Here is a 60,948-nt window from a genome sequence, read left to right as displayed (position 1 = left end):
TTGTGAAAAAGACTAGATCAGAGAGTATAGAGAAAAGAAAGAATTGGGGAAAAAATAGTGTTTTATGTGAAAGAGCCTTCACAATATGAGGGGTAAACGCCAATCTGTAGTGCATCTGTTAAATATTTTGAGAATTGTCTTCAAAACAATTGAATAGATGCAAACAACTTTGTGGTGCATGCATGTAAATGTGCAATTGTGCATGATGCTTAAATTTTATTCTGAGAACAGTAGAAGATCTTCAATTAGACTTTCCTATACCATCTTTATTTCATTTACTTAAAATGAGTAAGAGCTGGATTTCCATCGAGTCCCTTATTATAAAAGTGACATTAAAGTCCTACAATAATGTTTCCCTATACATTGAGGACAATAATTCCTTGACGGGGCCATACATTCCTATTGATGGGTAATGATCATGAGTGAAAAAGAATGCAATTGACAGATACTCTTGCTTCTCTTTGGTTTACTAGCACACGGTGCTCCACACTTTTGAATTTGTCGTTGGATATATGCTGTGAAGGCATTGTAACAAGAGTCCCACGCCCGATCATACTTATAACTGCATCAGGTCTTCAAGGTGAACAACCTCTGGTCGATTGAACAATGTAGGCAAGGGAGGTCGGTAAAATGGATCCGTAACCTCGAGAAAAGGATTGGCTCTGAGGGCTGGGCACGGGGTCCCAGTCCCGAACCCGTCGGCTGTCGGTGGACTACTCGAGCTGCTTCCGTGGCGAGCAGGTCGTCGCGTGCCAGTCGGGGGACGGATTGAGTAGTTTAGTTGATTGAGAATGATATGTGAATGTTATAAACTACTTGATATCGTATTTAATTCTTATGGATAAAAGAAAAAAAAAACTTACAAGCATTGCAAACATAAACACGCACAAGGATCACGAGAGAATAAAAAATTATTGAATTGATCATTTTGATTAATAAATATTTATATAAAATGAGGTTTTCTTTTTTAACAGGGTGTGAAAAAATTATTTATTGTTAAATCTTACCTTAAAAATTCATAATTAAACATAAAAGTCATGTGATTTCTTTAAATAAAATTGTGTAACTTTACATTACCAAAAAAAAGTTTTATGTAACTTTAAATAACTTTCAATGTTAACTATTTATGTATGATGATCGTATAAAAAATAACAGAATGGACTCCTATCGAACTAAGTGTAACTGACTTGACTAATCGAAATAACTTAATATAATTCAACAATATTATATTTCTGTGTAATAACGAACCATGCAAGAGAAGATATTTTTTCTTTTAAACAAAATTGACAAGGTAGGACTCAATCTTCAGTTCTGAGGATAAGGTTGAAACTTCATTGTTCATATATAGCGATCCCATTAATCATTGAAAATTAGCACAAGATGCTCAATCCTAAATAAAATATAAATTCATAACATAATAACAAGAACAACCACATTAAAATGATGACTATGTCTAGGGTGCGAAAGTGAAACTACTTTCGCACCCTACGAAAGTTTTGCATTTCAGAAATTAAGCAATGCGAACCATCCGATCAGTGAAAAGAAAATCTAACAGTCGTTATTTTTTCCTTGCTACCGGTAGTAAATGGATGCCTCGATTTGTGTGTCTGCTATCCCCCCACGCGCGATTGAAGTTGCAAAGCATCCCTCAACTACTTTTTTGCTTTCCCCAAAAGGTATTTTCAAAACCAAATGAAACAATCTATTGAAAAACCATAGCCCCCTCTTGAAAAATCACAGCTGGTTTTGTCTTCTTGGTGCACAAATTCCATCCTAGAAGATCCGATTTTTGAACCAAAGCACTTGGGTTCTCATCATTTGGCATCAGAGGTCAGTTCTAGGGTTGGAATTGAGTTACCTTTTTCTCCATTATATTAATCAATTCTGTTCATACTCTGCTGTTGACACAACCCTAATTTGTGTTTGATAAAATTTGGGTTGTTCAATTTGGTTGTTTGCTTTCTTCAAATTGTTGTTGTTTTCATACTCTGCAGCATATTTGTTGTTGGTGTTGATTTCTGTTTATTGTTAAACATGAGCTTGTGTTGTCGGGAATGGTAATGTAGTGAATCTGTTGCTGCAACTTAAATGTTTGATTGCAAGGTTACAAATTTCGTTATTAGAAGCAGTTTGTGTTATAAAAGAAAAAAAAATTGCACAACTTGTGGCTGTTGTTTATTAAATTCAGTAGAAAAAAAAAGAGAAGAAAAAATAAACATAGAGTACAGCAGCTGTAGTCATTAAATTTCCTTGCACCCAACTTGTTTGATAAAATTCCTAAGTGTCAAGTGTGTTCTCTATTTGTTGTTTTCCATATAATTTGTTCTTACAGGTAGTGAAATTGTTATTTGCTACTTCCCTTTTGTTGGTGTTCAAAATTTTGTGTCAAGCCTTGTGATTGTTACTCTTGAAAGTTATTCTTGATCATAGATTGTTGATTGTTGTAAGAAGCTTAAGTTATAGAACGAGTGGAAAAAGGCTAGAGAGTACATTTGCTGAAAAGCCTAATTGTGTCAAACACTTGAGTGAAACACTTTGGTGAGGTTTTCTTATTTCAGATTCTGTTCATGGCTGAGAGAAAGGGACCTCCATCCCCTACTAGAGATCATAGGATGTTGTTAGATGCCTTAAGTCAAAGGATGAACCAAGTTTTGAGGGAGCATACGGAGGGAATGTATGAAAGGCTTGAGAGTTTAGAAAACCAAAATCTGAATTGGGAAAATGAGCAACATGGAGATAGGGATAGACATGAGTTTGGTATTTGTTTTTTGTGTTTGTGATGCCAAAAAATTGATCTGCGAATATTAGACAAATATCTGCAAATATTACATAAACAACCGTTGAGTAGTCCATTTTGTTGTTTGGTTGTTATTTTGTAGTAATGTTTGTTTTGCAGTTTGGGTTGCCTGAATGTTGTACCGTTTTGAGTTTTGTTGTTATATTATGTGTTGTAGTTTTGAAGATGCAAATAACCAAGGAAAAATTGTATAAAGTTGTTAGATGTGAATATTTTGATGGGATGAACAATTATCTGTCAATTTAGTGTTGTTGTCAGTGTCTCTGTGTAGTGGTGCCATGGAAAGGAGTTCGTTATCGTACACCTCCGAGGCCTGAAGTCACGTGTTTTGTCTGTGTAACATAGAGGCTCCACTAGTCACATCGTGGACTGAGGAAAATCCAGGGAGGCGTTTTTATGGTTGTGGTCTATACAAGGTAAGAAATATTAATTTGGTGCATATGAAAAAAAAAGAATTCGGTAGGGATTGATTTATGTGTTAATTGTTGATTGTTATTGGTTATGTTGGGCATGTAGGATACAGGTAGGAAAGGGTGTAATTTTTTTCAGTGGCATGATCCAGTTGGCAACAATCGTCAAAAGAAAATCATTGTAGGGTTGATGAAGGAGGTTGATGAATTGAAGTTGAGGGAAAAGGATTTGCAAGCCATGATTAGTGACATGAAGATGAAGGAAAAATGTTTATGGATTGTATTGGTTGTTTGTTGGGTCTGTATTTGCTTCTTATTGTGTTTATTATGTAGCAAAGGAGTGTAATTTGATAATGTAGGAGGGGGGGAATGTAATTAGGCAAATGGTTTTTGGTAGCTTAAGTTGTGGAATTAGGCAAATTGTTGTAATGTGCACTGTAATTGTGAAATTGTTGAATTGTGTAATTGTAGCTTAAGCATTTTATGAACCACTTCAGGCATGTACAATTGAAGTTGTCCATTTCGCATAATACATAATATCTGTACATAGTAATGAATGAAATGAAGTTTTTAATAAAAACATATTTTGTTAAATTATAATTTTTATACATAGTAAAATTGTTTACTTATACCAATAATGAATAAGAAATCATTATAATTGTGACATTTTTGTATATAATTATTACAAAAAGCTTATATGGTATTTAGATAGTCAGGTAGCATAAATAAATTTATGTGTTGTAGAGTTGCGAAAGTTGGTAATAAGGGGAAGTTCAAAAAAGTTTAATAACATGGCTGATATAACAAAATTGGAACTGGTGCGTAGGGCCGAAGAATGCAAAGAAAGGCAACGGGCCCAACGATTGAAAAGAAACCCAATGTGCAAATAGCAAAATGCAAATAGCAAGGTGCTGAGTACGGCCCAAGGAATGCAAACAAAGCCGACAAATGCAAAGAAAGCCAATGGGCCCAATTCGTCAAAAGAAACCAAAGTTGCAAATAGCAAATATTGATAATATATGTAGTGTTCAACGTGAAATATGGAAATTGTTCAGCAAATTAAAAAATATAGACAACTTAAAATGACATAAAAATAATTTAACGATCCCAAATAATTTTGCGGCGGATCACCATTTTCCATATTTTATCGTAGACCCTGCAATAGAAGGAGAGCTCATCACCGTGTGACAAATCACTATCCCTGAGGAATTCATACCATGGTTGTAAAACATATCTGTTCATTCCATGAAGGACCTCAACATTCCACTGTAATGGAGGTCCAACTCTTCTGAGGATGGTCATGTATTAACCGCAGGCATTTACATGTGGCATGACACAATTTGGAAGTCTCTGCATGGCAAAAAAAATACTGTCATATATAAGCATCAATTTGCATAAGGAACTTGGAAGAGGTTGTTATGGTTACCAGGGGTCGCGGTGCACCATGCATTGACTGGGAAATTTCAATTGTCCAAACATACTCTCTTGAGAACAAGAGTGGCCTCCCGCAACTTTGGTGCTGTAGATCGGGGGTGAAAAAAATGTCAAAAGTGTATTTGTTTTCCATTGCCATGAATGTAATGCTGACCGATTCATAAATTTGCAAATCTTTTCTTAAGTGGTTTAGTCCATCGACAAAGTAGACTTTGTTGTGAAGCTGTCTAACTCTGATATAAAACGGTGTTCCAAGATATGTCAAGCGGACAAAGCTAGGGTATACTTGCCCCGGAAGCTCCACAAACCTCGCCCTTCTTTAGTCCTCTGTTCCAATCGTGCTCAACGCTCTGCTTCGATGGTTTTACCACGACAAAGACAATGCTCTATTGCTCTACTCAATGGTACTGAATGCTGCTTCAATCCCTAGGCCTAGAGGGTATGCTGGGCTAACCTTCAATGGCGAAACAGGGAGACCTCAAACACAACTCCGCGCCTCCTGAGCTTGAATCGCAAAATCGTGACCTATAGTATTGTATGCTCGAAAAACCAGACACATAGCTATGGTAGTGTATGTCGGGGAAAGCAGAATAGTAGTCGGGGAAAGCGCGTGGGGGGATAGCAGACACACAAATCGAGGCATCCATTTACTACCGGTATCAAGGAAAAAATAACGACCGTTAGATTTGCTTTTCACTGATCGAACGGTTCACATTGCTTAATTTCCGAAATGCAAAACTTTCGTAGGGTGCGAAAGTACTTTCACTTTCGCACCCTAGACATCGTCTAAAATGATGATGCAAGGGATCCATTAACAGCACCATATCTTTAGGAACGAGTGCAAAAAATGCTCGCTTGAATTTGTGACCAACAAGGATCCCAATTTTGCAAATGGTTTTGTGGTATTCGGGTTATCTTCCGTTACCAGCTCGACATAAGATCCTTTAGATAAATTTAAATTCACCTGGTCATAGTTGTTCTTAGTTGATTCATATAAAATTCTGGAAATTTCTTAGTTTAATTCATTTGATTCTATTTTAGTTTGTGCTTAAGAGTTTTATGATAGTTGATTTAAAGATCTTGATGAAGTGGAAAATTCTGATTAAAAGCAAAAACATCAAGTGTTGATAAATTTAAAATTCATGGCATTCTTAGTGTTCTTGAAGTGTTCTTTAAGTTCTGGAATAGTCCTATGTGGTCTGTGCAAACGTTAAATTTTTTTAAGGAACCAATGCAATGTTAAAGGAGGGAGATGAGGGCATTTCTAGTAAAAAAATCATTAAAACTCATGTGCCAATCACATGACCAAACACGTATTGGACGGTACGCATATATTTCTAAAATTGAAGTTAAACTAAAATCTAAGGCAAAGACTAGAAATAGACCCGAACCTATAGTTTTCTTATCCAAAAATGCACGATACTGTCTCTGATTATCATTTTTACGACTATATATGTATTTTTTAAAATAAAGGTCAATGCACGTGACTAGATATTTTTGCAAAAGCAGTTGATTAATTGGCTAACATCCTTAGTTTTCTTACCATAAATGCACGGCAGTGATGACACTGTATATTACTATCATTTTCATTTTAATAATGGTCAATGCACGCGGTTTCAGTGATGACACTGCAAGTTATTTCGATTAGATATTTTTGAATAAACAGTCGATTAATTGAGTATAAAAATCACTCGGTGCATCTTACTTTTTATGTGAACATTTTCAGCTTATAAAAAAGATACAATGGGGTTTCAGTGGTTTTTTGCTCTGTCAATACAGTTTCTGATGCTTTGTTTACTGTTTTCATTCACTGTTACTAATTGTCTTCTTTCAGTTCCTCCTACAAGATGCCATGAAGATGAAAGCCACGCCTTGTTGCAATTTAAGGAAAGGTTTGTTATTAGTAAGTCTACTTCTTATAATCCTTTCAGTTATCCTAAAATTGCATCTTGGAATGCAACCACAGATTGCTGCTCATGGGATGGCATTCAATGTGATGAGCACACAGGTCATGTCATTACCATTGATCTTAGTAGCAGTCAAATCTTTGGTATATTGGATGCTAATAGCAGCCTCTTTCACCTCAAACACCTTCAAAGCCTTGATCTTGCTGATAATGACTTCAACTACTCTCAAATCCCATTTAGGATTGGTGAGCTTTCACAGTTAAGGTATCTGAACCTTTCTGAAGCTAATTTTTCAGGTGAAATCCCAGAACAAGTCTCACATTTATCCAAGTTACTGTCTCTTGATCTAAGTAGGGCATTTTATAGTTCTCCAGATACAGGAAATCTTTTGAGTTTCAAAATATCCACTCTAAGAAGCTTAATTCAAAACTCAACTAATCTTGAAAATCTTCATCTTAGTTATGTGACCATTTCCTCATCTGTACCTGATATTCTTACAAATATTACATCTTTGCAACAACTCTCTCTTTACCATTGTGAACTATATGGGGAATTTCCATCTGAAATATTCCACCTTCCAAACTTGAGATATCTAAATTTGGGGCATAACCAAAACCTCACTGGTAAATTTCCTGATTTTCATTCAAGTGCACAAATTGCCAGGTTAGAACTTGCTTCCACAAGTTTCTATGGTACCCTACCTGCATCCATAGGAAATCTCAAGTCTTTGAATTGGTTATCAATTTCACGATGCAATTTTTCAGGGTCTATTCCTTCTTCATTTAGAAACCTCACACAGCTTATGTTTCTGGATATTATGCACAACAAACTAAAGGGTCATCTTTCTTCATTCTTGGCAAATCTTACTAAGTTACAAACCCTGAGAGTTGGTTTTAATGAATTTACAACTGACACCATCTCATGGATTTGTAAGCTGTCGGGAGTAAATGATTTGAGCCTAGACTTTGTAAATATTAGCAATGAGATTCCATTTTGTTTTGCAAATCTCACCCACCTATCTGTATTATCCCTATCTCACAGCAATTTAAGTGGACATATTCCATCTTGGATAATGAACCTAACTAATTTAGCTTACATGGATCTTCGAGGAAATAATCTTCAGGGTGAAATTCCAAACTCTCTCTTCGAACTTGAGAACCTGGAAATCTTTTCTGTGATTGGTAATCTATTGGAGGGAGAATTAGAGGTGGATAAGTTTCTAAAGCACAAAATGCTAGTTTCAGTTGAATTATGTTTCAATAAATTGTCATTATTAGTTAATGGAAAAAATCCATCCAATGCAAGCCTTTCTCGAATTCAAGGGTTAGGTTTGGCTTCATGCAATTTGAAGGAGTTTCCACATTTTCTCCAGGACATGCCTGAGCTGTCATATCTTTACATGCCAAACAATAATGTCAATTCATTCCCCAGTTGGATGTGGGGAAAAACAAGTCTTCGGGGCTTAATTGTTTCCCACAACTCATTGATAGGAAAAATATCCCCACTGATATGCAATTTGAAATCTCTTATGCATCTTGATTTATCATTTAACAACTTAAGCGGCATGATTCCCTCATGTTTGGGAAGTTCTATTCAATCTCTGCAAACTTTGCGGCTAAAAGGAAACAAATTGATTGGCCCCATTCCTCAAACATATATGATAGCTGATCTGAGAATGATAGATTTAAGCAATAACAATTTGAGCGATCAATTGCCAAGAGCACTGGTAAACTGTACAATGCTAGAGTATATTGATGTAAGTCATAACCAAATTAAAGATTCATTTCCTTTTTGGTTGGGATCTCTTCCGGAGCTGAAAGTTGTTGCTCTAAGTGATAATCATTTGTATGGATCTATACGGTGTCCTACAACTTGTACATTTCCCAAACTGCACATCATAGATCTTTCTCACAATCAGTTCTCTGGAAGTTTGCCTTCAAAAACAATCCAGAATTGGAAATCCATGAAAGTTTCCCGCAAGAGTCAATTACAGTATGAGTATTATATGGCGTATAAGTTGTTGGGGAGGTTCAGTTGGCAGGATGATCAATATAGCTATTCATTTACAATGTGTAACAAAGGGATGGTAATGGTTTATGAAAAGCTCCAACAGTTTTACAATCTGATAGCGATTGATCTTTCAAGTAATAAATTCTGTGGGGAGATTCCAGATGTTATGGGAGACTTAACAGGCCTTGTTTTGCTCAACCTGTCAAATAACATGCTTGGTGGCAGCATTCCTTCTTCCTTGGGGAAGCTTTCAAACCTTCAAGCATTGGACCTATCTCTCAACAGTTTATCAGGGAAGATTCCTCAACAATTGGAAGAACTAACCTTTCTTTCTTACTTTAATGTGTCCTTTAACAATCTCTCAGGTCCAATACCACAAAATAAGCAGTTTGCTACATTTGAGGGCAGTTCATTTGAGGGTAATCAAGGGTTATGTGGGAATCAATTATTGAAGAAATGTGAGGATGATGGAGGGTCACCATTTGCTCCACCTTCTGCCTCTGATAATAATGATCAAGACTCAGGATTTTTGGCTGATTTTGACTGGAAAGTGGTTCTGATTGGGTTTGGGGGTGGACTTCTTGCGGGAGTGGCATTGGAAAGCTATTTCAGTCATTAGATATTGCATAGCTGGTTTGTTGAGTTGGAAACAGTAAATTTGTCTTGAGGAGCTCTCTTTCCCTTGTATTTGTGTTTTTCATTGTAGTACTTTTCCTTTTCAGTTATTATAATTGTATTTAGCTAGCAAGAGTGCGTCTAGTGCTTTATGCAGTTTAGCTGTTGTCTTGTTTTTTTTCTTTTTCTTTTTCCATTGACAATATTGTACCAATATTATATTACAAAGATAAAAATTACTTCAAGACTTAAGCAGAACTTATACATCGTGCACCAAAATTAATAACAAATTAAATTGTAGCTTATTAGAATTTTGCATGCAATTGTTGAAATACAAATATATAATTACAATTAACCGGAAATGTGACACTCTCTACCCCTCACATATATGTACTAATAATAAAAGAAATAAGAAATCAAATTTAATTAAAATTTTTAAAACTTATATAAATACAAGTCTTTTAAAAGGATAAAAGGTTCATATTCACTTTTATAATATCATAATAAAACTTGTCCAAATAAATAATAAATCATCTCGGCTCAAAACAATATCATCCGAGACTTCATGCAATTAATATATAAACTTATACCCTAATGTCACATCTTATCATAGCATTGTGTTCTCATGTCCTCTAGCATGAGGTTCTTCATAGTCATCCACCTAATCATCTGCTCCCACGAACACAAGGTTCGAGATCATCACAAGATTCAAACACAAATAGCACACAAGGAGTGAGTTATCACATTCCTAACTAATGGAGAGAAACAAGACATCATGTAGGTATAAATATCATATAAACAAAATAAAACTTACTTAAACAAAACTCACGTCATTTCACCATTTTGTCGCCCAATATCACATCACAACACGTCTAATTCATTTTCACAACATTCACGTACTCAAGGATCAAAACAGAACATTCACGTACACAAGTGTTATACAACATATACACTAAGACTCAATCCTATATGCAATGTGATACCATGTCAGTGAAAAACCTCGTCGGGCACCTAGGAGTACATGACAAAACAAATCACACACTAGCAAGTCAGGTCACTCTCACTAGGTAAAATCATAGGGAGATCAGTCAGGGTCACGCTGTTTTGCGAGAATGCTCCAACCATATGGGATCAACATAGGCTTAAAGGAGCACTCAAACCGAGTGTATTTACCCCCAAGGCCTACACTCCGAAGAGTCCATCAGGACCTCTTCCTCCTGATTAAAGTCTAACCCAGAAAACATTTTTGCACACAGATTCTATTTATGAACTGTACAAAACACACGACTCCTCAATTGTTCTCAAAATAATTTTAACTCGTCGTCTTTGAAGGGTCTTAGCATTAACTCGTCGCCCTTAAAGGGTCTTAACATTAACTCGTCGCCCTTAAAGGGTCTTAATATTAACTCGTCACACTTAAAGGGTCTTAGCATTAACTCGTCGCCCTTAAAGGGACTTAACATTAACTCATCGCCCTTAAAGGGTCTTATAGTCGTGTGATTGTACAATTTATAGTTCACAACTCAATGCACACAATATCTCAATGTACATATATATCTCAATCACATACAAACTCAATTTATCACATACACTTAATCTCAATCAAAATAGTATAATATCAATTTAACACGTTATCACACCTCCTGAATCATATACACTTTACCTATGAACTATGCAATACACACAACCATTCAATTATTTTCAAAATCATTTTAACTCGTCGGGTTCCCACAGTGGATCCCATCACAATACTTGTCTCCCTTAAAGGGTCTTACAATTGTGTGATTGCATAGTTCATAGCTCACAACTCAATACACACATCTCAATACACATTTATTTCACCATTCATCACAGGTTCAATTTATCACATATTCACAATTTGAATCACCATTTCATAATCTCAATATAACAATTTATACAAAAGATTTATCACAATATGGGGAGTAAAACCCCTCAAATAATTTCACACAATTATATAAAAATCAATTAATCAAAATCATAGCTATATATAAAAGAAAGAAAACACCAAGAGCACTCTATTTTATCAACCAATTTGCATCATGATATCAATATTGTATTTATAATCATAAAGAAAAAATTATAATTCAATAAACATTCCAAAATAAACCCCAATTTAATCCTCTAAGGATCCCTACACATGTTCATTCTAACCCCCAATTGTGATAAACTCATCCGTTACCTCTAACCAGGCTCATGTATGTTCCGACAGCGATAGCGGAATCTCTAACAATTTCTTGAGATTCCTCAAGTTTTTCCTCTGGTTGCATAGGGTTCTCAAACGTGAAGAAGAAGGGATTGAAGCCTTCATTTTGTACTGCTTCGTCCAGTTCATCTTTCTCCCTCCGCAGATATTATTTTAAAATTCCCAACGATGAAGATGTGCCGAAATAAATAGCGAACCACATATCAAAATTTCAAGACAATCCAACGGTTACCAAATCCGAGATCGTAGTTTTACTGAGACAGTTTTGAGTTTCTGCGGGAAAAGAAAAAGTTGTGATAAAAAGGAACTTTCTCTCAGTTATGACATGTTTCTGTAATTCTCAACGGTGATAATGCTCAGAATTGAGTTCTGAACCTGGTGCTTAAATTTCACGACGATTCAACGATGAATAAGTCCAAGATCGTTGTTTTTCTAAGACAAGTTTAGTGATCTGCGGAAAAAAAAAGGTTTTGGGAAGAGGAGAAGGAAAAACTAAATTGAGATAAACAAAAGACGTAAAAACTATCGTTGACCTAACATGTCCCTATTTATAACTAGGGTACTCACAATCTATCATTTACTCTATTTATTTATTTATAAATAACAATCCTTTTAAATTAGTTTACAAAAAATGAGATGTTACAGAAAACACAACCCAGAGTAATGTTCTGCAGTAATGTTCTGCAATTGAATGGATGTGTGTAAGACAAAACCTATTCCTTCTATCTGTCAAGTGATTCATGTTATGTTGGAGTTGCTATTAAGTTAGAAATTTGCTTGAACACTTTGTCTGAATGTTTTTATTTGCAACTGATTTAACTTTGGGTCTACAAGACATGGCATTTGGTTGGTCATGAACCTTAAGATGTTATCCTTTAATTAAGCCCCGTAATGCAATACTTACCTGATGTCCTCATCATTACTTCTTCGTTGTTATCTAGTGCAAAGCTCTGAATCATTGTGAATAAATTCAAGTAAATGAGACATCATCACGTTAGCGTGCACGTACAAAGTTATCATCTTCCTTTTTCTTAAAAGAAAATGTTTTTCTAATCTCTTGGTCCAACCTGAAATTAGTCGTCTAAATTTTGTGTTTGCTGATTCCTGCATAGTGCATTTTTGGTGGTATTTGGGGTTCCATACTTGCACTTCATGGCACCTAATGAGTTTAGTTTTGTATCTCGGGTTGGCCAAGTGCAGGGGTTTAGTCTGCTTAACTTGTGTGTTCAAGATGATTAATGGGATACTAGTAGTCTATGTTGTTTCACAAATTTTTTGTTAAGTCACCTATGAGAAATTAGTTCGTTCTTTATGGGGGGAAATTTCTTGATTTGGACGGTGCTGACAGATAATGAACATTCTTTGATAATGTAGAAGAAACTTCCCTACTTGGCTTCTTTTTTCATTAACTCGCATGATTATTTATAAAAGCACATGATATGTTTCCATAGTTAATACAAACAATAATCCATACCCCTTCAGTCCCTATGCTTCTTTTTAAAATACATTTTTAATAATGGGCCTTCAGTCTCTGGGTCCCTAACATAATACCCCAACAACATTTTTTTCTTCCAATTTTTAGAATGTCTTCACAAAACAATTTATCAGATGCAATTCTTTTAGCGTTACCTATTTATGTAGATTATCGTATAAAAATAACAGATTAATGAAATCTTATTGAACTAACTGTAACTAACTTGACTAATTGAAATAACTTATATAATTCAACAATATAATATTTCTCTGTATAATAACGAACCATGCAAGAGAAGATATTTGTTCTTTTAAATCAAAATTGAGAAGGTAGGACTCAATCTTCAGTTCTGAGGATAAGGTTGAAACTTCATTGTTAATTTATAACGATCCTATTAATCATTGCAAATTAGCTCTAGATGCTTATCCTAAATAAAATATAAATTCATAACATAATAACAAGAACAACCACATTAAAAAGATGATGCAAGGGGTCCATTAAAAGCATCATAGTGAAGTAGTTTGCTTGCTCTAAGTCAGATGAGATTTAACTAGGAGTTACTTCAGCCATAAATATCTGTCATGCCATTGCTCTGGGTTAAAAAACCAGTTTGACAAATTTTAGGGGCTTGAAAGTTAAGCATGTGACTAAATCCATCTGTGCATAATGGAATTAACTGAAAAAAGAAAAACATGAAAGTAAAAACAAAGAAGTGAATGTACAAAGTTTAAGGCAAGATAGATATAGCACACTTTTCACCTGATGTGATTGTGTTACTCATCTTGTGTAATGCAGCAAATTGACATTGATGTTGTATGCTAATCAAGATACAAAATTAGATGAAATTATGTGTGCTCTCTTACCTGCAGGAGATCTCCAATGTTTACTACTGGTGCTCCAGGTATAGGGGGCACATCAATCGATTAATTCTGAACCAAAACTTGTACGCCACCAATATAATCTTGAAGCAAAATTGTGAGGAAATCAGGATCTGTGTGGCTCCTGGTTCCCATAGTTAGTTCAGGCTCAAGACATGATGGATGGTAGTGACAGAAAATTAAGTGTCCTTTTCCACAATCTATGTCTTTAAGATGGTCAAACATGAGTCCAAGCGCTTCTGATAACAACTCAAATGAAAAGTTCCCCAATACTTGACCTTGCCTTGAGAATTCCATAATTACATCCCTGAAAATTTGATGAACTCACATAATTATTATACAGTATGAGTGGACAATTACCCATTCCACCAAATGTTATGCCCAAATAATTGTAGTTCATTAATAACTCAACAATACCACATTCCTCCAGGTAATAGATGTTTACTAAAGTAAAAATTTGTATTCGTTGCAACATACTGCTTACTTTCTGTTATGGAAAATTATTAATTTCACCCATCTTCAAGTGACTCCAGATCACAAAAGCATGAGCAAACTTCCAACAAAATCTAGTCTTAGTCAATCTCTTTTCCAAGGAATCTTATGAAGAAGTCCCCTAATCCTTTTACTTTCTCTAATGTTACCCTACCTCAGAAGTCCACACTTGACATTTGAACTTGATATGGAAAGTGAAAGAGAGGTGCAGGAAGTAACTCAGAGTTCAGATAGCAATAAGGGGGTGCAAGGAGGAAAACCGAAGAGGGCCATTCACAGGCCTGCATACCTGAAAGATTATGCGTGACCAAGCTGAGCTGGATTAGAAGAATTTGCTGAGATTGTTGTCGAGCCTCAGGGGGCAGCAATACCATTTCCGTTATGCTTGTAATCTTTTCCTTCAACAGAATCACAAAGAATCTGCTGAGATTGTTGTCGAGCCTCAAGGGGCAGCAATACCATTTCCGTTATGCTTGTAATCTTTTCCTTCAACAGAATCACAATTCTGTTAGGAATATAGCTATATATATGAACATTGTAATAACAGCAGATCAATATAAGCAATATACAAATTACCCTTCCTTTTGTTCTCTGCGTTTCTTTCTTCTTCTTTGGAGGTTCTGGGCCTCGAACCCAGCTCGTGTCTATCATTTTGGTGCTCTCGTTCACCATGTCTGATTCCTCCCATACTCTTGGTTGTGCAGTCACCCTCGAAGCAGCTATTCTCAAACTTACCCAACACCAAATGTCTCTCAGTGAATCTGTCCACAACATGACCCAGAAATTCGATGAACTCCTCCTTCGTTTACCACTTTCCCCAATTCAACCGCAACCCACACCTGTTCCTGTTGTCACCTCCCCTGTCCCTGCAACACAGCATCCTATGAAACTTGACATACCCAGGTTTGATGGCACTGACCCGTGCGGGTGGGTGTTCAAAATCAACCAATACTTTCAATATCATGCTACCCCAGAACATGAACGTCTTACCATTGTCGCCTTCTACATGGAGGGTCGAGCACTAGCTTGGTTCCAGTGGATGACCAACAATGGTCAACTGACATCGTGGCCTTCTTTCCCCCACGCCTTGCAGACTCAGTTCGCCGCCACCACTTACGAGGACCCTACGGGCTCCCTCTTCAAGCTGACTCAGATCGGCACGGTGGCTCAATACTTGTTCGACTTCGAGGACTTAGCCAATCGAATCGTCGGCCTCCCTGCTTAATTCCTCTTGAGTTGCTTCATTTTGGGACTCACACCTAAAATCCGCCGTAAGGTTCAGGCGTTGCAGCCTATGACCCTTGTGCAAGCCGCGGGTCTGGCTCGACTCCAGGAAGACAAGCTCCTAGATACGCACTCCTCTTTCCGCCACCGTGCACCGCCGGCGTTGACGATACCTATCTCACGTCCTACCCCCACTTCGGCCCTCTTACCTTCCCCACCCCCTCGCTCACCCACCCCACGACCCCAACCCACTCTGAAACGTCTCTCACCGGAGGAGATTATCTCCCGCAGGGAACGCGGGTTGTGCTTTAATTGTGACGAGAAGTACCATAGAGGTCACAGATGTGCCTCTAGGGTTTTCTTCTTGGTCGCCGAAGAGGACCCAGCTGCTGTTGAGGTTAATATAGAAGAGCTGGACCCAAGACCCGACCCAACCGAGACCCACGACCTGCTAGCGGCTCAAATCAGTTTCAACTCTTTGGCGGGTCATTTAGCCCCAGAAACGCTCCGACTGTTATGGACGATTTCCAGCCACCAGGTCATCATCCTCGTGGATGGGGGCAACACCCATAACTTCGTCCAGGAGGAATTGGTGGTTCGTTTGGGATTGACAACACAGGAAACGCGTCCTCTCAGGGTAATGGTTGGTAATGGCCAACACTTAGCTTGTAATCAATGGTGTGAGGTTGTCGCGGTCAATATTCAGGGCATCTCCTTCACCATTGATATGTATGTCTTGCCCATTGCCGGCGCGAACCTCGTCTTGGGGGTGCAGTGGCTCAAGTCTCTCGGGCCTGTCCTTACGGACTACAATTCCATGTTAATAAAGTTTTTCCATGAAGGTCAACTAGTGGAGCTGCACGGGGACACTGAGCTCACCCTGAATTTACTATCTGTACCCCAATTCCGGCGACTCCTACGCAAACCACATACGAGGGTCTATTTCCACATCACAGTGCTCGAAGACGCACCCCAGATTGGTATGTCTCCCCACCCACGTATCCAATCTTTAATTGATCATTTTCCTGCATTATTTCAGCCCCCTTCTTCACTGCCACCGGCCCGCGAAACAGACCACCACATCCACCTCCTGCCGCAAGCTGCGCCAGTCAACGTACGGCCCTATCGTTATCCACATTACCAGAAACATGAGATTGAATCGCAGGTTGAATCAATGCTCTAGAAAGGACCCTTCTTGTCTGTGCTCCTAGTTCGCAAGCAGGATGGTTCATGGCACTTTTGCATGGACTACAGAGCTTTAAATGCAATCACGGTGCGTGATCGGTTTCCGATACCCACCATTGACGAGCTCTTAGACGAATTAGGCAAAGCTTATTGGTTCTCCAAGCTCGACTTGCTTCAAGGGTATCACCAGATCAGAATGCATTCAGACGACATTGCCAAGACCGCATTCTGTACTCACCACGGGCATTATGAATTCAAGGTCATGCCCTTTGGCCTCTGCAATGCGCCTTCGTCATTTCAGGTGATCATGAACATGATTTTCCGGCCATTCCTTCGCTGATTCGTGATCGTCCTTTTCGACGACATCTTGATTTATAGTGTGACATTTGATGATCATATAGCCCATTTGGAACAAGCTTTCCAGGTCTTAGCTGAGAATCAGTTCGTCCTCAAATTGACCAAATGCTCCTTTGGTCAACCTCAGGTGGAGTATCTTGGGCATCTGGTTTCTTCGAGGGGCATAGAGCCTGTGGCTTCCAAAGTCAGTGCAATACACCATTGGCCCGTTCCAAAGTCAACTCGTGCTCTAAGGAGTTTCCTCGGACTTGCGGGATTTTATAAACGCTTCATCAGAGGCTATGCTTCCATAGCAGCACCTCTGGTGCGAGTCACCATGGTGGAACCCTTTCAGTGGACCACTGAAGCTCAGGACACATTTGTAATGTTGAAGAAAGCTTTGTCAGAGGCCCCAGTCCTCGCGTTACCTGATTTCCAAATTCCTTTCACTGTGGAAACGGATGCTTCCGGGGTAGGGATGGGTGCCATTCTATCTCAGCGTGGACATCCTATAGCTTATTTCAACAAACCATTCCCTCTGAAACTTCACCATGCTTCTACTTATGTCAGGGAATTATTTGCAGTGACCACCGCAGTCCGAAAATGGAGACAATATCTCCTCGGGCACCATTTTACAATAATCACCGATCATCGGAGTTTGAAGGAACTCCTCACTCAAGTCATCCAAACCCCCGAACAACACATGTACTTGGCAAGGCTGATGGGGTTTGATTATCAGATACAATTCCGTTCCGGCGCGAGCAACCAGGCAGCAAATGCCTTATCCAGGCTACCAGAGCACACCACTTCCTTGTTCTTGACCCTCTCAGTACCTTGTTTGACATTCAAGGACGAATTACGAGCTCAGTTGACCGAGAGTTCTGAATTCCAGGACATGGTCAAAGCCATTCAAACATCACCCTCAGCATATACTGATTACATGATTGTCAATGACTTAGTGCTCAGAAAGGGGCGAATTTGGCTCCCTCCCAAACTTGCTCTCATTCCTACATTGCTGACCGAATTCCACGCGACACCCACTGGTGGACACTTGGGTACCACCAAAAACGTGGCACGAATCATGGAGAACTTTCACTGGAATGGCTTAAGGAAGGACATTGTTGACTTTGTAGCTCAATGCATTGATTGTCAATGTGCAAAATACGAGACAAAACGCGTGGCGGGATTGCTCTGTCCCTTGCCAGTTCCTCACCGGCCATGGGAGGACCTCTCCCTTGACTTCATTGTTGGCCTTCCCCCGTATCATGGCTATACCGTTATTCTCGTTATAGTGGATCGATTTTCCAAAGGAATCCACTTAGGCATGTTGCCCACATCCCACACGGCCCATTCTGTAGCTTGTCTGTTCATGGATATCGCTGGAAAGATCCACGGTATGCCTCGGAGTCTGGTACCGGACCGTGACCCTCTCTTCGTTAGCCATTTTTGGCAGGAATTGTTCCGGTTGAGTGGTACTCAGCTACGCATGAGCTCTGCATACCATCCACAGAGTGATGGTCAAACAAAGGTGTTGAACAGAGTTATTGAGCAGTACCTCCGTTCCTTCATGCATCGCCGGCCGAGCTCATGGGTAAATTTCTCCTCTGGGTTGAATGGTCACACAATACGTCGTGGAATGCGGCCACTGGGTCCACGCCATATGAGATCACCTTCGGTCGGAAACCTTTCAACTTTCCGGAATACATTACCGGCACGTCCAAAGTGGATGCGGTGGAAGAAATGCTGGTCAATTGTGAGGAGACTTTCTTATCCATTCGAAAGAAACTCCTTAAGGCAAAGGCTCTGATGAAACATTATGCGGATACCAAGAGGAGAGACGTGGAATTTCACCCCGGAGATTGGGTCATGCTCAAATTGCGACCACACCGTCAATCTTCAGCTAAACACTTGCAGGCAACATCGGGCAAGCTATCTAAACGGTATTATGGACCGTTTCAGGTATTGCAACGTGTTGGACAGGTCGCGTATAAGTTGCAGTTACCTGAGGGTGCTAGAATTCACCCGGTGTTCCACTCCTCTGCTTTGAAGCCTTTTAAGGGTTCACCGGAGAAGACAGAACCAGTGGCCCTGCCTTCCCGCTTTGATCAGAATCAGCCCATCATTGCACCCTTAACGATTCTGGACTATCGCCAGCGTACTGATAAACAGTGGGAAGATTTGGTTCAATGGGAGGGCTTATCTCCCGATGAGACTACATAGGAGGAACTAGACCAGCTTCGCCGTGATTACCACCTTGAGAACAAGGTGTTTCTGTAAGGGCCATGGAATGATATGGAAAGTGAAAGAGAGGTGCAGGAAGTAACTCAGAGTTCAGATAGCAATAAGGGGGTGCAAGGAGGAAAACCGAAGAGGACCATTCACAGGCCTGCATACCTGAAAGATTATGCATGACAAAGCTGAGCTGGATTAGAAGAATCTGCTGAGATTGTTGTCGAGCCTCAGGGGGCAACAATACCATTTTCGTTATGCTTGTAATCTTTTCCTTCAACAGAATCACAATTCTATTAGGAATATAGCTATATATATGAACATTGTAATAACAACAGATCAATATAAGCAATATACAAATTACCCTTCCTTTTGTTCTCTGGGTTTCTTTCTTCTTCTTTGGAGGTTCTGGGCCTCGAACCCAGCTCGTGTCTATCAGAACCAGTGTCAAATTTCAAACACAATGTCACTCTCAAGTAATTTGAAGCTATAATGTCAGCATACTTTTGCTGTTTTGCACATGTCAGCCATGTAGATAAGTAGCACCCTACAAAATGCAAAAAATTAATTAATAGCCTTTGTTATACACTATTGTCACAATTTATACCATACATCGAGTCTTCTATCCATATTTTGCATAGAATCATGGAGACTCAACCAAAAGATCAAACGGAAAGAATCATAGAGATGTCTCAATCAAAAGATCAAATAAAAACAATCCCTTGTAAACAATTTTTTCTCAATCTAAGTCACATGATGTTGTATTCATACATTATGTACTTTACATTGGCATTGTGTAAATATATATGTAAACAAAGGAAGGTGTATTCTGTGCAGCAACAAAATACATTTAGTTAGCAACTGCTTCATTTCAAATCATAATACACAATCTCCTACTTTCTTAATTTTCATGACATTAGACATGTTATTTCTCAAGGAATTGCGTATGAAGGCTTCACATGTAAACAGAAATCTTCATTTTCCAATATTCATAGCTAAAACATTACCTACAAATAGGAGGCAACTCTTGAGGATCCCGAGGCTCAATACTTAGACTGATACAAATCAAAGTTGGTCCAATACTTTCACCTTCTTCTTCTCCCTAGAATAATAGTCACCCTTCACCTCTTGTGCGTGGAACTCACGCGCAGCTGCACCATCTCCTCCAACAGCTTCACCGGCATCCCATGATTCACCACCTGGAAAAAACCCACCGTATCCGCCGCCTTCCGGATTCCGACCACCATGCCGGAGAGGTCGCCGGAGATTTCGCCGGAGATGTCATTAAGATCAATGATGGGAATCCTGAACTGGGTATGGCTCCGTTCCTCGGAAACTTGACCGGCGGAGGCGACGCCTTCCGGCAGCATGGCAAAAATCCGAGGGACCTTGGTGATGCCGGCGTCGGAGGCTTTCAGTTCATGTAATGTGTAAACGATCATAGGATGTGAAAGTTGAACTTCCGGCGAGAGATTTTCCGGCGCCGGAGAGAGCCATTGTGGTTTTGTTATTTTCCTGTGCTATGGAATGTGAACACAATGGTTACTTTATTTAAGTTGGTTTTATTGGCACTACAAATAATATCCTTTTATCATTTTGTTCCAAAAATGTCAACAGTCATAGTGTCTGTGTTCGGAAATATTTTTGTGGCGAAAAGTTTTGCTAAAAAATACAGAACATGGAGCGATTTGATTAACAAAGAGTTTTTTTATCCATGGGAAAGGTTTACGACACTCATGTATGTATTCGCTCAACCAAAGGTAGGCAGAAATTAAAGGGAAAGGTAACCGAATGTAAACGTTGGTGAAGTTAGAACATGGAATTGGTATAATTAACTTATTGTTTTAAATACATTTTTATTATTAATTAAAATTGTTAAGAATCAACAAATATGTGAGATTTATTTCCTATTCACTGAGTTTCATTCGTTATTGAAATTAAAAAATATGCGAGTTTTATTCATGATATCCAATTTTTACTAACGAGTGTCAATTTTTTTTTAATAAATTTGAAATATTACTAAAAAGTATTTTAAAAAAGTATGTTAAAATTATGTTATTAGAACTCTTCAATCTGCAGTAAAAAAATAAATAATAAAATAATTCTTTAATCAAGATAATTTGTCTATGCAGGTATCATGTAAGATAACGAATAGTAAGTGTGTTCAGGTGATATTCCATTTATCATATATATATATAGAGAGTAACATCGTAACATCCCAATTTTCGTAAACTATATTAAAAAGGATTGTTATTTATAAATAAATAGAGTTTAAAAAAATGATGAGATTTTATAAATAAATAAACAAGGAGATATAATTATTAATTAAAATAATGATGTGAAAAAAAATAAAAAGGGTATTTTATTTATTTGTTTGATAGAGAATAAAATAAAGTTTGTTTTTATAAAATAATAAATAATAAATAAATAAATAGAATAAATAATAAGTCGTAAATGCCCCTAGTTATAAATAACAACATGCGTCACTTCTCAGACTCACTCATCTTCCTCTGCCCCACAATTTCGTTTATTCTTTCTTCTCCCAAAACCCTCTCTTTTTCCCGCAGGCCACCTAACCTATTTCAGAAAAATGGCGATCTCGAACTCGTTCACCGTTGGATCGTCGTGAAATTGGAGCACTACGTTCGCAGCCCAATTCCGAGCATTCTCACCGTTGGGAATTTTGATATCATGTTTGAGTTGAGAGAAATACCTATTGCATTGTAGCCTTTTCCTTTCCCGCAGAAATCCAAAACGATCTTAGTTAAATTATGATCCCGGTTTCGTTAACCGTTGGATTTTCAATAAATTTGGATATGTTGTTCGAAATTCAATTGTGCACACTTCCACCGTTGGGATTTGCGAGATAATATTCGCGGAGGGAGAAAAAGGAATCGCATGAAGACAGTACAAGTGGAGGTTTCAATTTCTTCTCCGTCTCTTTGACGTTTGGGAATTCTATCGGAGCAGTCGGAGGAATAACTGAAGAAATTTCAGGGAACCGCTAGAGATGCTGCTATCGCTGTCGAAAGACACGTGAGTCCGCTTAGAGGTAAGGGATGAGTTATTCACGATTGGGAATTAGTGAGAACATGTGTAGGGATCCTTAGAGATATCAATTGGAATGAGTTTTGGGGTGTTTTTGCAATTTTCATTTTATCCTTATAATTATTACAGTGAATTATATATGTTTGACAGACCAATTTTTGTGAAATTGATATGCTATTGTGTTGAGCGTGAACCCTATAAATCAAGTACTTTTTCTAATTAACATGAGTGTGAGGTCGAGGTATTGTATAATTCATGAGCAGTGTTTATAAATAAATGAAATATGTGATGAATTATGGAATAATATGTTGCCTTGAGATTATAATATTGCTATTGAGATTGAGTAAAAGTGTAAAGTAGAACATGTGTTGAATTGTGAGATACGTGAAAACATGTGATGGTGGATTGTGACATTATGAGATGTGAAATTGTGAATGAGTTTTGGTTGTGAATAAGTGTGTGATTAACTCTTGATGTGACATTATTTGTGTTGTAAGTTGTGAATTGTACAATAACCTGACCAGTGTTATCTTGAGAAAAGCGTTGATGCGCAGTGTTAAAGAGAAAGTGTAGGTTTCCTATTTAGGAACCAGGGTTAAATTGTAGCGCAATATGTTGTACGTGTTTAACACACGAGTGTGAGGTCATGGGTATTGTATAATTCACGAGCAATGTCCGTGTGCTAAAATGATTTTAGGGGTTGGACCTGAATCAGTCGGGAGAGGCCCTGACGAACTCTTCGGAGTGTAGGCCTTGGGGGTCACCGGGTTTGAGTGCTTCTTTAAGCCTATGCTGATCCCATATGGTTGGAGCATTCTCACAAAACATCATGACCCTGACTGGTCTCCCTATGATCTTACTTAGTGAGAGTGACCTGACAAACCCATTGTTTGGTGTGTCTTGTTATGTATTCCTAAGCGCCCCAGGGTGGTTTTTCACTGACATGGTACCACATTACATATAGGCTTGAGTCTTAGCATAACTGTCTCATGCGCTTGCTAATTGTTTATTATGAAATTGATGTGTTATTATGTCTTGATCAGAGCGTGTGATTCTTGTGTAATGTGATTGATGATTGAAAAGTGAACTTTGAATGACAAAGTGGTGGAATTACATGTAACTAAGTTTTATTTGGTTTATATGATATGTATATCTAGTTGTCTTGTTTCTCTATTAGTTAGGAATGTGATAACTCACTCCTCGTGTGTTGTTTGTGTTTGGATCCTGTGATGATCTTGAACTTTGTGTTCGGGGGAGCAGATGACTAGGTGAATTTCTTTAAGGAACCATGTGCTGAAGGACGTCGGGACATAACGCTCTGATAGGATGTGACATTGGGGTATAGGGTTTTATAGACGGCCTTGTTTGAGCCGAAGTGAATTTATTATTTATTTAGAAAAGTTCTATGATGATGTTAGAAAGGTGAATATGAGTCTGCTACCCTCTTGAAAGGCTTGTATTTAAATATGTTTTAAAATTTTGAATTAAGTTTACACACACACACACACACACACACACACAAATAAATAAAATAAATAATTAATAATATTTTTTTGAATTTTTGGTTAAAACATTAAACAAAATGAAATGGAGAGATTACATGGTATTAATCCTCTATTATATGTACCTTGTGAAAATCAAAGTCATTAACTCCTTAAAAAAATTAGTTATTAAAATTGACAAAAAATGCATAAGTACATGCTAAAATTCTAAAATTTCCATACTTCCTAAATTCAATTTCTTAAATGTTAAATCAAGCTATGTATGTATATAGAGATATTAATTTTTTAGAGAAAAAAATAAAAAAATAAAGTAGATTGGTAGTAAAAGAAATACCCTAAAGTAATATGGAAATAAAAACAAAAAACACTAGCAAAGTAAACACAAAACAAGCACATGCCAACAACAAAACCTGATAAAATGGAGAAAATCTATTGCTAGCCAGCGTAGATCAATAAGTAACAGAATAAGATAAGATATTGGGAAAATATTATAATAAAAGTTGTGTTGTTGTGTGATGGGAAACACCAACACCATTTCTGTCTCCGTAGACTCAAAATACACACTTAACGGAAACGAAAAAGAACAAGAATAAGGAGTAGAAGAATGATACCAATAATTTTTAATGTAAAAAACTCTTTTAATATGAAATGTAAAAATCACGGGATCAAACCAATAAATATCTTCACTATTAAAAGTAGGATTACAATGACTCTCTCAATACAAGAGAATATCTCTCAACCTTACCCAAATGATGATTTACAATTTCTCTCAATCTCACCAAGTGTGGTGGAAACTAAAACTCTCGTTCTCACAATCACTTTTGCTTTGCTTCTCTTTGATGAGATGAGATGAGATGCTCTAACTCTTCACAACTCTCCCTATTTATAGGAGAGGAGTGTGGCTTCCTTCAAAAGTAAGTGGTGGATGCCAATAAATGAGTTGCATTCATAAAGTTCCTTATAACTCCAATCTTCACTTTCCTAAGTGGAGTGTATAAGTTTCAAGGTCAAAGAAATCAATTCCAAGTCCTTGGAAAGTGCTCCAAACTTCCTACACATGTATTGGTGTGCACCTCCTTCATTCATAAACTTCCTTGGAATGTGCTCTTCAATTTTCTATGTATTTGAATTTACATGTTTACTTGAATGTGAACCAACCTTAATTATGAAGAAATTTCCAACAAATCTCTCCCTTCCGACATAATTGGTGTGCACCACTATGCTAACACACTGACAATAGTCTTCAACCTTCTTGGTTGGTATTGTCTTAGTCTTCAACCTTCAATTTATTTTCATTCAACACCTCACGTATCCAATGATAACGGATGCCAATGTGTTTGGAGCGTGAATGGAACATGGGGTTCTTGGCTAAGTGGATGACACTTTGATTATCATAGTTTACCATATAATCGTCTTGATCATGTCCCAACTCAGTTAAGAATTTCTTCATCCATAACATTTCTTAGAATGCTTTAGCTACTACAATATATTCTACTTCAGTGGTTGATAATGCAAGTAATTAGATATCCGAATGTAGACTTTTCTAGAATCCACATCTCCTGCCATATCTGCGTCTGCATATCCAAGAAGCATTAAATCTCCAATGCCAAAGCACAAGTACCTTTTGGTCGTTCTTCTAAGGTACCTTAGTATCCACTTCACAGTGTTCCAATGCTCCTTTCTTGGATTTGATAGGAATCTGCTCACAACTCCTACAACATAGGCAATGTATGGTTTTGTGCAAATCATTGCATACATAAGGCTACCCACAATAGACAAATAGGGCACCTTGCTCATCTCTTCCTTTTCTTCTTCATTCTTTGGACATTGCATCTTGCTTAATTTGAAATGTCCAAGAAGAGAAACATGCACTGGTTTGGCATTATGCATGTTGAACCTTTCCAAGAACCTTTTCAATGTAGTCCTCTTGAGATATCCAGAGCATTCTTCTAGATCGATCTCTAGTGATCTTCATTCCAAGAATCTTCTTTACTGGACTCAGATCTTTCATGACAAAAGATTTGCTCAATGCCTTCTTGAGAGCATCAATCTTTATTTTATTTTTGCCAACAATTAACATATGACCAACATACAACAAGAGTATGATGGACTCACCATTCTTGTAGTTCTTCAAAAACACACAATGGTCTGCTGAGGTCTTTTTGAAATTATGTTGGGCCATAAAGAGATGAAACTTCTTGTACCATTGTCTTGGAGCTTATTTTAAACCATAGAGACTTTTCTTCAAGTGGCACACTAAGTGTTCTTTCCCTGGTTCTACAAAACCTTATGGTTGCTCCATATAAATTTCTTTCTCTGAGTTTCCATGTAAGAATGTTGTTTTGACATCAAGCTTCTCAACCTCCAAGTCTTGTTTTACAGCTAGACAAAGAATTTCTCTAATGGATGTCATCTTCACCACCGGTGAGAAGATTTCTTCAAAATATATGCCTTTCTTCTGGTTACATCCTTTCACCATAATGCGGGCTTTGTACGTTGGGTTTAGGTTTTCTTCATTCTTGAGTTTGAACACCCACTTGTTTTTGAATGCTTTCCTTCCTTCTGGTAACTCCATTAGATCATATATTTGATTTTCAATCAAGGACTGCATTTCTTCTTTCATGGTTTGCATCCATTTCTCTTTATCATCTATCTCAATGGCTTCTTGGAAAATTTGAGGTTCCTCGTCACCAGTGAGATTGACATATTTATTAGAGAAATACATCATTAATGATTGTCTGACTCTTGTTGATCGCCTCACTTGGGATTCTTCCATCGTCTGAGTTGGATGCTCCATTTGAATCTGCTTCATCTGGTCAGGCTGTTCTATTTGAGGAGGTTGCTCCATCTTATTTGTTTCTATCATCTGAGTGGGTTCTGTCTCTTTTAGAAGAGTCTATTCCCTTGAGTTTCTCATTATGGGCTTTGGCTTCTTAGATCTCTGGATATCATGTATTGTCTAATCTTCGAAGAACACCATATCTCTACTTTGGATAATCTTCTTGTTATTAGGATCACATAGTCTAAATCCAAGTTCATCTCTTGGTGAACCAAGGTATGTGCACTCCTTTGCCTTAGCAAGATTTGATCTTTCATCTTTCGAAATGTAGACAAAAGCCTTGCACCCGAAGACTCTTAAGTGACCATAAGAGGCTTTCTTTCCAAACCAAACTTCTTTTGGTATCTCTCCATTTAAAGGTATTGAAGGAGACAAATTGATCCAATCAAATACAGTCTTCACTTCCTCACCCGAGAATGTCTTGGGGAGTTTTGAATGTGAAAGCATACATATGACTTTCTCTGCAATTGTTGTATTCATCCTTTAAGCTAACCTATTCAAATGAGGAGTGTTTTGGGAGGTACCTTCTCATGTCGTATCCCATGAGTCTCGTAGTATGCCTCGAATGAGCCTCTGTATTCTCCCCCATTGTCTGATCTCAAGCATTTAAGCTTTCTTCTAGTCTCCTATTCTACTGAGGCACAAAACTCCTTGAAATTTTGAAGAATTTGATCTTTCACCTTCAATGGATAGACCCACACCTTTATGGAGCGATCATCAATGAAGGTAACAAAGTATTGGGCACCACTAAGGGACTTTTCAGACATTGAGCAAACATCTGAATGGACAAGATCTAAGATTTGATTTCTCCTTTTGACCTCATCCGATCTTTGGAAAGACATTCTGCATTGTTTACTCGCAAGATAGTCTTTGTAGGATTCAAGTGGCTACCCCTTTATGTTTGAAAAGTGATCCTTTGATAGAAACTCCAAACCTTTCTCACTTATGTGACCCAATCTCTTGTACCACACAATTTTTTGGTCGCATCTTGAGCAACATTCGTCTTTGTCTTCAACACCAAGCTCCTCCTCCCTGGTGGGTTCAATTCTCCCATAGGCAGAAACTTCAAGAACTTTTCCTAAAGCACTGTCTTGCTATGACTTTGTTACCAACACACCTAGCTACAAAGTCGATACTTCTTGCATGGTTTGTTTCTCCTCTTTTTCTGACTCAAGATTGAGATCCTTTTTCTTGATCAACAATTGTACCATTTGTTTGATATCTTTAATTCCCTCAATGGTCTTCTTGATCTTGGTTTTAGAGGGTTGTGCCTCCATGCTTTCCTCCCTTTTAACCTCAAGAACATTTTTCGAACTTTTTAGTAGCCCATACTTCAACTTTGAAGTGTTTACTTTGTAGAAGCAAAGACTTTGCCTTTGATGTTTTGATTATGCCATATGATCATGATGTTTTGATGCCTTATGAAAATGCGCTTCTCAAGTTTAATTCAAGACAAAAATCCAAGAATACAAGATACAACATCAAGAAGATCTCTAGTGTTTTAGGAAGGGAATTCCAAATTGAAACAGCAAAAGGTTTGACCAAGAAATTTAAGCAAAAATGTCTTTTTCAAGAGATCTACTCTCTGGTAATCGATTACTCGAGGATGTAATCGATTACCAGTGGCAAAAATGATTTATAACAGCTATTATAAATTTGAATTCAAATTTTACACTGTGTAATCGATTACACATGGATGGTAATTGATTGCCAGCAGTTACTAAACATTTTGATTCAAATTTTAAAGCCTGTAATCGATTACACAAGTCTTGTAATCGATTACCAGAGGAGATTTTTAGAAAATAATTTCCAAGAGTCACATCTATTCAAATGGTTTATGAATGACCATCAAAGGTCTATTTATATGTGATTTGGAAACACGAATTAGAAGAGATTTTTTATTGCCCAAAAAGTTTTATCCTCTCAAAAGATTAAGAGAGTTTTTCTAAACTGAAATGTCTTATCCTCTCAAAAAGATTCCTTGGTCAAACACTTGCATATTCAATAAAGAATCTTGATTGATCTTCATTGTACATTCTATCTCTTTCAAGAGAGATTTCTTCTTCTCTTCTTCTTACTTCTGAAAAGGGATTGAGAGACTGAGGGTCTCTTGTTGTAAAGGATTCCTGAACACAAGGGAAGGGTTGTCCCTGTGTGGTTCAGACTTTGTAAAAGGTGTTTTACAAAGAGAGTGGAAAATTTCAAGTGGGTTGCTTGAGGACTGGACGTAGGCACAGGAAGTGGCCGAACCAGTATAAATCAAGTTTGTATTTCTCTCTTCCCTTAAACTCATTTATTATTTATTGCTTATTGTTTCTATTCAGTAAGATTAATTTGCATTATTATTTTGGAGTTCATTTTTAAAAGGAATCTTGGGTTGTTGGGATAAAATCAAAATAGAATTTTTGATTAGGAAAAGATTGTGATATCTTAATTCAACCCCCCTTCTTAAGATAACTGAGGCCATTTGTCTAACAAGTGGTATCAGAGCAGGACTCTTGTATAAAGTTTAAAAACTTCAAGAATAGATATGACCTCATCCAACTTTCTATTTCCTGAGGGAAATTCTATTAATAGGCCTCTTATGTTCAATGGCGAGGGTTATTACTATTGGAAAACCCGAATGCAGATCCTTATTGAAGCCATAGATTTAAATATATGGGAAGCCATTGAAGTTGGTCCCTTTATTCCTACAAAGGTAGTGGGAAATGCAACTATAGAAAAACCAAGAGAAGAATGGAATGATGATGAAAGAAGAAAGGTTCAATACAATTTAAAGGCCAAAAATATAATCACTTCTGCATTAGGCATGGATGAATATTTTAGAGTCTCAAATTGTAAAAATGCAAAATAAATGTGGGATACATTGCAAGTAACCTATGAAGGCACAACTGATGTCTAGAGATCTAGAATAAACACTCTCACACATGAACATGAACTGTTCAGAATGTTTCAATATGAGACCATAGAAGATATGCAAAAGAGATTTACTCATATCGTTAATCATCTTGCATCATTGGGAAAAATATTTCCCAATGAAGATCTTATTAACAAAGTGTTGAGATGTTTGAGCAGACAATGGCAACCAAAAGTAACAACAATTGCAGAATCAAGAAATCTCACTAATATGTCTCTTGCCACTCTCTTTGGAAAACTTCAAGAACATGAAATGGAACTTATGAGACTCCATCAACATGAAGAGAATGATATAAAGAGAAAAGCAATAGCACTCAGAGCCTCATCATCTTTTATTCAAGAAGAAAGTGACAAAGAGGACTTGACTGAAATAGAAGAAGATGATGATGATTTTAGACTCTTTGTGAAAAGGTTCAATAAATTTTTGACAAACAAAATAAATAAAAGGGAATCAAACATCAATACAAAGAAGAAAGAAGAAGATTCCTCCTTAGCCCCAACATGCTATGAAAGCAATCAACCTGGGCACATAAGATTCGATTATCTTGTCTTTAAAAGAAGAATTGAAAAATCCGACAAGAGGAATCTCAAAGAAAAGAAAGAAAAGAAAGCATAAATCACTTGGGAAGAAAATGACAAAAAATTCTTCAAGTGATTCAGAAAAATAAAATCATAAATTTGGGTATCATGATGAAAGACTATGAAAATGGAGAAGAGCAAAGTCGATACATTGATAGCAATTTCTCCAAACACATGGCATGCATCAAAGTTTATTCATATTTCTCCCTAAGATAAATGGATATGTGATTTATGGAGACAACAAACAAAGGCCACTAGATCAACAAGCCCAACAAGTAATATCAAATGATACCAACAGGTCACTTGTCTTTGATTGATTACTTTGATGATTTTTGTCTATGATTGCTAACTTTTGATTGAGTTTTGATGCTTGTTTTCTGCTTAAATATTTGATTTTCATTGATGATTTTGATTGATAGTTATGTTAATTGTCTTTGATAATTGTTTTTGATTATGTTTTGATGATTGCTTTTGTTTGATTGTGTTTAATTGTAAGTATTTGATTATGTTTGATTGGTGTGTGTTAATTGTGTGATTAATACTTGTTTGATTGAAATATATAAGTATTAGTATTGATAATTAATATAGATAGATGTTTTTAGCATAGGAATAGATATTCTTTGATGAAACAACCTAGATATTGTTCTGATAATCGATTACCATAACATGTAATCGATTACACAAGAACAGATAGCCTGTAATCGATTACCAGAAGGCTAAATGCTCCTGTAATTGATTACCAAACCTTGTAATCGATTACATAACATCATCTTCTATAAATACTCACGTAAACCAGTCACGTGCCTCTTTGTCCCTAATCTTCAAACCTTCATATCTCCCTCAATTATTAACCAAATCATGTCCCACAAAGCCCAATCTTCATCATTTTCACTCCTCTTTCGATTACACCGATTGAAATTCCTTAAAACTTCATCAAATGGTAGAATCGTCTAAGAAGCGAAAGGGAACATCCTCCACCACCGCTGCTGCTGGCCATTGCCGCCACGGACCATCTGAAGCACCCATAGCACCAATTCATCCTTCCTTATCATCTCCACGATCATCTACTCTATTTTCTTCAGATGATCAACGTGTACGGTACAACTCTCAATTTTCTTCTAGGATCATCTTAGACCCTAAGTACCTAGACACAGATTTCTTTAATGATGAGACATTTGACTGTTATCAAGTGTTTCAAAACTCTGGATTGGTTGATTTTATGTCCTTAAAATTGCCTTACTATCCTGAACTTGTTAAAGTCTTTTACAATAATTTAAAAATTCAGGATGGTATTATTTCTTCTGAGGTGCATGGTATTTCTATGATCATTGATCAATCTCTGTTCTTTTCATTGACTAAATTACCCAGTCAAGGTGCACCTTTTGAGGGCACCATTGTTGATGACTGGAAGTTTGACTATTCTAGTCATGATGCTCGCCGTATGGTTTGTAAGGACCAGGATGAAATGACCGGTAGATTGCTGGCCGGATCATTAACCTTTGATTGTCGCATCATGCACTATATTATCATTAGAATTTTGCTTCCCCGTTCTTCTAATTTGGCTCAAGCCTCTGAGGAGGGCTTGATTTTGATGTGGGCTTTCCTTACCGGTCGTTCGATTGACTGGGATCACTTGGTTAGGTACCGAATGCATAAGGCATTATGGGCCAATGCACCTCTTCCATATCCTCAATTGGTCACCCTTTTTCTCCGTCATTTTCAAATTCCTCTTGATGATGAACCTTTTGTTCAAGTCAAGAGATCATTTGCTATAGGTGCTGGTGCAGTCACTTCATTTGGTTACCGTAAGGATCGTGATGGTCAATGGCTGAAGAAGGACGCACTCCCTCCACAAGACGAGCGTACTCCTTCTCCTCCTCCTCAATGAGATGATTCAGCCCTTATGACTGAAGTTCTTTCTGAGTTACGGGGTCTCCACACTTATGTTGGTGAACGATTCGATTCCTTAGATGGTCGCTTTGAAGGCATGGATACCCGCATCACCCAGCTTGAAGAGGATGTCACTTATCTTCGTCGGGGCTTTGACCTTCCACCACCGTCTTAGTTTTTAGGATGTTATTATCTTTTATTATAAGCCGTGTATTTGGCTATGCTTTTTGCGTTATCATTTTCTAAACTTTCATTATCTTTTGATAATTAGCACTTAGTCTTTTATGCTTGGATTATATTTGGTTATGACTTATTTATGCTTGGATTATATTTGGTTTTAACTTATGGATGATTGGCTTATATTTGGTTGTGACTTATGATTGATTATGTACACTTTAGTTATATCATCTTGTGTTGGTTGCCACGCAGTTTGGCTTTTTGATGTTGCCAAAGGGGGAGAGAAATGGGGTGGTATAGAAGCTTAGAAATCAAGTGATTAAGTGATCATCAATTCCAAAACATAGGCGGAGTATGAAATGAGTGAACGCAATATATCTTGCATATACATTGCTTGTATCTTGATTTCAAAAATTAAATTGTCATCATAAAAAAGGGGGAGATTGTAGAAGCAAAGACTTTGCCTTTGATGTTTTGATGATGCCATATGATCATGATGTTTTGATGCCTTATGAAAATGCGCTTCTCAAGTTTAATTCAAGACAAAAATCCAAGAATACAAGATACAACATCAAGAAGATCTCTAGTGTTTTAGGAAGAGAATTCCAAATTGAAACAACAAAAGGTTTGGCCAAGAAATTTAAGCAAAAATGTCTTTTTCAAGAGATCTACTCTCTGGTAATCGATTACTCGAGGATGTAATCGATTACCAGTGGCAAAAATGATTTATAACAGCTATTATAAATTTGAATTCAAATTTTACACTGTGTAATCGATTACACATGGATGGTAATTGATTGCCAGCAGTTACTAAACATTTTGATTCAAATTTTAAAGCTTGTAATCGATTACAAAAGTCTTGTAATCGATTACCAGAGGAGATTTTCAAAAAATAATTTCCAAGAGTCACATCTATTCAAATGGTTTATGAATGACCATCAAAGGTCTATTTATATGTGACTTGGAAACACGAATTAGAGGAGAGTTTTTATTGCCCAAAAAGTTTTATCCTCTCAAAAGATTAAGAGAGTTTTTCTAAACTGAAATGTCTTATCCTCTCAAAAAGATTCCTTGGTCAAACACTTGCATATTCAATAACAAATCTTGATTGATCATCATTGTACAATCTATCTCTTTCAAGAGAGATTCCTTCTTCTCTTCTTCTTACTTCTGAAAATGGATTGAGAGACTGAGGGTCTCTTGTTGTAAAGGATTCCTGAACATAAGGGAAGGGTTGCCCTTGTGTGGTTCAGACTTTGTTAAAGGTATTTTACAAAGAGAGTGGAAAATCTCAAGTGGGTTGCTTGAGGACTGGACGTAGGCACAGGAAGTGGCCGAACCAGTATAAATCAAGTTTGCATTTCTCTCTTTCCTTAAACTCCTTTATTGTTTATTGCTTATTGTTTCTATTCAGTAGGATTAATTTGCATTATTATTTAGGAGTTCATTTTTAAAAGGAATCTTGGGTTGTTGAGATAAAATCAAAATAGAATTTTTGATTAGGAAAAGATTGTGATATCTTAATTCAACCCCCCATTCTTAAGATAATTGAGGCCATTTGTCTAACAGACTTTGCAAGAATGGTGGTGCAACCCACAAGATTTGGGTTCCTCCTTTTGGAATACCTCTTTTTTCCAAGACTTATCTTGTTGTGGTTTGATTTCTTGTTTCTTCACCAACTACTGCAACATTTTCTTAAGCTCGGGTACATCGTTGGTCCTCTCTTTCAAGAAGAGTGTGGAAGTCTCCCTTTCTTCAATGTGGGTTTCCGTCTCAATTTGCTCTTCTTGCTTTAAGGTAGTCAATCTTTCAAAGACATGGCTACCATAGCTATCTTTGAATCTTTTGATCAAAGTTGTGGAAAATGACTCACAATCTAAATCTGGGTTCTTTTGGCCCCAAATGTAGAACCAATGTGTCACAACACGTTCCATGCTCATGAATGTATATTGCAACTTATGGAATGAAGGAATTTCTTGTACCTCAGAATTTTTCAGCTCTAACAATCCAACCAATTGGGTATGTCCAAATGAATGCTGGTAGCTCCACCTTCTTAGCCTAAATTTGCACCTCCTCCACCTGTAAAACACTGGCTTTCCCTTGAAGATCCTGTAGGTTGGACTAATTATTAGGAATCAAGAATTGAAATGACAAAGAAAAGAAAGAGGTTTATTGAATAGGATGAGAGGTATAGAAAATAGGAGAAATAACTCTCCTCCAAGGATTTTCCCTTCATAGAGAATTTCTCCTTTCACAAAGAGTTAAGACTCAATATACAGAATAAACATATTCTCTCTCTCCTATCATTCTTCCCTTATTTATATCTAATAAACCCCTCTAACTAACTAACTAATTGATTAACAAACTAACTATCTTAACTAACTTTCCCTTCTCCTTATATCCTAACATTCACTCAACCTAATATTTGTTTACAAATTACATCATGTAATTAGTACTAAGGATATGGTTCTCATAGATGTTCATGTCATGCTCAAAATGTTATGTTGAGGATCTTATTGGTAAGGACGTGATTAATGCCAATTATGAACTATTTAATCTGAATTTGCATCTCTACATTACTCTTTGATACATGCTTTTGCTTATTTGACATTCTAAATTACTACACATTAGTCATAATGAACTAAAATAGCATATATATTGTATGGTGAACATTTATTGAGACTTGGAATGTTGAAACCGTGCAAAGTGCTCTGAGATTAAGGAACCAATAGGAAGCTTCGTACTAGTTTTATTTGTGAATAACTGATATGGTATGCACTATGGAATTTTTTTACTGGGTGCAATGCATTTGATCACCATGTATATAGTTCTACATTTTTATTATTATTATTTTCCTGAATTGGCCCATACTAGAACCAAATTTTGTAAATATGTGAATAATTCTAGCACCACATCATTGGGAAGTGTGAACTGAATTTTCCTTCCTTATCTATATACTATATATTAAAAGAGAAGGCCATGAAAATTACTATTATGCCTATGCCTGAGAGCTTGACAGCTGTCCATTTTATTGGCTTTTTGGTCATTTTATGCCCCTCCAACTTTGCCTTGGTTTTGTGCCACGTTTTCTGCCACGTTGAGTGTTTAGCTTTGGCCATTCCAACTTTAGTGTTTTATTTCTATTGGTGATGCACGTGGCTTCTTCTCGAGCGTTTTCCGGTCATTTCCCTACCAACTTCAAACCCACTTCCTTCATTTGTGTCATTTCCCCACCAATTTGCTTCCTCCGTTTCCATTCTTTCTTCTTCATTTTGGTGTTCTCTTCAATTCCACTTTTTTCTTTTGTTTTCGGTTGAGTTTTAGAGCTGCTGAGGGCTTCCATCTTCATTTTATTTTTTGCGATTTTGGTTTGGGTTCTTTTTCTTTGATTGGTCTGATTTTTTATGGTTTTATTTTTGGAACAGGCTACAGTAACAATGACGATTTTGGCAAAGAAGTTGTCGAAGAAGTTAAGAGGAAGATAGAGGTTCTTCTATTTTGATTTTATTAAAACGATGTTTACGTTTTTTTTTGTCTGATTTTTTGTGGTTTTTTTGGATGCTTCGTTGCTATTTTTTCCTTAAACTCATATTTCTGATATTGTTTAGAGTTTTACGGGATAGTCTACGAGATAAGCTATAATTTTTATGCATTTTCCTCAGTGCTTAATTATCTGGATTTGCATGCAAGCTCTACACCTCACAGTATCTTTTTGCGGTTTTTGCGATTTTTATTTGGATCAGGGTGTCTGTGGCTCAATGGTATTTTGGGTTCAATCGCTTACAATTGGTCTCGACTCAACATGAAAACTGGTGTTAAGATCATTCACCCAAGTTCCTATTACGGGAAAGTTCCTGTTACTCGCAAAGGTTTTTTCTTTTCCACTCTTTTTTTCCTTCCTTCTATCTTTTTCAATAATCTGTCACCGTTTTTCTTTGCAGGAAAGAGATTCGTGAAGCCATTCAAGGTTACAGAGGATATGGATATTGATCATGTAAGCCCCTTTCACAAACCAACATCCAACTTTCTCTCCGAAACTTTTCCCAAGTCGAAGAAAAGTTTTGTTTTCATTCTTCAATAATGTATTTCTACTGTGCGTCAATCTGTTGCATCTGATCTTTGTTCATGTGGAATCGGATAATGAAGATGTAGGAAAGCTTGTTGTAGATTATTTCTAATTGTATTGTAATTTCATTCTTACGACTCTCGCTAAATGTTATTGTCTCCTATACACTCATAGAATCATTGAGCCCATATAATTAAATTCCTAGGTTCAAAGTTCAAACGGCTATTTCCTAATGGAATTTTGCATTTTTCGCTTTTGATCCACGGGTTTGAGGTTCCATGACTTTTCTTTCTCATGGGTCTTCTCAAGTTCCTTTTTTTAATTGATTTGTAGCTTAGACTTCCCAATTTGCTTTTGACTTCATGTTCTGTTTTCAATGTGAGTTGAGTTATCTGAGGATGCATGCAAAGAAGTCAATTTAATCCTTTGCACTTTCTCTTTAGGATTCAATCCATGAGCTTAAATATATTTTGATTCTGATTTCTGAATAGATGTTGAGTGTGTGAATGATTTGTTTTCTTGCTTAAATATATTTAAGTACCAGTTATGTGTGTGTTTAGGATTCAATCCATGTGCTCTTGAATAGATGTTTGGTTGTTCATTGCTTGGGTGATTTGTTTCCATCATATCCATCACTTTTGTCAGGAATCTAAAACTCTAAATTCGTGAGCTATGTAGGATTCAATTTAGTTGTTATTCTTTATTTTATTGCGCAGTATATATTTTTTTTTATTTCAATGTGATTATCTTGCAAAAAATTTCATGGACCAATAGAATATTGTATGTTTGGTATGTTAAGCTAATAGCAGATTTGGTAGATTAGCTTAAGTTGATATTGTTTAATTTGTTGAGCAGGGGATACCAAAGATACCCGTACATCATCAGAGAAAAATTCAATTAAAGAAGAGATTGAAACTTAAATTGCTTAAGCGCAAACGTAATTTTATTATGCATATAATTTCAGTACCATTTTTGTTATATGATTTTGGTTCTTGGGTATGGCAGATTTTCTAGCAAAAAATGGGGAAGAAGAGAAAGCATAGTGAGACAACTCATGATGAGGCACAACCCCAAAAGGAAGATGTCGTGTCAGAGAGACCAGCTAGGACCCTTTTGATGTATGATACAATTTGACATTATATTCATTCTATGTTCATAACAGCTTACTCAAATTCACACATGAACTAAAAATGCAGTAATGTTAGAAGCAATTTTTGCTTTTACAGTAGAGTTCTTCATGTTACTATAGAGATTGTTTATGCTCCTATTCCTTTATCCTTCGGTTTTTTTTTTCCTTGTGGTACACAAAATTAATTCAATTGTTTAATGTGCTTGCGGGAAAGTTTGCATACTTTACTTCTGTAGCAGGATTCATTTCTTGAAAAAGTTTAGCATGAGTTTGAATGATAGAAGATGTTTTGTTAGAAATATTTCTTTGCATGTAGGTTTCTACTGAGTGGCCTAGCTTTCCTCTTGGTGTAAAGTTTGATCCTTCTGATGTAGAACTCTTAGAACATTTAGCAACAAAATGTGGCATTGGAAACACTCAGCAACACATGTTTATCAATGAGTTCATCCCAAGACTCGAAGGAGACCATGAAATTTGCTACACACATCCAGAAAATCTTCTTGGTGAGATTTCTCTGACCTTTTTGCTTTCAATTCAAATATGTAAACTTTTACCGCTCTTTTTATTATACTTGATTGATCAATGAACCTGTAAAATAAAGTCATTAATCAAACCACACAAACATCTGGAAGGAAGACTGATCAATGTAGGTGACAAGAGATGTCCCTTGTGGAACAGGTTATGGAAAAGTGCCATGAATGACACATCAATGTAATTTGACTGCCTTTTGCACCTTAGAATTCAATGCATGTTTTTAAATTGATGTTTGAAAAAATAAAACAGGACAGACCAAGAAGACGAAAGCTATAATAGAAGATGGAAAAGAGAAATTAAATATATATTCTACCTCTGAAACAAGCCAGTATAAAAAAGTTCTTTTTTTTTGTATTAGCTTAGAGAAGTTTTAATTGTGTTGATCATCCCTGAAGTTTGTAAATCTAATGAGTAATGAGTACACAAGTGATGCAATAGTTTTACTTGACATTTTTTACCATCTACTTGGTTCGCTAAAATTTACTTTCTATGAACTAGGATACCAAGACAATCCCTGGAGAATCTCATGCTCCAAAATCAGATATTCAGGATCAAGACTTTCCTGGCAATGCTGCATGGTTAGCTGGCGAATCGCGGGCTGAGGAAAGCACCGAATATGATGGCTGTGACGACATCTTATTGTGCTAGTAGATCTTAGATTCTTATGCTATATTAAATGATCCTGGATTGGACTCCACCAATCTTGAAGACATTGCAGGCTATGCTACCCAAAGGGCTAGAAATGATAATGAATCTTGCAGAATTTCTGTCCTGGATTCACTGGAATTGGATACTCCTTATTTTGATCTTTCTGTAAGCATAATTTTAATATAATGTAAGTTGGTTTAAAGATAAATTTTAATATAATATTAGAGTCTATAGTTCATTTTCTTATAAGGGATATTGAAAAATCTCACGTTACCTACCTAAATTCCTAGTGCCAAGTTATATACATGTTGGATAACTTTATGTAATGTCAATTGATTTTAAGATGGAATACAATACTCACATATTATGTTCATAAAAATACATGCAGTGGGATGGCAAAACCATTGCACCTACAAGCTCTGCAGCTTGGGGCTCTAGTACCTTGCAATGGCTTAACAACATTACAATTAGCGGCAAAGGTGTCATTGATGGTCAAGGCACTGTTTGGTGGAATAATGACTCTCCCACTTACAATCCCACAAAAGTGATGCTAGAAAGCAATGGAAGACTTCCTAGCACAAAACCAACACTAAGAGTTCTTTTGTATTGTTGAACTTCTTAACATATTGAAACTAAAATTCTCATGTGCTATGCTATTAATTACTTCTTTATTACAATTAGGCACTCAGGTTCTATGGAAGTGATGGTGTAACAATCACAGACATAACAATTCAGAATAGTCAACAAACCCATCTCAAGTTTGACTCTTGCACAAATGTTCAAGTCTCAGGCATTAGTGTTTCATCACCTGGTGATAGCCCCCAACACTGATGGAATTCACTTACAAAATTCTCAAAATGTGGTTATCTATAGCAGCACACTTGCTTGTGGTAAGCATAATAATTATATATAGCCTTGCTGACTCCATTTATTTATAATTTTACCCTTGCTGACTACAAACCAATAACAACAGTTAAAGGAACCTGGATAGATGGTGAAAGTCTCAAATCCTTACTTCATCTATTTATAATTGGTTTTGATGTTTCTTCACCTGGACAATTAACTTATTTTTTGTTCGAACAACATTTGGGATGTTACCTCCTTCAGGTTAGAGGGGATATAGCAAGGGCATTAATGTACATGGCAGTCTGTTATGGGTTCCAACAACCAAGGCAGGCCTTCGCCTCTCGGATGCCCCAAATGTTGGTAGGTTCAACACTTGAACTATTGAAGTTCTCATTTGACAATAGTATTTGGGTTTTTAGCTCAAACCCCAAGGGGGAATATACATGCCTTACATTTACATGTGTTGATCAAATTATAAGTGAACTATCTTCCTTTTTATGCATTTGATTATCAAATGATTAATTTTATCACTTGATGTTATGTAGTATTTCATTTGATGGCAATTTTATAATATCAAGCTCATGTTTAGTCATAGTCTCATAGATGTAAGAATCTTTTAAACCTGGCATTCAATACGGAGATCAGGATTTGAATTAGGACATGTTTGATTACTCTTTTTAAAAAAAGTTTTTAGTTTTCTAAAATCTAAAATTACAAAGTTTTAAAACCTGTTTGATTCTTCATGAAAATTTCTTTATTTTTATTTTTATGGTGAATTCTTAAAACATCTTTTCAAAAAAAGTTTAATTTGATTATTGCATTACTCTGCAAGTGTAAAATTTGACATGAACTTAAAACTAAAGTTTGCTTTGAGTTTGATATTTAGTTTGTTATTCTTTTACATATAGCAACTCCTTTATCGCTGCAGATATAAGGTAAAAATGATATTTACATCTTACCTACAGAAAAGAGGGAGATGGGACTCCTTTCCACTTTATTAAAATGGATTGAAGTTGATCCACCTTCGAGGGATGAAAAACTGAGAAATGAAAGGATATGCAAATTTTATCAGCACAATCGGAATCCATTTGTCGACCATCCGGAGTATGCCAACCTTATATGGAAGCAACCTATTTTTCTCAAGACAGTATCCTTGATTGGATGGACAGGTTATGAGGTGCTCTATGTATAGAGTCCTTTTTGGTACCGAATCCAGAAGTTGTTCCATTCAATTGCCTGGGTAGTGCACCCTTTTTCTCCCTTTCATGCTTCAATTGTTGTGGTTTTTCTTCTTCTGCATCTCTATTTCTTGATGATCTTATATTTTGAACTTATTTTTTTATTAAGTTGTTAGCCAGTAATTTTAATGAAGGGGAATTATTGTATCCTTTACAAAATATATGGGTTTATGATTAAAAGGAGCTAATGTATGCTTAATGTGTTTGATGCATGACAGGAACATGCTGCTGCTCTAGCAGAAGGGCAACCAGCTCCAGCATTATGCAGCAGTGGGGACGTTCGAGATTTAAACATGGAAGACTTTAAATATGCTCATCAGCAGGTATGAAATGAAATTTCATTTAAGCAAAGCCCTCTCCAGTTTATTATTATTATTATTATTATTACTCAAGTCAAGTGACCATGACTATACTAGGGTGTTGCCTACGATATTTCCGTGATTCAAATTTGTCACCATGAGCAGGTCAGGGCAACCACGGGATTTGAAGAAGTGTTCCTCTCATTTTTCACTTAAATTTTATTTTATTTTAATTTTTCATGTTGTTGTTGTTATTATTATTATTATTATTATTATTATTATTATTATTATTATTATTATTATTATTATTATTATTATTATTATTATTATTATTATTATTACTCAAGTCAAGTGACCATGACTATGCTAGGGTGTTGCCTAGGATATTCCTGTGATTCAAATTTGTCACCATGAGCAGGTCAGAGCAATCACGGGATTTGAAGAAGTGTTCCTCTCAGCTTTGTAAACATTTGTATGAGTATTTCCTAACAATGTAGCTATGGAGAGTAACATGTAATTCTGCATCTATGATTTACAAAGCTAACAAAACTGTTATTCTACAATTAATATTTGCTTTATGTTTGGAAATTTGCATTTTGAAAGTGGTTCATATTATTCTAATGCAAACTTTTTGTTGTTTTATATTGGAGCAAATGCCATATTGGCAGTGTCTCTTGCAGTCTGCAGAGCTGGTGTTGCTGTCCTGAAAGTTCCTCTTTACAAGGTATTTATCCATGAACTGTGGTACTTGATCATGTCAAATGAAAATGCAAAGGGAGAGAGCAAAAAAAACTCAGCTAATACAAAAAATATAAGCAACGATTTATAGTCTGACACACATATTTTCTTGAACTACCTGCCAAGCCTGTTGAGAAACTTTCCACTGCTGAGATACAATTGGAAAACAAGGAAGCAGAATGATCTATGGGAGCATTATGTTTTGGTTACTGTTCTTGGCAATAGAACATTAAACATATTTTTGTTATTTAAATTTATATTGTGCAGAAGACTAGCTAATGTATCTTTACCGTTGCTTTTCGTTTACCCTTTGTTACTGTCGGCAGACACATGCACAAGAAATTTTAGAATAAGTCTAATTTTTCACTTGAATTATTATTATTATTATTATTATTATCATTATTATTATTATTATTATTATTATTATTATTATTATTATTATTATTATTATTATTATTATTATTATTATTATTATTATTATTATTATTTTAGATGACCTGCAATTGAGAATTCCTGTTGTGCTATCTTTTTACATCCATCACAGTAATTAGTTAATTATAAATATTAACTTTCTTCATAGTTCACTTGAGAATTTAATTTTAAGTCTATATTGAAATTAAAAAAAGCTTGCAAAGTAACTTAACAAACAACCCGTGCATGTGCACGGGTTGCATACTAGTTAGTAGTAAAAGGGGAAAAACCATGGACTTACTTGTAGCATATCTCCGATGTTTACTACTAGAGATCCAGGAATAGGGGGAGCATCAATCCATTCATTTTAGCTCAAAATTTGTAGCCCTTCAATGTGATATTGTAGCGGTACTGTGAGGAACCCAGGATCTGAGTGTCTATTGGTGCCTAAAGTAAGACGAGGTTCAGGACATGCTGGATCATAGTGCATAAGAATTGAGTGGCCTTTTACGCAATCCATACCTTCAAGATGGTCAGACTCTAGTTCAAGTGCTTCTAATAGTAATGCAAATAAAAGTCCCCCCAATACCTGAACTTGCCTTGAGTACTTCATTGTTATATCCCCGTAAATTTGTACAGTTTGCAGAATTGAATGCCAACTATTATTTTATTTCACCAAAATCTATTGTGTTTTTACTACATCACATTAATTCAACAACTTTATAAAAAGGCTAGATTCCTTCTGGTGATAGATGCTTGATTTGTAAAAGCAATTATTAGTTATGGAGTTTGCAAATGACATAATAAATATTCCGGTTAGCAATGAAAAAGAATTTTGTTATGTTGCTTTGGTCCTCCAAAGTGTCATATATGCAATTCCTTGGTATGAACTTATAAGTAAATCGACAATTTGGATTTAGCAAATTTATTTTTCGAAGACCAACTTACACATACACAAAAAAAGTTGGTAACTCTAGAGAATCACAAATAATATCTTTAAGATCAAATTGCATTTATATAGTGTCACTGTCAAATGATATAACAACTCCAAATCTTTAGGCAACCGATGTGAAACTAGCTAGCTACAAAAATGATTAGTCTACCCTACAAATAATTTTGACACTTTGTAAGGAGAAAAAAAGATAAAAAGAAAGAAAGAAGATGTAAATATAATAGGTGATAAGATTAAATGTGTGTTATATAAAGGTGATATGATTGGCAGAAGTGCTAACATGTTGGAGTCATCATATTTTCATGCACCAAAATAGAGTTTGCATTGATGCAATGAGTCAACCTTTTTGGTCATCCTAAGAGATCACTACTAGAAAATATAGATTTAACATCATCATCTTAGCATCGGTTTTTAACAAAACCGATGTGAACATAAATGTGGTGGCATAACTATAAATAACATGTATACATTAACATCGATTTTCTAAAAACCCGATGTTAATGAACTGAGTTTAACATCGGTTCTTGAAAAACCAATGTTAATGATGTGCCATCATTTTCTTCTATTTTCTAAATCCTTTTTGCACCATTTTAATTATTGATTGGTCTTAATTGTCAATTAATTAGGCAGTTTTATTATTTGGGCTCATTTAGCTAATTTGATGTTTTTAATCTAATTTCAGGAATTAATGAAACATTGGGCTTAATCCGGATTTTGGTTGTGGACTTGAAGAGGGCAAATAAAGCAGCGCTTACCTTAGTTAATTTCTAATTAGGAAATTTCGCAATTTTATTTTATGTTGTTCAGTGTTTATTTCGTTTTGGGCCAAAGTATTGTAATAGGGCCCAGTGACTTTGAGTGACTCTTTTTAAATAGCTGCCTTGGGATTCGTGTAGGGCAATTCTATTCTGCTATGCTATTTTCATTATTCAGAGCTTTGGTTTTAGGTTTTCACGTTTTTCTGTGCCCTTGTTACAGTTTTCGTTCTTAATGCAAATTTCCGTTTTCTGCTTCTAATTACGAGTTCATTCTTGCTTCTTCTTCTACTTTCATTTACGTTTCTGTTCATTTACGTTTCTGTTCATTTACGTTCTTGTTCATTTACGTTTACCAAACAACCAAACCCCCCCCCCCATCGTTACTGTTACTGCAAGTATATTATGAACATTTGGCTTGTCACTGCTCGTTGGGAAACGACCTAGGATCACTTCCTAGTTACTGCATTTTCATGTTTATTTGATTCGGGTACGACCTCGATCAAATTTGGCGCCGTTGCCGGGGAACAGTGTCCAAAGGTTCATAATAGCTAGCTAGTGTTGTGTGTTTAATCCTTTCGTGTTTTATGTTTAATTGTTAGTATTGTGTTAGTATGTGTGTTAGTGTTGATTAGTGTCCTGGTATTTTGTTTAATGTGTGTTCTGTTTCAGTTTTACCATTAAGCGTTTCCCCTGTTTCAGTCTTGGGTGTTTTGCTGTGAAGATTGTGCTTGAAAACAGAGTAGTAGTAGAAATCAGCTTGCGGAAAAACAGAGTAGTAGTAGAAATCAGCTTGCGGAAAAACAGAGTAGTAGTAGAAATCAATTAGAGACGGATTTTAGCGACCACCCATGCTGAATTAATTGGGATTTTTTTGTTTTAGTAGCTAGGGTTGTTATTTTTGGCTGAATTTTTTTGTGGTAACTTCTTTTAATCCATATTTTGTGGGAAAAATAGCTAGAGCCTTTAGTTTGGTCAGATTTGAAAGTTCCAAAAAACTAGCAAATTTTGTGTTTGTCAAAACTTCAAACGACCATAACTTTTGCTCCGGTTATCAGAATCGCAATTATTATATATGCATTTGGGGTAGAAAAAAATTTCCTACGCTGTGGCAGCCTGCTGTAGGCCGGCTGAGGTCTCCATCGTCCAAAAAAAGCGATTCTGTCAAAAGTTTTTTATTTTTCAAGTTTTATTCACTTATTTTTCTTAACCTACCAATTTTTGCTTTCATAGTTAGACTTTGAATTTTTGTCTGAAATTTTTTGTGCTATCTTATCATCATTTTATAAGGTTGCTCACAAAATTTCAAGTCATTTGGATATCATTTGAGGGTAGCTGTAGTTCAAACCTACACCTTTATTTACATGACAAGGCAACTAGTTGTGTGCATGCTGAATGTAGTGTATGACTAGAGGCAATCCATCTGACTTACAACCCTTTGATCCTGAGATAGATAGGACATTTCATAGATTAGTTAGGCATCATTTTATACCTTTTGATCATTCTGAGCATTCCATAACTGGTGAATCTGTGCATTCTATTATTGGTGATTTTGAACATCCTGATCTTGAGCATTATAATTTTGAGCATTCTGATTCTGAGCATTCTGATTTTGCACATTCTGAGAACATGGCACAACCTCCACCTCGTGAGAGGACTCTAAGGGAAATGGCTGCACCTGATTTCACCTATGAAAGCTTGTGCATCCAATACCCTGATGAGGATGTCCCATATGTTCTTAAGACTGGACTGATTCATTTGCTTCCAAAGTTTCATGGCCTTGCAGGTGAAGACCCGCACAAACATTTGAAAGAATTTCACATTGTCTGCTCCACCATGAAACCCCCAGATGTCCAAGAGGATCACATATTTCTGAAGGCTTTTCCTCATTCATTAGAGGGAGTGGCAAAGGACTGGCTGTATTACCTTGCTCCAAGGTCCATCACGAGCTGGGATGACCTTAAGAGAGTATTCTTAGAAAAAATTTTCCCTGCTTCCAGGACCACAGCCATCAGGAAGGATATCTCAGGTATTAGACAACTCAGTGGAGAGAGCCTGTATGAGTACTGGGAGAGATTTAAGAAACTATGTGCCAGTTGCCCCCACCATCAGATTTCAGAACAGCTTCTTCTCCAATATTTTTATGAAGGACTCAGTAATATGGAGAGAAGTATGATAGATGCTGCCAATGGTGGAGCCCTTGGAGACATGACTCCTGCTGAAGCCAGAAATTTAATTGAGAAGATGGCCTCCAACTCCCAGCAGTTTAGCGCCAGAAATGATGCCATAGTCATTATAGGAGTGCATGAGGTAGCTACAAACCCATCTGCATCATCTGAAACTAAGAAGCTTGAAGGCAAACTGGATGCGTTGGTCAACTTGGTAACCCAGCTGGCCTTGAATCAGAAATCTGTACCTGTCGCAAGGGTTTGTGGTTTGTGCTCCTCTGCTGACCACCATACAGACCTTTGCCCTTCCATGCAGCAACCTGGAGCAATTGAGCAGCCTGAAGCTTATGCTGCAAATATTTACAATAGACCTCCTCAACCTCAGCAGCAAAATCAACCACAGCAGAGCAATTATGACCTTTCCAGCAACAGATACAACCCTGGATGGAGGAATCACCCTAACCTCAGATGGTCCAGCCCTCAGCAACAACAACAGCAGCCTGCTCCTTCCTTCCAAAATGCTGCTGGCCCAAGCAGACCATACATTCCTCCACCAATCCAACAACAGCAACAACCCCAGAAACAACCAACAGTTGAGGCCCCTCCACAACCTTCCCTCGAAGAACTTGTGAGGCAAATGACTATGCAGAACATGCAGTTTCAGTAAGAGACCAGAGCCTCTATTCAGAGCTTAACCAATCAGATGGGACAATTAGCTACTCAATTGAATCAACAACAGTCCCAGAATTCTGACAAACTGCCTTCTCAAGCTGTCCAAAACCCCAAAAATGTCAGTGCCATTTCATTGAGGTCGGGAAAGCAGTGTTAAGGACCTCAACCCGTAGCACCTTCCTCATCTGCAAATGAACCTGCCAAACTTCACTCTATTTCAGAAAAAGGTGATGACAAAAATCTACCTAACAATTTCTGTGCAGGTGAATCTTCTTCCACAGGTAATTCTGATTTGCAGAAGCAGCACATTCCCCCTCTTCCATTCCCTCCAAGAGCAGTTTCCAACAAAAAAATGGAAGAGGTAGAGAAAGAGATCTTGGAAACGTTTAGAAAAGTAGAGGTAAACATACCTCTGTTGGATGCAATAAAGCAAATTCCAAGATATGCCAAATTCTTGAAGGAGTTGTGCACTAATAAGCGGAAGCTTAAAGGAAGTGAATGAATTAGCATGGGCAGAAATGTCTCCGCATTGATTGGTAAATCTGTTCCTCAAATTCCCGAAAAATGCAAAGATCCAGGTACATTCAGCATACCTTGTATTATAGGGAATAGTAAGTTTGACAATGCCATGCTAGATTTAGGAGCCTCTGTTAGTGTTATGCCTCTGTTGATTTTTAATTCTCTATCTCTAGGTCCCTTGCAGTCAACTGATGTGGTAATTCATTTAGCTAATAGAAGTGTTGCCTATCCTGTTGGTTTCATAGAAGATGTCTTAGTTAGAGTTGGTGAACTGATTTTCCCTGTTGATTTTTATATCTTGAATATGGAAGATGGATTTTCTCAAGGATCAGTTCCCATCATTCTAGGCAGACCCTTTATGAAAACTGCTAGAACTAAGATAGATGTTTATGCAGGCACACTGTCCATGGAGTTTGGTGATATAACTGTTCATTTTAATATTCTGGATGCTATGAAATACCCATCTGAAGATCTTTCTGTATTTCATGCTGAAATAATTGACCATGTTGTTGATGAATACATGACTGATCTTTATTCTAATCTGCATGCCTCTCACTCTTCATGCATTGAGTCTGAAATTGTACTTGATCATATGTCTGAATTTGATGCTGAGAGTGAATCTGAGAGTGATATTGATTGAATGCCTGGTGGTGGTGTTTTACCTCTTGAGATTGATTTTATAGAGTCAGATAGGACTAACCATGTTTCAGGAAGTACACATACCTCTGACTTTCTTTATGAGGTAAAGGCTGAGAAACCATCTCCTTCTACCACTGTCCAGCCGACCACACCAGAATTGAAGCCTCTGCCATCAAATTTAAAATACGCTTACTTAGATGATAGCAAGAGTTTTCCAGTGATTATATCTGTCTCCCTTGCTGATGAGCAAGAGGAGAAGTTGTTGTCAGTTCTCAAGAAGCATAAGAAGGCTATAGGCTGGACCCTGGCGGACATTCCTGGTATTAGCCCATCCACATGTATGCATCGAATAAATTTAGAGGATGGAGCTAAACCAGTAAGACAGCCACAGAGAAGACTCAACCCGGTGATTCTTGATGTAGTGAAGAAGGAGATAACCAAGCTTTTGCAAGCTGGAATCATTTATCCTATCTCCGACAGCCAATGGGTGAGTCCCGTCCAGGTAGTCCCGAAAAAGACTGGCCTCACAGTGATCAGAAATGAGAAGGAGGAGCTGATTCCTACTCGGGTGCAGAACAGTTGGAGAGTCTGCATTGACTATAGGAGACTGAACCAGGTTACCAAAAAGGACCATTTTCCCCTGCCATTCATTGACCAGATGCTTGAACGCCTGGCAGGTAAATCCCACTACTGTTTCCTTGATGGTTTTTCTGGTTATATGCAAATTACTATTGCTCCTGAGGATCAGGAAAAGACCACATTCACCTGCCCCTTCGGCACTTTTGCTTATAGGAGGATGCCTTTCAGCCTGTGCAATGCCCCTGGTACCTTCCAGCGGTGCATGATTAGTATTTTCAGTGATTTTTTAGAAAATTGCATAGAGGTGTTTATGGATGATTTCACTGTATATGGATCCTCTTTTGATGGTTGTTTGAATAGTTTGGAAAAAGTTTTGAATAGATGCATTGAAACTAACCTTGTTCTAAATTTTGAAAAATGTCATTTTATGGTTGAGCAAGGTATAGTTTTAGGCCACATTATTTCCAATAAGGGCATTGAAGTAGATCCTGCAAAAATTTATGTTATTTCACAATTGCCTTACCCCTCTTGTGTGCGAGAGGTGCGATCTTTTCTTGGTCATGCAGGATTCTACAGGCACTTTATAAGGGATTTTAGCAAAGTAGCCCTTCCACTGTCCAACTTGTTACAAAAGGAGGTGGAGTTTGACTTTAATGACAGATGCAAAGAGGCTTTTGATTGCCTCAAAAGAGCGTTGACTACCACCCCCATCATCCAGGCACCCGATTGGACAGCCCCTTTTGAGCTTATGTGTGATGCATCAAATTATGCATTGGGGGCTGTCCTTGCTCAGAAAATTGATAAATTGCCCAGGGTGATATATTATGCTTCTAGGACTTTAGATGCTGCCCAAGCAAATTATACTACTATTAAGAAAGAGCTTCTAGCCATAGTTTTTGCTCTTGAAAAATTTCGATCTTATTTGCTTGGTACTCGCATTATTGTTTATACTGACCATGCAGCTCTAAAGTACTTGTTGAAGAAGGTTGATTCTAAGCCTAGGTTGATCCGATGGATGCTCTGGCTCCAAGAGTTTGACTTGGAGACGTGATAGGAGCGGAGCACAAAATCTAGTTGCTGATCATTTGAGTCGGATCGAACGTGTCTCTGATGCGGATTCACCTATTCGGGATGATTTCCCGGATGATCATTTGTATATATTGTATAGTATTTCTGACTCTCTTTCTACTCCCTGGTTTGCTAACATTGTCAATTATTTAGTTGCCTCTGTTTTTCCTCCCTTAGCATCTAAGGCCCAAAAAGATAAGATTAAAAGTGATGCTAAGCATTTTATTTGGGATGACCCCTACTTGTGGAAATTGTGCAGTGATCAGGTCATTAGACAGTGCATTCCAGATCATGAGACTGACTCAGTCCTGCAGTTCTGTCATTCTTCCGCACCGGGAGGTCATCTGGGTGTTCAAAGGACAGCTCGCAAAGTGCTTGATTGTGGTTTTTATTGGCCCACCATCTTTAAAGATGCGTGGAAGATCTGCAGCACTTGTGAGCAGTGTCAGAGAGCAGGAAATACACTTACATGGCGACAACAAATGCCTCAGCAACCTATGCTATTCTGTGAGGTGTTTGATGTCTGGGGTATAGATTTCATGGGTCCTTTTCCTGTCTCTTTTGGTTATGTTTATATTCTCCTTGCAGTTGATTATGTTTCAAAATGGGTGGAAGCCAAGCCCACTAGAACTAACGATGCTAAAGTTGTCGCAGACTTTGTCAGGTCTAATCTGTTTTGCAGGTTTAGAGTACCTAAAGCAATTGTTAGTGATCAAGGAACCCATTTTTGCAACAGGACAATGCATGCCCTGCTTAAAAAGTACGGGGTGGTACACAGGGTATCCACACCATACCACCCCCAGACTAATGGACAGGCAGAAATTTCTAACAGGGAAATCAAGAGAATTCTAGAGAAGATTGTGCCGCCAAGCAGGAAAGATTGGAGTACCAGGCTTGATGATGCTCTCTGGGCACATCGGACTGCCTACAAAGCACCCATAGGAATGTCTCCTTATCGGGTTGTCTTTGGAAAGGCATGTCATCTTCCAGTGGAAATTGAGCACAAAGCATACTGGGCAGTGAAGACTTGCAACTTCTCTATGGATCAAACTGGCGAGGAAAGGAAGTTGCAACTGAGTGAGTTAGATGAAATCCGCCTAGAAGCCTACGAGAATGCCAAGTTCTACAAAGAAAAGACCAAGAAGTTCCATGATAGCATGATAGTTAAAAAAGACTTCGTGGTTGGGCAAAAAGTGTTATTGTATAATTCTAGGCTTGGACTCATGAGTGGTAAGTTGAGGTCTAAGTGGATTGGTCCTTTTGTTGTTACTAATGTTTTTCCTTATGGTACAGTTGAGATCGAAAGCGACTCCACAAACAAGAGCTTCAAGGTCAATGGACATCGACTTAAGCCATTCCTCACGAACCCTTCTTTAGTGGACATAGTGGTGGAAGAGACTTCCTTACTCCACCCTACTCTTCCTCCACCATGACTTAGGGAGTTTTTCTTTTCCTATCTCCTTCTTTGCTTTTATTACACTTGTCCGATTCTCTTTGATGATTTAATTGTTTTTAATCTTTTAATTGTGCTACATTGAGGACAATGTGTTGTTTAAGTATGGGGGGGGAGTGTTCTTTGGTTTTGCTAGTTTTGTTGGTTTTGTTAATTTGTTAGTTGTGTTAATTTGTTAATGTTGTTAGTTTCGTCGGATTTTCAGTTTAATATTTTGGGTCAATTTCATGTGCACGTACGACTTTGCATGTTTTTCTTTGAATTATAGGATATGTTCAAGAAATGGGTAATTGTTTTGAAAATAAAAGTTCTTGACATTTTGTGACTTGAAATCCTTGATTCTTCTCTACATGTCATGATAGTTTTGAAAGCTCAATTTGAAAGTGATGATTTTACCTTTGTGAGAATTTGAGCCATCCATCATTATAATCATTTGGTGTGTTTTGCCCCATTGATTGCTTGCACAATAGCCTTGGCTTGATTCTTGTTGATGCGTCCTAATTCACATGCATATTTGGAAATGATTAAGGCAATTTTGTTCTTATAAGCTTCTAGCCAAATGGACTTACCTTGAATTAATTCCTTTGATAGCCCTTTTGAGCCTTGTTTCCCTTTCCTTGTTTTGAAGCTCACTACAAGCCTTAAGTGAAAAACCATGATATTACCATATCCTTAAGGAATTTTGGAGCTTTGGAATTGTTTTGGGAATAAGTGTGGGGGGTTTTTGTTTCATTGGACAACTTGTTTTGTTGGCTATGCTTCATGATGTATTTTGGGCCATACTTGATGTACATTGTATATTGGTTAAATGTTGGACATGCTGAATGAAATGTTGTTTCTCAAAGGCTAAAGAGTCTAAAAAAAAAAATCGAAAAAAAAAATTCGAAAAAAAAGAAAAAGAAAAGCAATAAAGTTGAGTGAATAAGATCTTAAATGGCACAAGAATGATGAAACTCTTGGTTCTACTCTTCATGTTTAATTTTTATCTTTACTTCTTTTTATTTTTTTTCTTAATATGCACTTATTCCCCTTTGCTCCTCTATTCCTTTGGGATTTAGCCACTTATTCCATATTTCTCCATACCTTGTCCTTGGCCCCATTACAACCTTAAAAGACCTTTTGATCCTCATGTGCTTGTGTTTATGGGTTGATTGTCAATTTTAGAATCTTGCCAAGTTTATGTGGTGTTTGCTTTCATGGGTGCTTTGAGGGTAAATAGTAGCCTAGACACTTGAGAGATAGAGTGTATATCTTGTGAGGCTTTATCACTTTTCATTCTTGAGCTGATTAACTATTTTGCCATGATTGGGTTGCTTGGATGATTTTCATGAATGTCTTGACTTTTTGGATCTCCTTATGTTAGATGTTACCCATTCCTTTCATTCCTTGATGTTCATTGAGAAATATGTGAATGTTTTTGTTTGTCTCCCTTTCATATCCTTGGATTTTGTTCTTTGTTTCATTTTGCCCAGGAGTGCAAAAGGCTAAGTATGGGGGGTTTTGATGTGCCATCATTTTCTTCTATTTTCTAAACCCTTTTTGCACCATTTTAATTATTGATTGGTCTTAATTGTCAATTAATTAGGCAGTTTTATTATTTGGGCTCATTTAGCTAATTTGATGTTTTTAATCTAATTTCAGGAATTAATGAAACATTGGGCTTAATCCGAATTTTGGTTGTGGACTTGAAGAGGGCAAATAAAGCAGTGCTTACCTTAGTTAATTTCTAATTAGGAAATTTCGCAATTTTATTTTATGTTGTTCAGTGTTTATTTCGTTTTGGGCCAGAGTATTGTAATAGGGCCCAGTGACTTTGAGTGACTCTTTTTAAATAGCTTCCTTGGGATTCGTGCAGGGCAATTCTATTCTGCTATGCTATTTTCATTATTCAGAGCTTTGGTTTTAGGTTTTCACGTTTTTCTGTGCCCTTGTTACAGTTTTCAGTTCTTAATGCAAATTTCCGTTTTCTGCTTCTAATTACGAGTTCATTCTTGCTTCTTCTTCTACTTTCATTTACATTTCTGTTCATTTACGTTTCTGTTCATTTACGTTCTTGTTCATTTACGTTTCTGCTTCATGTTTCATTTGCGTTTTCTGTTTGAATCCATGGAAGGCTAGATTTTCTGGTGTTGTTTCCTTTTGAGGACGAAGCCCAACTCTCTTTGAGGTTTCGTTTGTAATGTGGTTTCCTGGCAGTTTTCCCTTCACCAGTTATCCCAATTTCGTGAATATTAATCAGTGCACGCTTTGTGTTCGATTAATTGCCTCTGAGCCTAACTTGCGTTCATGCTTAATGGACGAAGGGCTAACTGGTGTATGTGGTGCCTAATCACGTATTGAAAACCCTAAGTTGATTTTCGCTTAGTAAATTGAAATAGGGTTGGATTAAGTGGTTGACTGTTAGGGACGAATTCTCCATAACCCAAGATAAGAGAGTGGCTACTGAATCAGAGGAAACAACCCGTTTTTAATATTAGTAGTTTCGTATTCCATTTTATTTGTTCTGCTCTTTAATTACCAAACAACCAAACCCCCCCCCATCGTTACTGTTACTGCAAGTATATTATGAACATTTGGCTTGTCACTGCTCATTGGGAAACGACCTAGGATCACTTCCTAGTTACTGCATTTTCATGTTTATTTGATTCGGGTACGGCCTCGATCATTAACATTACTTAGTTAACATCGATTTTTGAAGAACCGATGTTAACTTTAGTTCATTAACAACGATTTTTTGGAAAACCGATGTTAACGTATGATAAGTTAACATCGGCTTCTTCCAAAAAACCGATGTTAACTTTAACATCGGTTTTTAATTGAAAACTGTTGTTGGCTTACATATTTAAAAACATTAGAACGCGAGCCCTATTTTGCTCGCACTCTCTTCTTTTTCGTTTGTATCTCTGCAACCTTTCCCGACTGTATCTGTATATTTTTGTAACCTTTGGAGACTTTGTCTCAGGTACTTTTTGTGACTTTGGCAACCTTCTGATTATGAATGTCGCAAACAATGCCTCAATGATGTTTATAGCTTGCTTTCTGGGGATTGATTTATTTAGGGTTTCTGGGGTATGTATATTGGAATCTAGCATCGAAGTTATGCAAGTTTGCTTCTGTATAATAGGAAGCACCAATATAAATATGTTGATGCCTACAAGAAAGCACTTTAAATTATAGTATTAGGTAGTAATTTCTACGGTTGTGTTGATCGTGGTCGCCCTCACATGACTGACAAGTGCCCTAACTTTAAACTGCCAACTAGTTGGTGCCACATTGAAGCTTGTCACAGTTCTGCCATCACTGGTGGTGACTTGAAAAGAGAGGGGTTTTCCATTGAGGTATGAGTTTTTATGATTTATTGGTGTGTTCATAAATTACTGCATTTTGTTGTTTTTATGATTTTTCACTTCCTACTACTTTTGGGTTTGATGTTGTGATAACTATCTTAAGGATTACATAGTAGCTAAGAGTGGATTTGACTGTTGATCAAACACAAAAGGTATTTGATAGGATCCTAACAAAGTTAGGTCGTACTGCCCCACCAGTTCTTGGCACTACTACAAAAGTTATGTTTTACGACACTATTTCTAAGGCGGTTCTCTAAGGACCGTCTTAGTAAGTATCGTGGTGACAATTTTGTAATTAGTGAAATAAAAAAAGCTTTTTACGACTGACATTCTAAGGCGGTTATTAAAAATCGTCTTAGAATGTATATTAGTGGCAATCCTGTAATTTTATGGAATAAAAACTAGGGCGGGTTTTACTTAAAACCTGTCTTCGTTCTCATTCCCAAAATTAAAACCCTACATACCTCTCTCCAGCTGTTCGATTTCCCATTTTCGCATTCTCTCATATCTCAATTTCTTCAATTCCCCCTCATGTCTTTGCCGCAGCCCAACCAGGTCGTCCCCAAAATCTGGCGGGCATGTGTCGGCGCTGCTGTGCACATGGAGCATGCCTCTCCCTCGCATTACCTCAGCCCTCTCATCCGCGGCGCGACGAGGAGAGTGACCGCGGAGGCCATGGCTAGAGCTTCTACAGTACAGACTAGCTCAAGCTCAGTGACTAGAGTTCTCTTTCGCTAGCTCGTCCAATTTCTCTCTCACTGGTTCGTTTCTCTCATCTCTACAATTCCTCTTTAATCCGTAATCTAGGGTTTATTGATTCACGCATTTTTTTTGTTTTTTATTGTTAACAAAAAATAATAAAGTTGCAAATAACTCTCTCCCTATCCCTGGTTCGTCTCTCTCTTATCTCTACATTTCTTCTCTAATCTAGGGTTTGTTGATTTACGTGTTCTTTTATTTTGTTAACAAAATAATATTTTGAAACTTAGTACCTGTCTGGTGACAAGACTGAAGTGAGGGTTAAAAGAATGTTTTTTATTTTGTTTAGGGCCCTTTGCTGGTTCTAAATAATCGGAGTTCCCCTATTCCTATCTCTCTCAGCTTTGTCATTTTACTCATTTATGGATATACCAAGGTTCTAATTTCTAAATGGTCACAATGTTAAGTTTTTAGGGTCACCTTGTATTTGTCTGGTATTTCCTACAATATCAAGGATTGCGATGCAGCTGCAACCACCAGATTTCAATTTACATTAATTTAAAACTTTGGGATAAACTTAGTAAAATTGAGCATCTGGTGTGCTGCCAAAAGATTTCAGTAGCTCTTATTGGAAAAAAAAATAATTCTAAACACATTTGCATCTGGGGTGCTGCCAATTTTGCTATTCCCCTAAAATATTAACAACTCCAATTGTTGGCCAGCTATCTCACTATGGTTCAGTTATTGAACCATTTGCAAAAAAAAATCCTTAATGAGGTGAGCTACCTGAACACATTTAGTTATTAATTCAGCACGAAAATTTCTAAACAGAGATTTAAGTATTTGCACTTGCTTGGTTCTACTCTTTATACAAAATTGCACAAGTTTTTAACATCATTATTTGAAAAAGCTTATTATAACCTTTTACCATGTTTGTTATAACTGGTGGAGTTGTTGCATCAATTTTAGTGGTTCTCTGCCTATTATGGGTTGGCATAGAGGATGTAGGCTTTCATAGCAAAGGGACCACACTCAATCTTGCAACTCTTCCTGTTGCTGTTGGTCTTTATGGTTACTGCTACTTTGGACATGCTGTGTTCCCAAACATTTATACATCCATGACAAATCCAAACCAATTTCCCTGGAATCCTCTTAGCATGGTAAATGACTTTTAGCTATAATCTAACTCAGCTTCCACTAGTCCACTCACTAAATATTAAATCTCCTCAAGTCCTGTACAAATTGCAATTTACAAATATAGTCAAAAGATATAATTATTTGTTTTAGGTCAACTGGAAGAGAAGTATAAGCAAGGCAGATCATCTAGTAGTTAGGCATGAATACCTCAAGATGTGGAATATATGATGTACATGTTGCATAAAATTATTATTTTCTTCAGTGAAAGTTCTATCTCTTGAGTCTAATAAAACCTGTGATTGTTCTTTTTCTCACAATTTTGGAATTTGTACCTTGTTGTATGCTGGAGCTGCTGTATTGGGATACACAATGTTTGGAGAAGCTATACTGTCTCAGTTCACTCTTAACATGCCTAAAGAATTGGTAGCAACCAAGATTGTTGTCTGGACTACGGTATACTTATTCTACATTCTATTTCAGATCTTTTTTAGTGGAAACATCTTGATTAGATGTGTATTTTAGTCTTCTTTTGCTTTTTTCCATTTAAAAGAATGTTTGTGATTTTGGGATAATTGATTCTTAACATAGCATTAGTTCCTCTGTAACCATTGACCAAGTGCCTAAGGGAAGCTGATCATATTATTCAGGATATTAAATTTAATTGTTCTAGTGTTACCCGTGGCACTTTAAGTTGCCATTTTTCAATTTTCATATGCCTCTTTTTGAGGTCAATGAAGTTGTTGGGGAAAGAGCTTCTCTATTTTTGTTTCATTTATTATTCTCATACTATGGCTTAATTCAGTATCAGCATATTATTAATGTTTTATTAACCAAATAAATAACCAAGATTTTTATGTGTTACTTTTTTTTTGCAGGTGGTTAATCCATTTACCAAATATCCTTTATACATAAGAGCATGCATGTCATTATATATACCATGGAAAATGTCATTCAACATAAGGAATGACTTTGTTTCCATCCTGCATTTATGAACTTCTTTATTTGTGGCAGCATTTATAATTTGAAATTTCTTCTTCTTTTAAGTGATATTTGAGAGAAATACGAATGAGAAACTCTATGTTGTCCTCTTAAGGTATATACTACTATCCACACTCCCAAAGCTGTTTTGAATTGACATTTATGCTAATAAATTATCTAGACAAGTTTCTTAGGTTGTGTCAATGAATATTCATTGATCATAGTGGCAAATAGAGTCATACTTATTTCCTTTATCATTCAACAGGAAAAAAATTTACCAAAATAATGTTACTGCTTAATTCAGATAATAGAAATGGGAGTCAATGAGTCAGTTCTGAACCCACAACAAGCTTTATTAAATAGCCACCACAAGCTATTCATCTTTTTCGTTAAGTATTTTAAGTTTAATTTAATTTTATAATTCTTATATTATAAATTAGAATACAAAATTTAGAGAGTAAATATTTAACTTCATACATTAAACAACACGCTAGATTATATTTGCATATTAGCAGGAGTTGAATATAGTGAAAGTAGTTAATCTTTTAACTATAATGTAGCCAATGTAAGCTGAGGGCAGTGCTGTAACATATCATATAAAATTATATATAACATATTAAATAAAACTAAAAATATTTATTTAATAATTAAATAAATAAAATTTTTCATAATTTTTTTAAGAAATTAAAAACAAAATAAAAAAGAAAATATAAGTAAAGGCCTCTCTGTAGGATGTTTGTGTATATACGAGAAAAAAAATTAAAAATATCAATAAAGGAAGTTGCTTTGTATAATTGCCTTTCTATTTTTATTTTTACGTGAGTACACCACAAGTGGACCTTATTGAAGCAACAATAATGAGGCAGTTGCTCTGTATCACTGCCTGTGTGCAAAGCCTGTTTTTATAAAATATTTGGCTTATTAAAAAAAAATGAGGCAGTGTGCAAAGCCTGTTTAAATTTAGTTTTTAAACTTGGGTGTGTACGTACATATTCAATGGTGAAGACTTCTTAAGAAGACTTAGAGGGAAGAGTATCTTGTTTGTGGGGGACATCTTGAGTTTGAACCAAAGGCAATCACTCACTTGCATGCTTCACACGGCTGTGCCACTTGCCAAATACACCTCAGTCAGGACTGGAGCTCTATCCACCTTCACTTTTCCGGTTAGATCATTGTCCCATTTAACTTTTTTTGTCTTATTAATTACCCCACTCTTCTATTATTTAATATATAGATAATCACTGTCTACATTTTTACCAGAAACTTACTATTTGAATTTTTTTTCATGTTAATTAGTAATACGATAATGTCACGTTACAAAAAAAAAAGACATAAAATAAAATTAATAGAACCTACATAAATAGATAATTACAAGTGGTATAATTAATTTTATATCTTGCTTTCTCATGCATAACACGTGAACTATTTTTTTTTAAAATACTTAATAAAAATATTGTTAAAAATCTTTAGTAACATTTAAATATTTTATTAATATTGTACATGACTTGATGAATTATTTTTTCTTTAACTAATATTGCTTATTTTTCTTCTGGTTAGTCTTGTCTATTCCCATGAGTTGTTTGTCAGAATCACCAATCTCTTCTTTCTCCATTAATTGTTTCAGCTTGTGACTAAGCAATTATTGAAAACTAAATTTTTTGTAGATTCAGCTTCTTGCCTAACCTGTACATTCAGCTATACGGTGTCCTCATTCCTCAATAGGGACGAGATTCAATATCAAAATTTTTTGTAGATTTCATGTTTGATTGTGGCTATATTACAATGATTTTGTTGTTTAGATATTTTTGATACTACTCTCCAATTAAAATTAGAACAAAACCAAAAATACCTAAGAAACTAGATATATGTATTATCTTTATAGTAATACATGAATGTTTGTTAATTTTTAAAATAATTATTTAAAATAAATTAGACGTTAATTTGATATTGATATAAAATTATTTTTATATTGTTATTAAATAGATATTAAACTTTTAATAAAAATAATTGAATTTCTCCTTTTTATTATAAAAAAAAAAGTAAAAATAGTGTGAAAGAAAAATATTTAAGACTCTTTTTAAGAGAGAGAAGACTTGATGAAACAAGAGAGAAATACTTATGTTTATAATTTATATAAGTTTGGATAGAAAAGAGAGAGAAAGATGGATTGTATAACATAGTAATGTTACTTAATTAGAATATATATTTTCCCTCTTATCCCAGGGTTATTGTACTGCATTCAAACTTCTATTTATTCATTTTAGATAATGACATAGTAATATTACTTAATTAGTCACTGATTGCAGCTATTATTGTACTGCATTTCAAGTACTTTGTAAGCATGCATTATTTGTCAGTATATTATAATGCTCTTATTTCATACATATTTTACATAAATGAACTTTGTTTATGGATTCTTATATCGTTGCAGCCAAATTTGGCATTGATCCTTCCAACTGTGAAGAGCATTATTTTTATATATTATAATTTTAGCCGCTTAATGCTCCCATAACATATGGGAACTGGGAAGAGCAAAGGATATCTAGTTATTTGATTACACTAAATATTCAAGACTGAAATTTAGATAATTGTACTGTGAGTTACAAGTGAATTTGTAACTGCAACTTCATTATGTGAACTTCCACACTGCTGCTAGGAAACTTGTCAACAGTGTATGTCTTCTAAATCTATTCTTATATTGTACTCTTCAGGTAGAGGAGGTTTACAACTTTTCCTAAGATGATTTGTTAACAGAGGATATCCTGATCCTTGACACACACGCAAAAGTGTTTGTATGGATTGGTCAGTGTGTGTGGACCCAAAAGAAAAGCAAAACGCTTCTGAAATTGCCCAAGGTAAACATGCTTAACAAATTAGAGCCTTCATTTCCCTTATTTCCTTTTACTTGATGTACAATAGAAATTTTCTCTCAGGAATACATAGATTAGGCTGCATCTCTGGAGGGACTATCTCCTCATGTACCACTATACAAAGTAACAGAAGGGAATGAACCTTGCTTTTTCACTACATATGTAACATTCCATTTTTTTCATAATAAATTTTAAAAAAACTTTTTAGTAAAAATAAATAAATATAGAGAAAATAATAGACCGAGTATCCTAGGTTTAAATAGCTATGTTAAGTCAGGTGTCTCCTTTTGGCCTCATTTTCGTTTTTCCCCTTCTCCTCTCAAAACCCTTTCTTTTTCCCGCAGCCTACCAAACCTATCTCAGAAAAATGACGATCTCGGACTTATTCACCATTGGATCGTCGTGAAATTTGAGCACCGCGTTTGCAACCCATTTCGGAGCATTATCACCGTTGGGAATTTTGATATCATATATGAGCTAAGAGAAATACCCCTCACATTGTAGCCTTTTCCTTTCCCCCAGAAACCCAGAGCTGTCTCAGTAAAACTACGATCCTAGTTTCGTTAACCGTTGGATTGTAGTCAAAGTTTTATATGTTGTACGAAATTCAATTTCTCACACCTTCACCGTTGGGATTTACGATATAATATTTGTGGAGGGAGAAAAAGGAATCACACAAAGACAGTACAAATGGAGGCTTCAATCTCTTCTCATTCTCTCTAACGTTGGAACCCTATCAAAGCAACCAGAGGAAGAAATTGAGGAATCCTAGGAACTTGCTAGAGATGCCGCTATCACTTTCGGAAGACACGTGAGTCCGCTTAGAGGTAGGGGATGAGTTATTCACAATTGGAGATTAGTGAGAACATATGTAGGGATCCTTAGAGTATCAATTGGAATGGGTTCTGGGGTGTTTTCGTCATTTTTTTTATTCTATTCTTATAGTTATAATTGTGAATTATATATGTTTGACAAACCAATTGTTGTGAAATTGATATGCTATTGTGTTGAGCGTGAATCCTATAAATCAGGCATTT

At 36.5% G+C, this 60,948-nt stretch overlaps 1 protein-coding gene, 1 non-coding gene and 1 pseudogene across 2 annotated transcripts; 1 reads left to right on the top strand and 2 right to left on the bottom strand.

Annotated features, from left to right (window-relative positions):
* Nucleotides 1-266: 266 nt before the first annotated feature.
* Nucleotides 267-20,657, bottom strand: LOC114368388 (annotated as a pseudogene).
* On the top strand, nt 6,358-9,435 carry LOC114425855 (receptor-like protein 7). The gene has a single exon (XM_028392817.1). It carries the CDS (start codon nt 6,385-6,387, stop codon nt 9,175-9,177), a length of 2,793 nt encoding a protein of 930 aa, XP_028248618.1. The 5' UTR covers nt 6,358-6,384; the 3' UTR covers nt 9,178-9,435.
* Nucleotides 20,658-45,789: 25,132 nt separating the features above from the next.
* Nucleotides 45,790-45,896, bottom strand: LOC114369087. Its single transcript, XR_003657545.1, has one exon. It is a non-coding gene; the product is annotated as a small nucleolar RNA R71 (small nucleolar RNA).
* Between the last annotated feature and the right edge of the window lie 15,052 nt (nt 45,897-60,948).

Source organism: Glycine soja, chromosome 9, assembly GCF_004193775.1.
Source record: "Glycine soja cultivar W05 chromosome 9, ASM419377v2, whole genome shotgun sequence".
NCBI lineage: Eukaryota > Viridiplantae > Streptophyta > Magnoliopsida > Fabales > Fabaceae > Glycine > Glycine soja.
This window is presented reverse-complemented; position numbering and strand designations above follow the sequence as displayed.

What these genes read in the sequence shown, in the direction of transcription:
- LOC114425855 (XM_028392817.1), top strand. Translation starts at nt 6,385, where the DNA reads ATGGGGTTTCAGTGGTTTTTTGCTCTGTCAATACAGTTTCTGATGCTT.